Source organism: Erinaceus europaeus, chromosome 12 (genome assembly GCF_950295315.1).
Source record: "Erinaceus europaeus chromosome 12, mEriEur2.1, whole genome shotgun sequence".
NCBI classification, from domain to species: Eukaryota; Metazoa; Chordata; class Mammalia; order Eulipotyphla; family Erinaceidae; genus Erinaceus; species Erinaceus europaeus.
Genome location: NC_080173.1, coordinates 85950575 through 86020604, shown reverse-complemented (window position 1 = coordinate 86020604; position 70030 = coordinate 85950575). Strand labels below are relative to the sequence as shown.

At 47.5% G+C, this 70030-nt stretch overlaps 4 protein-coding genes across 7 annotated transcripts in view; 1 reads left to right on the top strand and 3 right to left on the bottom strand.

Moving 5' to 3' along the window:
* The window catches only part of DNAH2 (dynein axonemal heavy chain 2), a 140962-nt gene extending 116757 nt beyond the window's left edge, over nt 1-24205 (bottom strand). For both annotated transcript variants that reach the window (XM_060204320.1, XM_060204321.1), the window contains exons 1-4: nt 24093-24205; nt 20933-21136; nt 12511-12572; nt 7320-7490 (exon numbers count right to left, since the gene is read on the bottom strand). In XM_060204320.1, coding sequence (XP_060060303.1) covers nt 7320-7490; nt 12511-12572; nt 20933-21122 — 423 coding nt within the window. In that variant the 5' untranslated portion in view covers nt 21123-21136; nt 24093-24205. The remainder of the gene's footprint in view (nt 1-7319; nt 7491-12510; nt 12573-20932; nt 21137-24092) is intronic.
* Nucleotides 24206-33081: 8876 nt separating this feature from the next.
* Nucleotides 33082-39176, bottom strand: EFNB3 (ephrin B3). The gene is made up of 5 exons (XM_007522257.3): nt 38599-39176; nt 36187-36479; nt 35913-36005; nt 35692-35802; nt 33082-35275 (listed from the first exon to the last, which is right to left on the bottom strand). The coding sequence occupies exons 1-5, from the start codon at nt 38718-38720 to the stop codon at nt 34866-34868; spliced, it is 1029 nt and encodes a 342-aa protein (XP_007522319.2). The 5' UTR covers nt 38721-39176; the 3' UTR covers nt 33082-34865.
* Nucleotides 39177-40951: 1775 nt separating this feature from the next.
* Nucleotides 40952-63041, bottom strand: WRAP53 (WD repeat containing antisense to TP53). The gene is made up of 10 exons (XM_007523382.3): nt 62425-63041; nt 61780-61878; nt 61427-61538; nt 43985-44073; nt 43455-43545; nt 43223-43355; nt 41871-42079; nt 41566-41669; nt 41303-41437; nt 40952-41192 (listed from the first exon to the last, which is right to left on the bottom strand). The coding sequence occupies exons 1-10, from the start codon at nt 62817-62819 to the stop codon at nt 40967-40969; spliced, it is 1593 nt and encodes a 530-aa protein (XP_007523444.1). The 5' UTR covers nt 62820-63041; the 3' UTR covers nt 40952-40966.
* A 4392-nt stretch (nt 63042-67433) lies between these two features.
* Nucleotides 67434-70030, top strand: part of TP53 (tumor protein p53) — a 15536-nt gene continuing 12939 nt past the window's right edge. The window contains exons 1-2 of one of the 3 annotated variants that reach the window (XM_060204318.1): nt 67458-67572; nt 67906-68740. The gene's annotated coding sequence lies outside the window, so the exon portion shown is untranslated. Of the gene's footprint in view, nt 67573-67851; nt 67876-67905; nt 68741-70030 lie in introns of those variants that run through there. The other 2 variants (XM_016188237.2, XM_060204319.1) reach the window with 2 other exon arrangements.

Genomic DNA, 70030 nt, shown 5'->3' with positions numbered 1-70030 from the left:
CAGAAGCTAAGCGGGGTCGGACCTGGTTAGTATTTGGATGGAGCGTGGGCAGAGTGTGTACCAGGAGACAAAATTATGCAAAAAGACTTTCATGCACTAGAGAAAGAAAGAAGCAGTCTAGGGGTATGGATCCACCTGCCAATGCCCATGTCCAGTGGAGAAGCAATAACAGAAACCAGAACTCCCACCTTCTGTACCCCATAAAGAACTTTGGTCTACTGGGTCCATGCTCCCAGAGAGATAGAGAATGGGAAAGCTATCAGGGGAGGGGATGGGTTATGGAGATTGGGTGGCGGGAATTCTGTGGAGTTGTACCCCTCCTACCCTATGGTTTTGTTAATTAATCCTTTCTTTAATAAAAAAAAAAAGGAATTCATAAAGTTCACATGGAGCTAGAGAGTGACATGCTTGGGAAAGATAGAGGAGGGGGAAGTTGGATGAGGCAGGGAGCACCAGTGATGACCTGATCCATGAGAGGAAGAAAGGTAGAAAGGTACAGAAAAAAAAAAAAAAAAAAAGAACTTTGGTCTATATTCTCAGAAGGATAAGAGTTAGTGGGTTATGATCAAGGGACTCTGAAGTCCAATTCCACTGGGATCCAGAGAAAGAAGGAGAAAAAAAGAGAAAAAAGCAGGACTCATCAAAGTAGTGATAGTGACTTGGAAGGGTAGAGAAGAAAAAACCGTAGAAAAAATGGGCAAACATATATAAGTGTGGATAGACAGTTATAGAAATGGTAGTCAGGGAGTCAGGTGGTAGCACAACGGGTTAAGTGCAGGTGGAGCAAAGTGCCGGTTCGAACCCCTGGGTCCCCACCTGCAGGAGAGTCGCTTCACAGGCGGTGAAGCAGGTCTGCAGGTGTCTATCTTTCTCTCCCCCTCTCTGTCTTGCCCTCCTCTCTCCATTTCTCTCTGTCCTATCCAACAATGACGACATCGATAACAACAACAATAATAACCACAACAATGAAAAACAGCAAGGGCAACAAAAGGGAATAAATAAGTAAAGAAATAAATATTTAAAAAAATAATAATAAGTGATAGTCAACTTATATCTGTGGTCTCAGAAGAATTAATGCAGTTTCTAGTGGAGGGAATGGGAACATGAAGCTCTAGTGGTGGGAAAGGTGTGGAGTTATAATTTTATAAATCAATGTTGAATCACTAGTAATTTTTTAAAATATTTTTAATTATCTTTATTCATTTTTTTGGATAGAAACAGTCAGAAATCGAGAGGAGAGAAGGGAGACAGAGAAGGAGAGAGACAGAGAGACACCTACAGCTCTGCTTGCAACACTTTCCCCCGAAGGTGGTGGGGACCAGGGACTCAAACCCAGGTCCTTGCATACTGTAACATGTATGCTCATCCAGGTGCACCACCACTTGGGCCCTAATAAAATGTTTTTTGTTTTTTTTTCCCTGGCTCCCCACCTACAGGGGCATCGCTTCACAGGCAGTGAAGCAGGTCTGTAGGTGTCTATCTTTCTTTTTTTTTTTTAAATAATTTATTTCTTTATTGGGGAATTAATGTTTTACATTCAACAGTAAATACAGTAGTTTGTACATGCATAACATTCCCCAGATTCCCATTTAACAGTACAAAAAATAAATAAATAAATAAAAATGTTTTATACATAAATAAAAGACTTTCATGCATGAGAGTCCAGGTTTGAAACCCCTGGCACCACCATAACAGAGAGTTGATCAGTGCTCTGGTGAAAAATAATATATATTCATTTTCATTAAAAAGAGAGACTAGGGGAGTCGGGCGGTAGCACAGCGGGTTAAGCGCAGGTGGTGCAAAGCGGCAGGGGAGTCGCTTCACAGGAGGCGAAGCAGGTCTGCAGCTGTCTATCTTTCTCTCCCCCCGTCTGTCTTCCCCTCTCTGTCTTCGCCTCCTCTCTCGATTTCTCTCTGTCCTATCAAACAATGATGGCAACAATAATAACTACAACAATAAAACAACAAGGACAACAAAAGGGAATAAGTAAATATTAAAAAGGAGAGAGAGAGAGACACTAAAGTACTGCTAAGGTCTGACATGAACCTGGGACCAATGTCCTGGGCCTTATTTCCTTGGTTTTGGTTATTTTTCTTCCTAACCATTTGTTTCAGCAATTCATTTCTGCCTGGTAGTGCATTATTTTACCCTGTGACCAGAGGCTTTGTGCTCTTGTTTGGGTCATGTTGTCACTTATTTTTTTCAGTGCTATGAAAAAAGAATAACCAAGTGCATTTTGCTTTAACTGAAGTTAATAATATGAAACTTCTTGTCATCACTAGAAGGAAAAAAAAAAAAAGCACTATAGACCCAGCAACAATTTCATTTGATATCACTTAGGTCTGAAAACTCTTATGTGGCTGAATAATATGTGTGTGTGTGTGTGTGTGTGTGTGTGTGTGTGTGTGTGTGTGTGTGTGTGTGTGTGTGTGTGTAAGAGAGGGGGGGAGAGGGAGAGGGAGGGAGAGGGAGAAAGACAGAAAGAGAGAGAGAGGGAGAGAGAAAGAGAGAGAGAGGGAGAGGGAGAGGGAGAGAGAATTACTTCTTTAATCATTCACCCATTAGTGGACACTTAGGTTGTTCCCATGCCTTAGCTATTGTAAATAACGATGCCAAGAATACGGGGATGCAGATGGTTTTTCTGACTGAATATCTTCACTTTCTTCGGCTACACATCCAGAAGTGTAATTGCTGGATCATATACAGTAGATCTACTTTCCATTGTTTGAGGAATCTCCATATTGTTTTCTTCATACAGTAGTGGCTGAACCAATTTACATTCCTACCAACAGTGCACAAGGGTTCTCTTTTTCCCACATCCTTCTCAACACCTGTTGTCTCTTATCTTTGATTGCAGCCTTCCTGATGGGTATGAGGTGGTTTTGATTTGCTTTGCTTTTAACTCTGGTGATACATGATACTGAGCACCCTTTTATGTACCTGTTGGGATTCAATATGTTTTCTTCAGAAAAGTACCTATTTAATTCCTCTGCCTAATTTTTTATCTTTTTAAAAAATTTTTTAATATTTATTTATTTTCCCTTTTGTTGCCCTTGTTGTTTTTTATTGTTACAGTTATTATTGTTGTTATTCATGTTGTCATTGTTAGATAGGACAGAGAGAAATGGAGAGAGGAGGGGAAGACAGAGAGGGGGAGAGAAACAGAGACATCTGCAGACCTGCTGTACCGCCTGTGAAGCAACTCCCCTGCAGGTGGGGAGCCGGGGGCTCAAACTGGGATCCTTACTCCAGTCTTTGGGCTTTGCGCCACGTGTGCTTAACCGCCCTGCTACCTCTCTGCACAATTTTTAACCAGTTTGTTTGTTTGTTTACAGGAGGTGGCTACTTTTTGACTGTTGGAGTTTATGCGATCTATATATATTTTTAGACATTAACCTCTTTTCAGACATATGAAAATTTGCAAATATGTTTTCCCTGGGTTGGGGAGATAGAATAACATCCAAAGAGATTCTCATGTCAGAGGCATTGAAGTCCCAAATTCAGTGCCCTGCCCATAAGCTAGAGCTAAGCAGTGCTCTGGTTTAAAAATAAATCATATGTTTTTTCCTATTCCATAGATTACTCCTTCATTTTGTTGATTTTTTGTTGTTGTTGTTGCTTTAGTCCTCTTAAACTAAGCTTCTAGTTTGATGTAATCTCACTTTCTTATTACTTTTTAAAGATTTTTTAAACTTTTAAAAATATATTTATTTTTTATTCCATTTTGTTGCCCTTGTTTTATTGTTGTAGTTATTATTGTTGTTGTTATTGGTACCATCATTGATGGATAGGACAGAGAGAAATGGAGAGAGGAAATGAAGACAGAGGGGGAGAGAAAGATAGACACCTGCAGACCTGCTTCACCGCTTGTGAAGCGAATCCCCTGCAGGCGGGGAGCTGGGGGCTGGAACCCGGATCCTTGTGCTTTGCGCCACGTGCATGCTTAACCCACTGCGCTACTGCCAAACTCCCAAGATTTTTTTTTTTTTTAAAGAGAGAAAACCAGAGAATCACTCTGGAAAAACCATCTCTCCTATTTTCTTCCTTTAGATAGACAGATTTTGTTTGTTTGTTTATTTGTTCATTTATTTTACTAGAGCACTGCTCAGCTCTGGTTTATGATGATGTTGTGAATTGAATCTGGGACCTGTGAGCCTCAGGCAAGTCTTTTTTGCATAACCATTATGCTATCTTCCCCTAAAAAACAGATTTTTTTTTTTTAATTTGGCTCCAAGACTTTACCACTCTGAGCTAAGTCCTCCTAATATGACGTATTGTGGGCTCAAACCAGGATTGCACACACTGGCAGAGGTGAGCTATCTTGCTAGTCCTATAAGACAGGTTAATAGCAAAACTAATCATTGAATAATCTGACCACCCCACAAATATTGTCATTTAAAAATTTTTTTTGTATTTTATTTGTTTATTTTCCCTTCTGTTGCCCTTATTGTTTTTTGTTGTTATTGATGTCGTTGTTGTTAGGACAGAGAGAAATGGAGAGAGGAGGGGAAGACAGAGGGGGAGAGAAAGACACCTGCAGACCTGATTCACTGCTTGTGAAGCGACTCCCCTGCAGGTGGGGAGCTGGGGCCTTGATGAAAGTCATTTTAATAGAAAAATGCTTACACATTTTTCTGTACTTTGTGTTTCTCTCTTTTCTGCCTCCAGGGTTATTGCTGGAGCTCAGTGCCTGCACCATGAATCCATTGCTCCTGGACGCCATTTTTTCCCCCTTTTGTTGACCAGGTTGTTGTAGCCAGGTAGTTGTGGTTATTATTATTATTGTTGATGTCCTTCGTTGTTGGATAGGACAGAGAGAAATGGAGAGAAGAGGGGAAGACAGAGAGGGGAAGAGAAAGATAGACACCTGCAGACCTGCTTCACCGCCTGTGAAGCGACTCCCCTGCAGGTGGGGAACTGGGTGCTCTAACTGGGATCCTTACTGGGTCCCTGCGCTTCGCGCCATGTGCGCTTAATCCACTGCGCTACAGCCCGACCCCCTCTTTTTTTTTTATTCAGGTAAATCAAACTTTATTGGACACAAAAACATATTAGGGAAAGACAGAGAGAGGTAGAGAAAAAGAAAGAAAGAAAACTGAGAGCTGACTTACCTGCTGCTCACGTGGTGGTCCGGAGGCTGGGGAGGGAGCGGGTAAGAGATCGGGGTAGAGAAACTTACATGGTTGCAGTCAGGGCCAAAGACTACTTTGTGTTTCTCTACTGTTACTTATAAAGCATATTTCTGAAGGTCGGGCAGTAGCACACTGGGTAAAGCGCACATGGCGCCAAACACAAGGACCTGCGTAAGGATCCCGGCTCTAACCCCAGCTCCCCACTTGCAGGGGAGTCAGCTTGGCTGGCAGTGAAGCAGGCCTGCAGGTGTCTATCTTTCTCTCCCCCCCAACAATGACATTAATAACAACAACAATAATAACTACAACAACAATAAAACAACAAGGGATACAAAAGGGGGGGAGAAGAGCAAATTAAAAAAAAAGAAATACATAAGGCATATTCCTGCTCCAACACAACTGTTTTTATTATTATTATTTCTTATTTTTTATCATATTTATTTATTTACTGGATAGAGACAGCCAGAAATCGAGAGGGAAGGGAGAGGGAGAAAGACAGAGAGACACCTACAGACCTGCTTCACCACTCATGAAGCTTTCCCCTTGCAGGTGGGGGCTGGGGGATTGAATCTGGGTCCTTGTGCACTTAAACAGGTGAGCCACCACCTGGCCCCTGTTTTTGTTATTTAATTTATTTATTATTGGATAGAAATAGAGAGAAATTGAGAGGGGCAGAGGAGATAGAGAGGGAGAGAGACACCTGCAGCCAGCCCTGCTTCAGCACTCATGAAGTTTTAACCATGTGTGCCACTGCCTGGCCCCATAACTCTGTTTTAATAACCATGGTTTAATAAAAGATCATCGTATTCACAAGTTTCCTTGACCAATTTCCTTCATCATTATCTCTGCTATATTCATACAGTTTTCTGGATTTATCTTTTAAATCCTTACACAAAATGTCAAGGGTACTTTTATTTGAATTGCATTGAAACACCACATTTTTTAGATGGAATGATCTTTATAGATCCCTATTGAGAAACAGGCTGTGGCTCACACCAGCTACTCAAATCTTCTTACATGGCTTGCAGGAAAAAAAAAAAAAAGTTGTTTTCTTACAGCCTGGGAGGTGGCACAATGGGTAAAGCATTGAACTTTCAAGTATGAGGTCCTGAGTTTGATCCCTGGCATGGCATGTTCCAGAATTATGTCAGGTGCTCTCTCCCATTAACAAATAATTTTTAAGTTTTCTTTCCTATCAAGCTTACATATCTTTTTCGCAAATGTTTGTTCTTTTCATGAACAAAATCTTTTCCCGAATGTTTTACACTTAATTGTCAGTGTACAGGAAAAAGCCATGAATTTTTTATGCCTATGTTTAATGTGGAATGCTTCACAAATGGTTATCATTATTGTCAAGGCCGGCGAATTTCACTATCATCTTGAGTTTTGTACATGTGCTGCCAATAAAAGCAAATAAATAATAGTCTTTCTTTTCCAACATGTTATTTCAAAAGCAGTCAAACACAGGGAAAAGTTTAAAAGGCTTTTAGGGGCCACACCCAGTTAAGTACACAGATTGCATGCCCAAGGACTCAGGCTCAAGCCCTCCCTCCCCACCTGCAGGAGGGACGCTTCATGAGTGATGGCACAGATCTGCAGGACCCTCTCTCTCTCTCTCTCTCCCCCTCCCTCCTTCTCTCTCTCCTTTTCTTCTTCCCTCCTTCCCTCCCTCTCTCTCTCCTCCAGGGCCTTCAATAGTTCCCTCTGGAGTAGAGTCTAAATTGCTTAACATAACATACAAGGCCCTTCAAGAGATGACCTCACTCTACCTTTTCGGTATTGTTTCCTATAATCCCTCTTTTATTTACACAGGAAGTGCTCTTTACCAGGACAGTTCCCCCCCAGCCTCCATGAAATCCTACCCACCCTTCATTCCCAAGTCAGTTATCACCTCCATCAATAAGCCATGCCAGTCTTCCACTGGGTACATTAGTCGTTCCCACAAAGCTCCTATGAAACTTGGGCGACATGCTACAGATATTTTTATGTGTCTGTCTTCCCCACCACACCGTGAAGTTATCAAAGCCCTGCCTCATCTCTGCTTTCAAACAGGGAACGGGAACATGACATGCCATGGAGCTAAGGAGTAGACCGTGGGAGGGTAGTAAGACTCAAGGTGACAGAGCCAAATAGAACACTCTGTCCCTCAGAGAACTGCCTTGGAGACTAGGAAAGCGAGGTACCCACCTGCACAGGCATGCCCAGCTCAAGCTTCAGCCCCAGGATGGGGTCAATAAAGATGGTGAGAATGGGTTCGGAAGGGTCCTGGGCAAACTGTTCCAGAATGGCATCATGCTCCTCTGTCCATGTGGCATCGGCCAGTCCTGTCAGCACAGTCCGGGACAGGAAATAGGGCTTCTACAAAAGGAGAGCAGACAGAGTTGAAGCAGTTACAGCTGTGGGGTGAGTCATTTCTCCCCTCCCTGATCACATGTAAGGACCAGTGATGAGCAAAGCCAGACAGGTCCAGCACAGGATGAACTGCACGGTAAGTTTTAAGCTTTTGAAGAAACAAAACAAAGGACTCTCTTACCTCTAAGAATAATAAAGCATGGATTGTAGGGGCCGAAATGGTGCACCAGTGGAGAACATGTTATAATGCTCAAGGGCCTGCGGTCAAGCCCCCCCAGCTGTCACCTACAGGGAGGGAAGCAGTGCTGCAGGTGTTTCTCTTTCCCCCACTCTACCTTCCCCTCCCCTCATTTTCTGTCTCCAAAATAAATAAAACATCTTTTTTTTCTTTTGCCTCCAGGGTTATTGCTGGGGCTCAGTGCCTGCACTGTTGTATGCTTTACATTGGGTTCTAGTTCTTCCCTACCAAGAGAATTGGATCAGTCCAGTTAGTTTCGCGGCCGCTTGGCCCCGCCCCTAGGAACCCAGAAAGAGGGTTCCTGAGTTCCAGAGTTGCAGAATTAGAGAGAGTGCTTGCGAGAGGGGTTCCTGAGTTCCAGAGTAAGAGAGAGTGCTTGCGCTGCAAAGAGACAGCAGAGTTCTGTTTGGTGATTAGTTTGGTTTAGTTTATGAATCGTTGTTCCTGAATAAAGAAATACAGCTTCCCTGCCCAGCCGTATGTCTCTGGTCGTCTCTGTTACCCGCCCGTGAAGCTAGCCCGGCCAGCAAGAGCCTCTGAATTTTAACAACACTGCACCATGAATCCATTGCTCCTGGAGGCCATTTTTCCCCCTTTTGTTGCCCTTGTTGTGGTTATATTGTTGTTATTGATGTCATTCGTTGTTGGACAGGACAGAGAGAAATGGAGAGAGGAGGGGAAGACAGAGAGGGGGAGAGAAAGATAGACACCTACAGACCTGCTTCTCCCCCTGTGAAGCGACTCCCCTGCAGGTGGGGAGCCGGGCGCTTGAACCGGGATCCTTATGCCTGTCCCTGCGCTTTGCGCCACGTGCACTTAACCTGCTGCGCTACTGCCCGACCCCCATAAAACATCTTTTTTAAAAAGAGTGAATCATAAAGGAAAACCATCTTTTCAAGAGAGTTCGTTTATGCCTGTATCTGTAATCATGCACTACCAAGAAAGACTCAACTTCAAATGCAGACTGAATTGAGGGGCATGTAGAACTGTAGCCCGAATCAGCAATTAGGAGCAGGGAAGTGACAAGTGAGGAGAAGGAAGGGGCATCAGCAGTTTTGTCATGATGCAGCCTCCCCAGGATACTGAAATAAATGAGATATAAGGCAGAAGTCAATGAGCACAGTATAAAGAAGCAGCAGAAAATATAAATAGCAAATCAATTAAGTGGAAAATAGTTCATAACTGGTGGCTACAGGAAAAATTATCTATAAAATTCTGCTTAATCAGGTAAAGAAACCAGAAAATAGAAAGATACAATCCAATGACCTTGAAATCACCCTGTCCTTCTCCTGGAAGAAGAATCTCTTCTCCTTAAAGTTTCTAGGTAAATAACATTTAATAGAGAGTGACCTAAAGTTTTTCCTAGGGGGCCAGGCTGTGGTGCATCTGGTTAAGCACACACATTACAGTGCACAAAGATAGAGGTTCAAGCCACTGGTCCCCCACCTGCAGGGGGAAAGCTTCATAAGGGGTGAAGCAGATCTGCAGATGTCTCTCTGTCTCTCTCCCTCTCCAATTGCTGGCTGTCTATCCAATAAATAAAGATAATAAATAATAAAATAAAATAAAAGTTTTTCCTATATGAGGATATAAATGAACCTAGAAGGAAAACAAAGACCCTGATAAATAAATGGACAAAAGACATGAAAAACATGTCATAAAGGAAATGGAGAAAATAAGATACATGTCAATTTAACTTGAAATCAAAGAAGCACAAATAGAAATAGAGGCACATCGTTTATTCTCCCCCCCATTGGGTTTCTCACTGAGACTTGGTGCCTGCAAAAACTCCACCACTCTCAGCAGCCTTTTTTATTTTTTGATTCAGGAGTGGTGGAGTAGGGCTGCAGCTGTCTTTTTTTTAAAAGAAAGGGAGGGATAAACAAGAAGGAGAGATAACTGCAGCCCTACTCCACCACTTCTGAAGCTTCCTCCCTTGCAATGGGGAATGAGAACTTGAACCCTAGTCCTCAAGTCTGGCAATGTGTGCACTCTACCGAGTGAACCACCACCCAGGTCCTCCTATCATTTTTCTAATCCTTGTTATATTGTTTTGTTTATTTGTTTGTTTACCAGAGCACTGCTCAGCTCTGGTTTATGGTGGTGCGACAGGGTAGGGATTGAACATGGGACTTTGGAGCCTCAGGCATGAGAGTCTCTTTGCATAACCATTATGCTATCTCCCCTGCCCCTTGCTAAATTGATAACACCCAGACCTGGAAAAGTTTGTTGCAAGTAGCATAGCAGGTTAAGCACAGGTGGCACAAAGTGCAAGGACTGGAGTAAGGATCCCGGTTCAAGCACCCAGCTCGCCACCTGCAGGGGAGTCGCTTCACAGGAGGTGAAGCAGGTCTGCAGGTGTCCATCTTTCTCTCCCCCTCTCTGTCTTCCCCTCCTTTCTCCATTTCTCTCTGTCTGATCCAGCAACAACATCAATAACAATAATAATAATAACCACAATAATGATAAAAACAATATGGGCAACTAAAAAGGAAAATAAATATTTTTTTAAATGACAGTATGCGGTAAGAGTAGAACTTAACAATAGTCATATACCTAATCAAACACTATATAGTCCTTGTAAATGGTGTTGCAAAAAAAAAAGCCTAAGTATCATGAAAAATAATATGTTGGGAGTCAGGCGGTAGCGCAGTGGGTTAAGTGCAGGTAGCATGAAATGCAAGAACCTGTGTAAGGATCCTGGTTCGAGCCCCCAGCTCCCCACCTGCAGGGGGGTCAGGTCTGTAGGTCTGCAGGTGTCTATCTTTCTTAGCCCCCTCTCTGTCTTCCCCTCCTCTCTCCATTTCTTTCTGTTCTATCCAACAACGGCATCAATAACAACAATAATAACTACAACAATAAAAAAACAAGGGCAACAAAAAGGAAAATAAAAAAAAATTTTTTAAAGAAAAATAATATGTTTTGAAAAAAGCTAAGGACCAACTAGTGGTGCACCTCCACCACACTGAAGAAATTTCAGTGCTGTGGTCAGTCTCTCTCTTCCTATCTCTCTCTCTCTCTCTTTTTTTAAATTTATTTTTTATTTAAGAAAGGATAAATTAACAAAACCATAGGGTAGGAGGGGTACAACTCCACACAATTCCCACCACCCAATCTCCATATCCCATCCCCTCCCCTGATAGCTTTCCCATTCTCTATCCCTCTGGGAGCATGGACCCAGGGTCCTTGTGGGTCCTATCTCTCTCTTTCTATCTGAAAAAGTTAGTCTGGAGTAGGGAAGCCTCAGAAAGAATGGAAGAGGTTGACATATGTATACTGATAATAACATTGGTTGTGTTTAGTCAGTAATGTTATGACTTTTTCATTTCTTTTTCTACTGTTTGTCCCTCCCAAGTTTTTCTGTAGTGAATAATTATTATTTTTCTCTGTCCCTCTTAAAGTAATTTTAAGGGGCAGGAGAAATAGCACAATGATTATATAAAAACTCTTTCATCCCTGAGCCCCCAAAGTCCCAGATTCAATCCTCAGTACTACCACAAGCTAGAGCTGAGCATGATCTGGTAAAAAAAAAAAAAAAAAAAATTTTTTTAAATGCCTTAGAAATAAATGTCTAGTTAGGACACTATCTACCCCACCTGTTCCACTTGTTCAAATTTTCACTCATACAATTAATACATCTTGGTGCAGTTTGAAGCCACCAAGGTGGAGATAAAGAGGGCGAGCAGAGAGGCCTGTTCCTCATTTACCTAAGAGTCCTCTTCTGTCAGAAAATTGTTAAGCCAGCTCCCCCTGCTCCACCCTGTATTCCTGATACTATGGCCTATCTTCATAATCATTGTTTTGCCTGAAATATCCCCACCCATTCCATTCCTTTGTTCTATCTTTCAAGACCCTCCCTGCCTCCAGAGTATCATTAATCCCACCAGTTAAAACCCTCGCAAGAGTTGCTAAGGAAGTTTCTACCTTCCCAGAGCCCTTTGCCTTTCTCCACCCCTTTCCTAGCCATTTCCGTTTCCGACTTGTCACTTCCAGGTCTGGCCTTTGAAAGCGTTGCTCTCTGATCAATAAAGACATTGTGGGAGTCAGGTGGTAGCACAGCGGGTTAAGCGCAGGTGGTGCTAAGCACAAGGACCGGCATAAGGATCCTGGTTCGAGCCCCTGGCTCCCCACCTGCAGGGGAGTCGCTTCACAAGCAGTGAAACAGTACTGCAGGTATCTGTCTTTCTCTCCCCTTCTTTGTCTTCCCCTCCTCTCTCCATTTCTCTCTGTCCTATCCAACAACAACGAGATCAACAACAACTACAACAATAAAACAGCAAGGGCAACAAAAGGGAATAAATAAATAAATTAAAAAAAAAAAAAGACATTGCATCGCCACTCCACCGTGAGTTTGAGTCCTCTCTCCCGCACCGTGGAGTGAGTAGCAGCCCAAGCTGGCTCTGGTCGAGTTCTCTCCAACCCAGAGAGTACACGCCTGGGGAAGAGGCACCTCCACACTAGCCCGACACTCTTCTGGCAGGTGGGGGGGGGGGAACAGTAAGAATGACTTTTACCTTTATATGAGATTCTGAGTTTATGGTAAGGTTACTAGTGGAGAATAAGCAGAGGAGAGTGACAGTTTGAAGAGAATTACTCATGCCAGGGTAGATAGCATAATAGTTATGCAAAGAGACTCTTAGTCTTGAGGCTCCCTGTACTATCAGCCAGAGCTGAGCAGTGTTCTAGTAAAAAAATGAAGAGAATTACTCATAAACAATTCTATAACCAATCCTTTGACCTCACCAGTTGTTAGGAGGAATATTGGTCTCAGGGATGACCCAAACTTACCACATTCAGCACAGGCTCCTGTAATTCATTTTTCTGGACTTCAGTTTCCTCCACCACTACCTCTGGGAAGAATAAAATTCAAAAATGAAGGCGCTCCTTTAATAATTAAACATAGGGAGTCGGGCAGTAGTGCAGCAGGTTAAGTGCAGGTGGTGCGAAGTGCAAGGACCAGTGTAAAGATCCCAGTTCCAGCCCCCAGTTCCTCACCTGTAGGGGAGTCACTTCACAGGCGGTGAAGCAGGTCTGCAGATGTCTTATCTTTCTCTCCCCCTCTCTGTCTTTCCCTCCTGTCTCCTATTCTCTCTGTCCTACGTAAAAACGACGACATCAATAACAACAATAATAACTACAAATAATAATAAAAATAATAACAATAAAAACAAACCAGGGCGGCACAGTGGATAAAGCACCGGACTCTCAAGCATGGGGTCCTGAGTTCAATCCCCGGCAGCACATGTACCAGAGTGATGTCTGGCTCTTTCTCTTTCCTCCTATGTTTCTCATTAATAAATAAATAAAATCTTAAAAAAAAAAAGGGCAACAAAAGCTAAAATAAATTTAAAAAAAAGAATTAACATAGTGGTCGGTTGTGGTGGACACTGAAACAAAAAGACCTAGGCTGTAAATATGAGGCTTCTGCAGAGAACTTTCACAAGGAAGTGAGAGATTTTACCCATGTGCCAACAACTGCACTGCAAACCACCAACCCCCCCAAGAAAAATAATCTTAAAAAATTTAAAATATGGGAGTCAGGCGGTAGCGCAGTGGATTAAGCACACGTGGCGCAAAGCACAAGGACCGGCATAAGGATCCCGGTTTGAGCCCCCGGCTCCCCACCTGCAGGGGAGTCGCTTCACAAGCAGTGAAGCAGGACTGCGGGTGTCTGTCTTTCTCTCCCCCTCTGTCTTCCCCTCCTCTCTCCATTTCTCTCTGTCCTGTCTAACAATGACAACATTAATAACTACAACAACAATTAAAAAAACAACAAAAGGGAAAATAAATAAATATAAACAAATTTTAAAAAAATAGAAGTAATTTTTTTTTTTTAAGAAATAAATATTTTTTAAAAAAAAATAGATGATGGCACATCCAATTGAGTGCATAGGTTACCATGTGCAGGACCCAGGTTCAAGCCTCCAGTCCACACCTACAGAAAGGAAACTTCACTAGGGTGAAGCAATGTTGCAGAAGTCCCTCTTTCTCCCTCTCTATCTCCCCTTATCTCAATTTCTCTATCCTGTCAAGTAAAATAAATTTAAAAATAAAATAAAAGTTAAACACAGTAATTCCACTATTAGGTTTAGATCCAATAGAACTGTAGTGGGAACTTGGACAGACATCTGCCCACTAAAGTTCACAGCAGCAATGTTTACAAGAGTTCAAATGTAGCAACAGCCCAAGTGTAGATGTTCACCACTCCTGGTCAAGTTTTTTTAGATAGAAAGAGAAAGAAGGAAAGCCACCACAGCACGAACGATTCCCCCAGTGCAGTGGGGTCAGGATCAAACCTGGGTTGCAGGCATAGCAAAGCAGGCACTCTCCCAAGTGAACTATCTCACTGACCCACTCTTTGGGGAGGTGGCCTTCTAATCTTGCATGTGTGCTGTCTCACTACTTCTGTGTTGAATTTTTCATTCTTTTACCTCAGAGAGAGAGAAAGAGAGACAGAGAGAACCCCACCTGCAGGGAGGTCGCTTCCTAAGCAGTGAAGCAGGTCTACAGGTGTGTGTGTGTGTCTGTCTCTCCCCCTCTCTGTCTTCCCATCCTCTCTCAATTTCTCTCTGTTTTATCCATCAACAGCAATAATAACAATAATACAGTGGTCCGGGAGGTGGTGCAGTGGCTAAGGCACTAGACTCTCAAGCATGAGGTCCTGGATTCGATTCCCGGCACCACATGTACCAGAGTGATGGCTGCCTCTTTCTCTCCTCCTATATTTCTCATGAATAAATAAAAAAAGTTCTAAAAAATAAATAAAAATGGGAGTCGGGCTGTAGCGCAGCGGGTTGAGCGCAGGTGGTGCAAAGCACAAGGACCGGCATAAGGATCCCGGTTCGAACCCCGGCTCCCCACCTGCAGGGGAGTCCCTTCACAGGTGGTGAAGCAGGTCTGCAGGTGTCTATCTTTCTCTCCTCCTCTCTGTCTTCCCCTCCTCTCTCCATTTCTCTCTGTCCTATCCAACAACGACAACAACAATAATAACTACAACAACAAAAATAACAATAAAACAACAAGGGCAACAAAAGGGAATAAATAAATAAAATAAATATTTAAAAATAAATAAAAATAACAATAACACAGTAACAATTACAACAACAATAATACCAATAATAACAACAACAAGAGCAACAAAAATGAGGGGTGGCTTCCAGGAGCAGTGGATTTGTGGTACAGTCACCTAACCCCAGCAATAACCCTGGAGGCAAAAAATAAACAAACAAATAATAAAAAATTAATTAACTAATTAAAACAGTAGAAATGTACTTCTTTTTAAATGTTTTTCCCCTTTGCTTTGCTTTTATTGTTTTTTTCTATAAATATATATATATATATTATTGTTGTTGTAGTTATTATTGATATTGTTGTCGTTGGATAGGAGAGAGAAAAATGGAGAGAGGAGGGGAAGACAGAGAGGGGGAGAGAAAGACAAACACCTGCAGATCTGCTTCACCGCCTATGAAGCGACCCCCCTGCAGGTGGGGAGCCGGGGGCTGAACAGGGATCCTTACGCTGGTCCTTGCACTTCACTTCACACCATGTGCACTTAGCCCGCTACACTATGCCCGACCCCCTTTTTATATATTTTTATTATCTTTATTATTTGTTGGATAGAGACAGCCAGAAATTGGGGGAAGTGTGGGTGATAAAGAGGAAGAGAGACAGAGAGACACCTGCAGCACTGCTTCACCACTTGCAAAGCTTTCCCCCAACAGATGGGAACCAGGGCCCAAACTCTAACATGTGCACTCAGCCAGGTGCGCCTCAGAAATGCACTTCTTGTGGTTTTGGAGTCTGGAAGTTTAAGATCCAAGATACAAGAAAGCTAGGTGAGTGCCCTCTTCTAGGTGTTAGGCTTTTCACTGTGTCCTCACAGAGGCCTCTCTCAGGCATCATTTCATAAGGTACTAATCCCATTTATGAAGATTCTACCCTCATGATTTAAACACCTCCCAAAGGTCCCACCTATGGTATACTATCACATAGGATGTCAACAGAAAAATTTGGGAGAGATATAACATTTAGACTACGGCGGGTCCCTTCTGTCTTCACAGTCCCCTACCCCAGCTCCAAAAGTTACAAGGATGAATGTTCATAGTGTTACCTTGAAGATCTGAGTCATCTTGAATCTCTAACCACTTATGTGTTTGTTAAATGGAAATTTCCACATCAAGCAAGAAAGAGACTTAGACTGCAGCCTAGGATGTAGGACAGTGGCTACAGCACCGGACTAACAGATGAGGTCCTGAGTTTGAGCCTTCACATCACATATGCTGGGGTGGTGCTTTGTTCTCTTCCATTGCCCCATTAATAAGTAAATAAAGCTTAGGGGCCAGACAGTGACACAGCTGGTTGAGCACATGTTAGAATGCATAAAGACTGGGAATCGGGCAGTAGTGCAGCGGGTTAAGCGCAGGTGGCACAAAGCGCAAGGACTGGAGTAAGGATCCCAGTTCAAGCTCCCAGCTCCCCAACTGCAGGGGAGTTGCTTCATAAGCAGTGAAGCAGGTCTGCAAGTGTCTATCTTTCCTCCCCTTTTTTCTATCTTCCCCTCCTCTCTACATTTCTCTGTTCTATCCAACAATGACAACAACAACAATAACTACAACAATAAAAAAAAAAAGGGCAACAAAAGGGAAGAAATAAATTGAAAAAAATGCATAAGGATCAAGGTTCAGGGTCCTGGTCCCCATCTGTAGGGAGAAAGCTTCACAAGAGGTGAAGCAATGCTGCAGATGTCTCTCTGCCCCTGCCTCCCTCTCTGTCTCCCCCTTCTCAATTTCTGGCTGTCTCTATCCAATAAATTAATTAATTAAAAAAAAATAAATAACTCAGCACTGGGGGGTCAGAGATGCTTAGTCAATGCTGTCAATTAGAAGCTCCTTCCTGTCCCAGACAGAGGATTCACAAAATTGAAAAATGTTTCTTTAACAAATGGTGTTGGAAACAACGGGTTGAAACATGCAGAAGAATGAAACTGAACCACTGTATCTCACCAAATACAAAAGTAAATTCCAAGTGGATCAAGGACTTGGATGTTAGACCACAAACTATCAGATACTTAGAGGAAAATATTGGCAGAACTCTTTTCCGCATACATTTTAAAGACATCTTCAATGAAACGAATCCAATTACAAAGAAGATTAAGGCAAGTATAAACCTATGGGACTACATCAAATTAAAAAGCTTCTTCACAGCAAAAGAAACCACTACCCAAACCAAGAGACCTCTCACAGAATGGGAGAAGATCTTTACATGCCATACATCAGACAAGAGTTTAATAACCAACATATATAAAGAGCTTGCCAGACTCAACAACAAGACAACAAATAGCCCCATCCAACAATGGGGAGAGGACTTGGACAGAATATTCACCACAGAAGAGATCCAAAAGGCTGAAAAACACATGAAAAAAATGCTCCAGGTCTCTGATTGTCAGAGAAATGCAAATAAAGACAACAATGAGATACCACTTCACTCCTGTGAGAATGTCATACATCAGAAAAGGTAACAGCAGCAAATGCTGGAGAGGGTGTGGGGTCAAAGGAACCCTCCTGCACTGCTGGTGGGAATGTCAATTGGTCCAACCTCTGTGGAGAACAGTCTGAAGAACTCTCAGAAGGCTAGAAATGGACCTATCCTATGACCCTGCAATTCCTCCCCTGGTGATATATCCTAAAGAACCCAACATACACATCCAAAAAGATCGTGTACACATATGTTCTTGGCAGCACAATTTGTAATAGCCAAAACCTGGAAGCAACCCAGGTGTCCCACAACAGATGAGTGGCTGAGCAAGTTGCGGTCTATATACACAATGGAATACTACTCAGCTGTAAAAAATGCTGACTTCACTGTTTTCAGCCGATCTTGGATGGACCTTGAAAAATTCATGTTAAGTGAAATAAGTCAGAAACGGAAGGATGAATATGGGATGATCTCACTCTCAGGCAGAAGTTGAAAAACAAGATAAGAAAAAAAAAAAAAACACAAGTAGAACCTGAAATGGAATTGGCGTATTGCAACAAAGTAAAAGACTCTGAATACAGGTCCAAGAAAGATGACAGAGGACCTAGTGGGGGTTGTACTGTTATATGGGAAACTGGGGAATGTTATGCATGTACAAACTATTGTACTTACTGTTGAATGGAAAACATTAATTCCCCAATAAAGAAATTTTAAAAAAAGAGAGAGAAAAATGCTGCTTTCCTCCCTCCCTCCCTCCCTCCTTCACCTACATCTGCTACGGAGCTTCTAGGAGCCATTTCCATTTTAAACTGTTTTTGGTTTTGTTGCTTTTTGCCTATCTTACAGAGACAGAGGGGATCGGGCTGTGCTGCACCAGGTTCAGTGCACATAGTATGAAGCACAAGGATCCACGCAAGAATCCTGGGTTCAAGCCCCTGACTCACCTGCAGGGAAGTTGCTTCACAAATGATGAACCAGGTCTGCGGGTGTCTATCTCTTTATACCCTTCTCCTCTCAATTTCTGTCTGTCCGACCCTATTAAAAAAAATGGCCTCCAAGAGCAGTGGATTTGTAGTGCTGGCACTGAACTCCAGCTATAACCCTAGAGGCAAACAGAGAGAGGAGAGAGACAGAGAAAGAGAGGGGGGGCAGGCAGCAGGGTGGAGAGACAGTGAAAAGGACCACAGTAGTAAAGCCTCCTCAGTGCAGCTGGGGGCCAGGTTTGAACCTGGGTCACACACATGGCAAAGCAGAGCACTAGTCCTGCGAGCTCTTTCATTGGCTCTTTAATCTGCTCTCAAGAGAACTCAGAAGAGACAGTTTTGTGCATTTCTAATTGCCTGGAGAGCCTGAGGGTGCTTCTTCCCGAGCAAGTGCTCTCTAGGTTGGAGAGAACTCGACTGGAGCCAACCTAGGCTGCTGTGTGGGAGAGGCATCAGGAACTCGCTCCTGTAGGGCTAGCATCACAGGAGAGAGACTCTGGGACTCATGGAGTCGGAAGGCAATCCAATGTGTTTAGTCAGAAAAGAAGATTCTTTTTTTTATTTATTTATTTTCCCTTTTGTTGCCCTTATTGTTTAACATTGTTGTGGTTATTGATGTCATTCGTTGTTGGATAGGACAGAGAGAAATGGAGAGAGGAGGGGAAGACAGAGAGGGGGAGAGAAAGATAGACACCTGCAGACCTGCTTCACCGCCTGTGAAGGCGACTCCCCTGCAGGTGGGGAGCTGGGGGCTCGAACCAGGATCCTTACACTGATCCTTGCACTTCGTGCCACGTGCACTTAACCCACTGCGCCACCGCCTGACTCCCAGAAGATTCTTTTATACATCCCAAGAAGGAAGTGGTAGGGTGTGACTAGGAGAGGGAAGCGAAAAGAGAGTGCGGACCAATGGAATTAAACCAGTGCCCTGCAGGCAGGGCGGGCCTCAGGTGAAACAGTGATATGTAAATAGACCACAGCGTTAAGCAACGGAGCAGGGGGAGCTGGCGTACTGCCCAACATCTAATGTCTGGATCCAGAGGCGAGGCCCTAAGCACCCTTGGCTGTTTCCCCACTCCATACTCCATCAATACCATCTTGAATGTTAAAGTAGGTTCTAGTGCCCTCCATCTTGAGCTGCTGGCAGTGTAAAGAAGTCACAAGTGGGATGGGTGCTGGTACACCCAGTAGAGTGCACATGTTGCCATGCACGAGGATACTCCTTTCCCCTTTTTTTTGCCTCCAAGGTTATCACTGGGACTCGGTGCCTACGCCACGAATCCACTGCTCCTGGAGGCCATCTTTTTCCATTGTTGTTATTGTTGTTGCTGGATAGGACAGAGAGAAATTTAGAGAGGAGAGTGATGTGGGGGACTGAACCTGGAACTTCAGAGCCTCAGCCAGGAGAGTCTCTTTGCATAACCATCATACTATCTACCCTCACACACACCCCTTTCTATCTCCCCCTTCCCTTTCCATTCCTCTGTCTAACTAATAAATAAATTAAAAATAATAAAAATGAACAGAATTTTTTTTAAAAGAATCACAGAGATGATTGTATCCACATGTCAATAATTCTAATGTAAATCACTAAGGCCCCAATAAATTGGTTTTTGAAAATAAATAATAAAAAAGAAGCCCCAGGTGAAAAGGGAAGTCTGTACTTAGCTTACAGTCGCATATTTACACGGCCAGTGCTCTGAGTCATAGCCCAGTAACGGCAATAGCTTCAGAAACCTTCAGCCCTATTGGTCCCAACTCACCCACAAGGAAGGATCCCTCAGATCACAGCCGCAAGAGGCAGCTGCTCTAAACTCTCTTCCCTCTCAGTGTGGACAACAGGCTTCTTTTTCCTGGAGCCCTGAAGCTGAACCTCCTTAGTCTACCACAACCCTGTTAAAAGGAAGGCGGAGATTCCAGAGCCTTAACTAGAAAGCTTCTGGCTTGGGATTCAAAGGGTGGCAAAGCAGGCTGAGTCTCCATGGTGATGGGCTTAAAGGGAGGGGGGAAAAAACGTTATTTGTTTTGCCACCCAGGGTGAAATGGGAAAAAGAAGGAGATCAAACCCTCCTCCTTGGGGTAAGAGCAAGAAGGAATACTTGGAATAAGGAGGGAGAGGCTGAGGTAAAGAGATTGACCGGTGAACTAACAGTACATTGGAGAGGTTTTAAGACAAAAGGAGCAAGTGTAGGTCAGGAGAAAGACAAAAAAAAGAGACCTAGCAGGCTGGCGAGAAACAGCTCACTTGGATAGTGACCATGTGAGCAACCCAGGTTCAAGTCTAGTCCCTACTGTGTTGAAGGAAGCTTTGGTGCTGTGGTCTTGGTCTCGGACTCTCCCCCCACCTCTCTCTCTCTCTCTCCATATATATATATATATATATATATATATTAAGAAAGAGCAGGTGGTTTCACATTACTTGTCTGTGAATCACTCCCAAAAGATAAAGGATCTGTCCAAAGAAATGGTGTTTATAAATTCACAATACTTCTCACTTAAAAGGGAGGGAGGGCTGGCAAAGCAGCTTGGATAGGGCACTGCTCAGCCATATGGGGACCCCAGTTAGAGTATGACCCCCACTGCACTGAAGGAAGCTTCAGTACTATGGTCTCTCATTATCTTTCTGTCTCTACCTGGGGGGGGGGGGGGGAAGTATTGCCACCAGGGTTATCTCTGGGGCTCTGTACCTGCATGAGGAATCCACTATCAGTGGCCATTAAGAGCAAACATCCTGCCTGCCAGCGAGCACCCACCAATCTCATCTGTGAGAAACGGATGCTCCCGTTCATGATCAGGCTGGGTAGAAGACTCATCAGGCTTCTCCACCTCCTCAGCCTGTGGGGTCATAGAAACCCCTGCAGTTCGTCCTGCCCGGCGGCCGCTTCCCCGGCCAGTTGCTGGCCGGCCGCTCCCTCGCCGCTTCTTCTCCGCTTTGGCAGACATAGTGCCAGCAAAACCTGTAGACACACACCATGAAGCTGAGGGCCCCCTGCCAGATCTTCCCCAACCCAGTTCTTAGATCTGACATCCCCTTTCAAATTTATAAAAGGACTCCTGATATCATAGTCTTAACTAAGGGGACCCACACCCTGCTCCATTTGCCACAAGGGACTTTGCAGTCCTCACTCTTTTCCCTAGGACACCCTTAAAAGTCAACCCCTCAAGGCCAGGCAGTGATACACACACATTACAGTGCACAAGGACCCAAGTTCAAGCTCCTGGTCCCCACCTGCAGGGAGAAAGCTTCACAAGTGGTGAAGCAGGAATGTAGGTATATGTCTCTTTTCCCTATCACCTCCTCCCCTCAATTTCTGTTGTTATCCAATAATAAATAAATAAGAAGATTAAAAAAAAAGTTAGTCCCTGGGGCAGGGGTAGATAGCATAATGGTAGGGGAGTCGGGCAGTAGCACAGCGGGTTAAGTGCAGGTGGCACAAAGCACAAGGACCGGCGTAAAGATCCCGGTTCGAGCCCTTGGCTCCCCACCTGCAGGGGAGTCACTTCACAAGTGGTGAAGCAGATCTGCAGGTGTCTTTCTCTCCCCCTCTCTGTCTCCTCCTCCTCTCTCCATTTCTCTCTGTCCTACCCAACAACAATGACATCAATAACAACAGCAATAATAACTACAACAATAAAACAACAAGGGCAACAAAAAGGGAATAAATAAATAAATATTTTTTTAAAAAGATAGCATAATGGTTATGCAGAAACTATCATGCCTGAGATTCCAAAGTCCCAAGTCAATACCACATACCACCATAAGCTAGAGCTGACCAGTGCTCTGGTAAAAATAATAAATAAATAAATTAATTAATTAATTAAAAATCCAGTTCCTCAAGGAATTAGAAATTAAAGAGTGGCTCAGGGACTGAAGACAGCTCACCCAGTAGGGTGCTAGCCTGACCATGCACAGTCTGCCTAGGGTTAAAGTCTAGCCACCACACAGGAATACAACTGGGAAATTTTCTCAGGTGGTGGAGGAATGCTGTGGTGTCTCTCCCTCTCTGTCTGTATATAAGGAAAAAACTCAGTCTTGGAGCAGAGGAATTATGTACACCTGAGTGTCCCCTATTCACACCCACCCCTGAAAAAAAAAGAGGGAAAATCAACAGATATTCCACTAATGAGGATTCAGGAACCCGTCTCTAGCCAGTAGGTAAGAGAATGCAAGAAAAATAAGAAAAGACCTACCAGGCTGGGCTGTGGTTTCACATACCCTCAAATCACTCTACCTCACAGGGCTAATGAGAGAAAGTCTGGAAAGGCTGTTCCCAGGTTCCCAACCCTTTGTCACTGAAACAAAGTTAATGAACTCAATGAAGCAAAACCCAAGTACTTTTCCCACGTGCTTCCTTTCCTCCTAAATTTCCTCTGGAGGAAGGGAGATGTAAAATAGCTCCTCCCACCCACACTAAAATCTGCAGCTTTGGGCAGAAGAGATAGTGTAGTGGTTGTGTTGTCTACTCTTATGCCCAGGACAGCGGAGGTCCTCCCAAGTTCAATCCCTGACACCACCATAAACCAGAGTTGAGCAGTGCTCTGGTCAAAAAGATTTTTTAAAAATAGTAATTTTTTTAGGGCTGGGGAAACAGCATAATGGTTATGTAAAACGACTTTCATACCTGAGGCTCTGAGCTCCCAGGTTCAATCCCTAGCATCACCAGAGCTGAACAATGCACTGGGAAGAAGGAAGGGGAGAAGAACGAGAAACAAAAACCGTATTTGCAACACATCTTTTTGGCTTTTATGTCTTGCTTAGTACTAACCTTGTTTTGTGTGTACTGAACAGTCTCTTAGCACATCTGGCTGAGTAACTGCTAAATGATATCCGAGACTAAAATCATTTTTTAAAATATTTTATTTATTTATTCCCTTTTGTTGCCCTTGTTGTTCTATTGTTGTAGTTGTTGGATAGGACAGAGAGAAATGGAGAGAGGAGGGGAAGACAGTGAGGAGGAGAGATAGACACCTGCAGACCTGCTTCACCGCCTGTGAAGCGACGCCCCTGCAGGTGGGGAGCCGGGGTTCAAACCGGGATCCTTATATGCCGGTCCTTGTGCTTTGCGCCACCTGCGCTACAGCCCGACTCCCGACTAAAATCATTTGACTCCAAAGAACTGAATGGGGGGGGGGGCAGAATAGATTCAGCCATGACTCTGGAATTGTGCTGGGAGCCGAGAGTTACAGTGGGCAGTGGTGCGGCCCTGAGAAACACAGGACAGAAGCAGGCGCTCCTATCCTGTAGGTCTCCAGAAGCCCAGGGGCAATGTCTGCCCCCCAGCATCCCTACTTTCGGCAGCTGTAACCTGCCAGCCACCTGTGTTTTCCCTTCCTTATCCTACAAGCTGCCACGGACATTGATCATAGGTTGTGAGTTTCAAACTTGGAAGGATTTGTACTTTGCTCCAAGGAAAAATGTTCTATTAGGCCAACACATCAATAAAATCAACTACTATGTCGCAGCCTCAAGCCTCCAGGAGTCTCCAGAGAAGAGTGTGTGTGTTTGGGGGGGGAGGGGGGGAGCTCAGAGCTTTCCACTGGCAACGTAAGTAGGGAGCCCCCCTTTATGGGTTGCACCCCGTGGTGCCACATCGCATCCCGAGGAGAGATTGTTCTATTAGCTAGGACTTATCCCCCCACTCAGGAAATACCTGGGACAGGCCCATACCCCCCTACAACTTCTTCACACAACTGTCACAACTGTCCCCCACTTCAGCTCCACCCCAATTGCCCCTCCTCCCCCCTTTCCTGTCTCCTGCTCCCCCCCCCGTCCCCCACAACTGCCGCCCCCTCAGCGCCCACCCCGCGATTGCTCCTGGCTCTCCTTTCCCACAACTCTCACCCCTACCCCTAGCCTCCGTCCCACTTCTGCCCAACCTTCCTTCCCTCCTGCCCTCTGCCCGGGACACACACCTCACCGCCGGCCCCGTCCTGCCTAGACTGACCGACCCGACCACTCCAGCCGGGAAGTTGCCCCGCGTGGACCCGCGGAGCCAGTGCCTGCACGCGTCGCCATGGCAACCCAGGCCGGGGCGGGGGTAGGGGCGTGGGGGGGCGGGCGGAGTCGCCTCCCGGGCGCAGCCGCAGTAAAGCCCCGCTCCTCTGCCCCGCTCCTCTGCCCGGGTCGGGCCGGGTCTTCCTCTCCAGGACCTGAGTCCTGAGGGCGGGGCTGCCAAAGGAAGGTCCCTAAGTCTGGCAGGATAGGGTGGGGGTCCAGAGGAGGTGTGAGGACGTTGTGGAAGGGCTGGGGCGGTAAGCAATCAGGAGTACCTCCCGCCGGCCACCGAAAAGCCCGGGAGACCCCTGCGTGCGACCCCACGCGCGCTTCCCAATGCGCCCAGCAGATGGCGCCCGCCGTCCCGACCGCGAGTGGCGCCAGCGCGCTGCACGGCGCTCCAGGATTTCGAGGCAGCCGCGCCTGCAGTTGGGTCCCGGGAAAAACCGGGGCTGGAGCACCCCTGCCCTCCCGCTCCTTCCCCCTTCTCAGTTCGGACTGGGGTGTAGGATGGCAGGGCAGGGAGGGAAGCACGGAGCTGGAATATTTGGAATCTGAGGATTTGGCTTTGAAAAACGACTCTGGTTTGGGGGGGGGGGGCGGGAACTCCCTGGGGAAGGTGACCCGGCCAAGGAGGGGCTCGGCTTTCCTTCAGAACAAAGGCTGAGTCCTGGGGCTGTGAGGGGAGAGAGAGGTGTGAGAGGAGGGGCAGACCTAACCCGGTGCTAGGGGGCGCTGCGGGCCCGGGCTGCTGAAAGGTGTGTTGAGGGCTGAGCTAGAGCTGGGGCTGGTAGCTATACAGGTTAGGGAGACCTGGGAGACACGGGAGGAAGCGAGCGAATCAGGGGGATGGGCTGGCACCCTCCCTGCCTCCATCAATAGTGCCTAATTAAGACAAAGCCAGCAGCGAGCCCACTGATTACATTTCCATGAGGAGCTAAATTGATGACATTTTCTTTGCTGGATGAGGAGGGGAGTAGCTGGGAGATCAGTCTCTCCTTCTCACCACCACCGCCCCCCACCCCGCCACTCCCTTTCTGTGGTCGATGTGCACACCTGACAGGTCTCATTGTGCCCGTGGCATTGACAGTTGCAGCCTCCTGAAGGACTGGGAGTTAAGCTACACCCTGCCCCTGCCTGACCTCCCTCTCCCACCTACTCTGTTTACCTCCAGAACTCACAGCCCCTGCCTTGACCCCCTTCCCAGCATCACCACCCTTATCTTTAAGTGGGTTTTTGTCCTCTGATGTGTCATCTTCTCAGCCCAAACTTCTGTTGTTTGTGGGCAAAGGTTGCAGAAGAGTGAGAGTCCTGCCACCACCCCCAAGCCAGCTGCACAAGCAAGACTATGATGGGGCACATGGGTTCTTCTCCAGCCAGAAAGGCGACGGGTGGCTGAGAAGCATGACACAATCGTTCAGATCCCCCAGGAGAAAGTCCCAAAGGAGGAGAGAGTTGAGGGGAGGCTCAAGACGGGGTGCCTTACAGAGGCAGGGCTCTGCTGCTCCCTCAGGAAAAGAAACCCGTGTAGACCCCATTTCTTTTCTGACTGCCCCCCACACACACCTTGCCTGTGCCTAGGGAGCCCAGCCCCCTACATTATGCTAAATAGGTAATCAAAGATCTCGCTTTGCTAATTACTGCTCAATCCGATTAAACACTGTTGAAGCTCATCAACAGAGGTGGTGATAGGGGGAAGGGATAGAGGAGGGGCAGCCACAGCTGTGATGGGGGTCTTGTCCCCAGGGACACCGGGGGACAGCTGAGAAAGAACCAGGGAATAGCAAGACTCAGTACATCCCCAAGGAAAAGTGCAGAACTGTACCCACAAGACCCTTGGTCTTCCTGCTGTGTTCTCCCAGTTTTGTTTTGTTTCCCCTCCCCCCAGAACCTTCACTACTCCCAGAACCCAGGCATCCGGCCATTCCCACAGCTCCCCATACACATCCCTGTCCCAGATTTAATAAGTTCTCTTCTCTCTCACTGTCAATATTTGATTTCTCAGAGCCATCTCCACGGAGAGAGGGGAGCTCTTCCCTTGATTCCCCCCTACCTTGGCCCTCTTTTGCCCACCCCAGGCTCTTTATGTCTTCAACCTTCTCTGAACTAGCTGACTTAATGAAATGATATTAAAGTCTTAAACAAGTCCCAAAGAATGGTTGTTATGGTGAAGGGAGTGGGCAGGACGCCTGGGTCCCCAAGGGGAGCAAGGGCTGAGGAGGGGGAAGGAGGCTAAGGTCTAGAGACCCAGATGGGAGCAACAGATGAGGGGCGAAGGGCGGGGCAGATCTCTGGATCTTGGTGGGAAGTAAGGAATGAGTGTTGGATGCTAGAAGAAGGTGGAAAGAGAGAGGATCTTAATGGGGGTCGGGTCTCCGCCTGCCATCCAGAGCATTTGTCAGGGATAGAGAGGCCAGCTGGCGAGGGTGGGGGGTGGGGGGGTAGGTCTTCAGTGCCAACAGCCTCCCCACTAACCGTGAGAACCAGAGGAGCCCTGACTCATCCCTCCCCACCATGCCTCCCAGAAGACCCCCGCAGGTGATTTGTAGCTGATGCCCTCATAATGTTAGGGGCCTGGAGAGAGACATTCCATGACATGAAGAGCTGGAAGCTTCCAAGAGAGAACAGACGACTAGAGATGAGAAGCCAAGTGCCACCCCCACGTCGTCCACCCACCCACCCACCCACCCCCAGCTCACTCCCCTGGGGACCCTGGCCAAGCCCCAGTCCCCTTGGGGTGGTGGGAATGCAGGGACATTTGGCTGGGGTTGATTGATGAAGGAGGAGCAGCCACTGGGTACTGAGGCCACTGTTTGCTGAGCACACAGATTCCTCCCCACTCACCAGCTGCCGCCCCCCCCCAGGCTGTTCAGTCTCCCCACTACCGCTGCCAGCCACCGAGGCTGGAGGGAGCTGGTGACAACTGGGATAAGAGCTGGTGGCAACTGGGACCCTGAACAGTAAATGTTTCAGTAGCCTACAAGAATGATGAGATACCTGGGGCCTGGTTACAAATCCCTTCAGGATGCCACTTTCACACATTTCTCCTGTATCCTGCAAATTTTCTCCCTCCTTGTCTGCCCACAGATATAGTTTCAAACATTTTTATTAATGGCTTAACTGTGTTGTAGAAAATTATAAGACTTGGGGGCCAGGTGGTGTCGCACCTGGTTGAGCATACAAGTTACAATGCACAAGGATCGAGGTTTGAACCCTTGGTCCCCACCTGCAGGGGGAAAGCTTTGTGAGTGGTGAAGCAGTGCTGCAAGTGTCTCTCTGTCTCTCTCCCTCTCTATTGCTTCCTTCTCTCTTTATTTTGGGCTGTCTCTTTCCAATAAATAATATAGTTTAAAAAATAAAATGATTTCAGGAGAATTTTTTTTCACTTTTTCATTTACTTTATTTTTAATTTTTTTATTATCTTTATTTATTGGACAGAGACAGCCAGAAATCAAGAGAGTGATAGAGAGGGAGAGAGGCAGAGAGACACCTGCAGCACTGCTTCACCATTCACAAAGCTTTCCTCCTGCACATGGGGACCAGGGGCTCGAACCTGGGTTCTTGTGCATTGTAATATATCCACTCAACCAGGGGTGCCACCAACCGCTCCCCTTTTTCATTTATTTTTTATTTGTGATTAATAGTAGGTTACAAGATTGTAAGATTACAGGGTATAGTTTCACACTGCATCCATCACCCACCATCAAAGTTTGTTTTTTTCTTGCCTCCAGGGTTATCACTGGGGCTTGGTGCCTGTACCACAAATCCACTGCTCCTGGAGGCGATTTTTTCCACTTTTGTTGCCCTTGTTGTTTTATCATTGTTGTGTTTATTGTTGTTGTTGTTATTGATGTTGCTGGATAGGACAGAGAAAAACTGAGAGAGGAAGGGAAGACTACCGCTGGCCCTCAACTGCCATTATTCTTTTTTAAAAATATATATTTATTTATTTTCCCTTTTGTTGCCCTTGTTGTTTTTTGTTGTAGTTATTATTGTTGTTACTGATGTTGTCATTGCTAGATAGGACAGAGAGAAATGAAGAGAGGAGGGAGGGGAAGACAGAGGGAGGAGAGGAAGATAGACACCTGCAGACCTGCTTCACCACTTGTGAAATGACCCCCTTGCAGGTGAAGAGTCGGGGGCTCGAACCACGATCCTTATGCCAGTCCTTTCACTTTGTGCCACGTGCACTTAACCCGCTGCGCTACTGCCCAACTCCCTTACCACCATAATTCTTTTTTTCTTTTTATTTTATTTATTGGATAGAGACATCCAGAAATTGAGAGGGAATGGGTGATAGAGAGGGAGAGACAGAGAGACACCTGCAACACTGCTTCACTTCTTACAAAGCATTCCCCCTGCAGGTGGGACTGGGGGCTCGAACCTGGGTCCTTGTGCTCTGTAACATGTGTGCTCAACCAGGTGTGCCACCACCCAGCCCCACCACCATAATTCTTATAAAGCTTTAGGAACAGTTTGCTTCTGGGTGTTTTTTTTTTTTTCTTTTTGCAAGTTCATGTGTATCAGTTCTCTCTAGATTTTAGATTTCACATATGAGTGAAACCATCCAGTAGCTGTCTTCATCTCTACTTATTTTGCTAAACATAGTCGCTTCCAGTTCAATCCATTTTGTCCCACAAGACTCAATATTATCTTTTTTGATTGCAGAGTAGTATTCCATGGAAAATATATCACATGACTTCTTTTTTTTTAACTCTTTATTTTATTTTTCTACTATCTTAATTTTATTTACTGAATAGAGACAGCCAGAAATCAAGAGGGGAGGGGAGGGGAGGGGATGATAGAGGAGAGACAGAGAGACACCTGCAACACTGCTTTACCACGTGTAGAGCATTCCCCCTGTAGGTAGGGACTGGGGGCTCAAACCTGGGTCCTTGTGCACTATAACATGTGCACTCAACCAGGTGTGCCACCACCCAGCCCCCTACTTCTTTTTAAAAAATATTTATTTATTCGCTTTTTTTTTTTTTAATATTTATTTGTTGCCCTTTATTGCTGTTGTTATTGATGTCATTGTTGTTGGATAGGACTGAGAGAAATGAAGAGAGGAGGGGAAGACAGAGAGGGGGAGAGAAAGACAGACACCTGCAGACCTGCTTCACCACCTGTGAAGAGACTCCCCTGCAAACGGGGAGCCTGGGGCTCGAACTGGGATCCTTACGCTGGTGCTTGTGCTTCATGTCATGTGTGCTTAACCTGCTGCACTACCGCCCGACTCCCATCCCATGACTTCTCTAGCCAATAATCTGTTGGTGGGCATTTAAGCTGCTTCTACCCTTTGGCTATTGTGAATAATGCAGCTGTGAACAGAGGGGCACATATGTCCCTTTGAATCAGTGTTTGAGTCTCCTTTGGGTAAATATCCAAGAGTGATATTGCTGGATCATAAAGTACTTCCATTTTTTTGTTTAAGGACTCTCCGTGCAGTCTTCCAAAGGGACTACACCAGTTTGCATTTCTACCAGTGGTAGAGCAGAGTCCCTTTTTCTCAAGACTATTTGCATATCTACCTATACATTAGTGCAGGTGAGTCACCAGACCCTTCCTGGGCAAAGGGGACACCCCATGTTCCTTACTCCCCATGCATTCCTTAGGAAGTTCCAGTTTCTATTCTAACTGAAATTCCAGTTGTAATGCTGCCCTACTTCTGTTGGAAAGCAAAGTCTGAGCTTTCATCTGTAACACAGATGAAAGTACTTCCAGGACTGTCTTAAAGATTTTTATTATTATTTATTTTTTTCTTTTGTTGCCCTTGTTATTTTATTGTTGTGGTGGTTATTATTGATGATGTTGTCGTTGTTGGATAGGACAGAGAGAAATGGAGAGAGGAGGGGAAGACAGAGAGGGGGAGAGAAAGAGAGACACCTGCAGACCTGCTTCACCGCCTGTGAAGAGACTCCCCTGCAGGTGGGGAGCCGGGGGCTCAAACCGGGATCCTTCCACCGGTCCTTGCACTTCGTGCCAAGAGCTTAAACTGCTGAGCTACCTGCGATTCCTTCCAGGACTGTCTTAAACTGAGGGGTGGGGTCGGGCAGCTTAACTTCTGTGATTCCAGCCCTCGGGGTTCCTTTACTTCCATTCTGCCTTTCTGCTCTAGTCACAACTAGCAGTTCTACCACTAATCTCAGCAGCCCCCAGCTCATCTTTGCCTTCCCAGGGTTTAAAATTTAATTGAGAAAACAACTCACTGAGTGGTGGCACACCTGGTTGAGCGCACATGTTACAATGCGCAAGCACCTGAGTTCAAGCCCCCAGTCCCCACCTGCAGGGGGAAAGTTTCACAAGTGGTGAAGCAGGGCTGCAGGTGTGTCTGTCTCTCTCCCTCTCTATCCCTCCCTTCCCTCACGATTTCTGACTGCCTCTATCCAATCAATAAATATAATTTAAAAAATTAAAAAAGAAAGAAATAGGGGCAGAGTGGTGGCACACCTGGTTAAGCACACACATTAAAGTGCACAAGGACCCAGGTTCAAGCCCCCAGTCCCCATCTGCAGGGGGAAAGCTTCGCAAGTGGTGAAGCAGGGCTGCAGGTCTGTCTCTCTCCCTATTTCTTCCTCCCCTCTAGACTTCTATCTCAAATAAATAAATAAATACATTAGAAAAAATTTTTAAATAAAACAACTCACAATATGCACAAGAAACAAAGAGTGGGAATAAAATAAAATAAACAGAAGGATGGAGAAATGGAAGGCCAAGATAGACTGACTTCTAAAATGTGGATTGGGGCTGGGAGGCGGTGCACTCGGTAGAGCACACATGTTCCAGCATGCAAAGACCAGAATTCAAGCCTCTGGTCCCCATCTGCAACCGTAGAAACTTCACAAGCGGGGAAGCAGAGCTACAGGTGTCTCTCCTCTCTCCCTTCCTAGCTCTCCCCTCCCTCTCAATTTCTGTCTCTATCCAAAATAATTAAGATTAAAATATAAAAGTAAAAATAAAATGTGGATTGTAAATCCCAGGTGATTTGTTCTCCTGCAGGATGAGACTGGGAAGGCCAGGACACATCCGGAATGTATGTGTGTATGTGCGTGTGTGTGACTTCCTTCTCACTGTTCACCTCTGCACTGTGTGCTCGCTGCCCCTTCCGCCTGGCCGACCCGTCCTCATAGTGTGTGTGTCTTACTCATTAGTCCAGGTTCTCATTAAATGTCACCTCTTCAGATGCACCTTTCTGACCTACTCACTAGCACTTCCGTTATTCTCCATGCTCTCCTGCAGTTACTCTTATGTTTGTATCACTTATCTGCAATGTTCTACTGATATGTTTCTTATCCAAATGAGACTTCATTAAAGCAGGGACTTTGCCTTGATCACCATCTATTTCCTATCCTTGGAACAATGCAGACATTTAATGATACTGCGAGAATGAATGAACAGGAGAGTAGACCAAGGTCTGTCTCCCTGCCCCTCTATTGATTTCATTGCAGTTACTCTAGGAGTGTGTTAGTGTCTTTGCCAGAAAATAAACAGAATGGCATGTGTCAATGGCACTTTCAAACAGCTCAAACGACACACGTTGCTCCACATGTGGGGGGCTGGAGATCTCCTGTTGGCGATGTGGGGGTGTGCCGGTGCTCTGAGGGGGTGTGTCCCAGGGTGCCGTGCAGATCGCGCTGTTCCCCTGCCCAGCTGCGCATCTGTCCCCAGGTGTCTTCCTGTCTCAGCATGTTTTGATGTCTTGGCTGCTTTGGTGAAATGTTTGTCTGTCATGGAGACTGTTTATCTCCACTTCTCTTCCTTCATTTCCCCACCTGTTCTCTACGTGTAAGTGCAGGGGGAGTCTCCTCCTTCGGCTCTCTTGCCCCTTCTCACATGCAGCCCTGCCCCAGTCTTGGACCCCTCCCTTTCTCACTGGGCCCTGTTGCTGGGCTCCGGGTTGCCATAGTGACGGTTGCCAAGTCCCTGAGGCTGATAGCCAGCGATGGGGCTGTCGGCTGCATCCACGCGGGAGGCTGAGGGGGGCTTCCCATTGTGTGGAGAAGGGGATGTTGCCATAACAACCAACCCCCACTAAGGGGCAGGGACCAGCCCTTCCACCCCCCTCAAGCCTCCCCACCTCGGGCAGCTCCAGTGCTGGCTCCAAGGCAGGGGTGGATTCCAGACCTCCCAGGCACCTGGCCTGCCAGCCTTCCACTTCCCTCCTGTGTGCCCACACCTCTCAGAGCCCAGGCATCCTGCCCAGACGGGGAGGGGCTGGGGGTCCACTGGACCAAAGAAGGGGAGGGAGACCCCTTGACCTCCAGGCAGATGGGAGACAGCGGGAGAAGACCGAAAGTCAGGAGAGGGATGGGTAGGGCAGAGGTTGTGACCCCTGCAGAGTGGCTCCAGGATGGCTGCTTTTGTGGCAGGAGAATGAGGCTGCGTTTAGGGAGCTTGGCACCTGGGTGTTGAGGGCGGCTGGACCCGGGTGAGGGACACACAGGGACTGAGAGGAGGGGCAGCTTGGTGTTGGGGGTTCTTGAGTCAGCTGGGCATTTACATTCCTTCTCCCCAGTAGCAAGACTCCCTCTGATGCTTCCAGTAGGAGTGACAGAGAAGAGACTTCAACATGTGAGTGTGTATTCCTACTTTGCTTCTGACTGGGACTTGCCTTGTCTCTGGCACTTTGCTTTGGCAGTCCCCATTCAGGCTTCCCAAGTGTGAACGTATCCCCACCCAAGTGTACAGGCAACTCCCACTCCCAAATGGTTTCTCTCCCTCCCCTGAAGGTGGCTCTACATGCAGACAGATAGCCCTCACCTAGTGTCCACGCCACCCCTCCAACACAGCAGTCTCTTACTCATCACCCCCACCCCCTTCATGCAGTCCAACCCTCTGCTTGAAAGCAGTTCAAACCACCAGGTCTCTATCCCACTTAGCACTGAGTCATTCTCCAGCCTTCTTGCCAACTTTTGAAGTTTTTTATTCTTTTTTTGTTGTTGTTTGTTTGTTCAAATTTCCCTTTTACAGTAAAACTATTGAGGTGACGGCCATACCCCGCCACCTCCCCCATGGCAATATCAACTTCCTGTTCCCTGGAAGGAATTAGAAAAATCAGGAAGGAGCTGGGAACTACAGCACCAGAGAGATGATTTAACCTCTGGTAGACAAAGCAACCATCTTGGCTGGTGACTGAGGTGGCCACCTTGGTGCCCAAGGGCAGCTCTGATCTAAAGAAACTGAGCTGGGGAGGAAACTGAGGCAACACCCAATGGTACACTAGAAGGCAGGACGAGGTATAAGCTGGTCACCATGGAAACAGTAGCAATTGTTAAGTACCACTGTCAGCTAGACCAATCAGTAAGCCACCATTTTGGTCACTAAGGGAGCTGTGTTGAATTTGAAGGGAATGAGGATATGTTGAACAAGACAGCGTCGGTCTGGGTTACTGGGAGACAGCACATGGGTTCTTGGGGTAGTCCTGCTGAACAACAGAGATCATATCAGGATATGGAGAGGGAAGAACAAGACAAAGTGGGCCTGCCGCAGTAAGATGGCAGTCAGCATAGCTGTCCTAAAATCAGCACAGAGAACAAGGGAAGGGAGATTCTGGGAAGTGCCACTAAATACTAGCAAAATCCTCCCAAGTCCACCCTATCTTCTTACAGTCAGTCAAGTTCCAGCTTCCTCCTGAAACAGGAAGTTCTTCCTGCCCTCATTTCTCCATCAAGTACGAACCGTCCATCTTTCACCACCCCTGATCCTCCCCCTACTAGGCCACTTCAAGTTCCAGCCAGACCACTTCCTATTTCAGAAGTGCTACTTCCTGTCCTGGATGAAGGCACTTCCAGTTCCTGCTGTACTGCTTCTGCCACTTCCCAGGCCACTTCTGTCCAGGCCTGGTTACTTCTTGTCTGGAGCAAGTCACCTCCTGTCCCAAGTGGTCCATTCAGCATCAAAGTCCATATGTGTCCCAACAGGCTTATTCATATCTTGCTATCAGCCACTGGACAAAAATGGGACACTTCTTCTCATTGTAGCTGTCATGACCCCACCACCCCAAATGGCTGGAGTAAGTACGTAGAGGCCTGGGGCAGGGCAGAGAAGGAGACCCTGCTGCCCATGCCCTTAGCTGGGGTGGAGTACCAGAGCCTCCTCCCAAGGCCCCCGTTTTTGGCAGACTGAGGGGAGTGGTTGGTCAGAGAGGTCAGAAGAGAGGACAGGAGCTGGGGAAATAAAATGTTTTGATGCCCCCACCCGGGAGAGGCACAGAATAAGAAGCCAAGAGGGTAAAAGGAGAGGGAGGAGGAGGGTGCTTGGGGAGAGGAACAGACCTAGAGACAGAAAAGAGAGAGGACAAGAGAGAGACAGGAGACAAGAAGAGAAAAGCAGTGAGAGGCAGAAAGGGAGAGGCGACAACCAAAGACAGACTGTTCCCACTCCTAGCTCTCTGTGGATGAGGCGAACGGGACCCCTGGACCAACATCAGAAAAGAAGGCTTAGCCTCCGCCCACCCCCCAAAAGGACCTAGGAATGTGGAGACAAAGGGGTGCACAGGGCCAACCTGGATGGCAGGAAGGAGGAAGCCGGAAGGAATCCTAAACATGAAGGAGGGCACCAGCCAGGAGGAGCAAAGGAGTTGGAGGAGCAAAGGGGGCCAAGGAAATGCTAGAGGTGTCTCTCAAACCATGAATTAAACTGGAGGAGCACCCCGAGAAGGGCTGGATCCAGGAGTCAGGTGGGAGGAGCCCTCATACCTTGTAGTAGATGTTTGGAGGGCTCTGAGGGGGCCCATCCTGCACGATGTACACAGGGTGCCCATAGTCGCCACTCACCTTCTCATAATGGGGACAGAAGGGGGGGTCTGCAGCCCCACCACCCCGCAGAGCTATCCCTAGCTCCCCAGGCTCGGTCTCCCGAGGTCCCATCCCGCCTCCGCCCCCCAGGCCCAGAGATCCTCCCCTCCCGAAGGAGCCAGGACCAGGGTGGCGACTCTCCGAAGGCTTGGCCCGCCGTCTCCGCCAACACATGGCACCCCCAGCCCCTGCCACGCCCAGCAAGAGCAGCGCCAGCCCCCCTGCTGCCCCGGCCACTGCAGGCATGCTGGGAGGGGGCAGGGGGCCTTCAGCACCCCTGGAGGTTGCATTGCTGGTGGGGTCACCTGGCAGGGAAGGGGTGGAGGAGGAAAGAGGGGGAGGGGCTGAAGGAGCCACCTGGGCACTGGATACCCAGTCTTGAGGGTCCCCATGGGCTTCCCCAGTAGTGCCCAGGCCCCTTGGGGGCTCCCCTCCCACAGCCCTGCTCAGAATCCAGGTGTGTCCAGTCCTTCAGCTCTGCCAAGTAGTTCTCCCCACTTCTCTGACAGCACTGATTGAAGCACTGACTTGGCTAATTAGTTCTAATTGAGTCTTTTCCTCTTTTGGCTTCCATTCCCTTCCCACCCTCCCATTCTCTCTTCTCCACTTGCTTGTATCACTACCCCCCAAAAAACTGAGAAGGGAGGGAAAGGCTGCAGGCAGTGAAGCTGGGGGACTGAGAGCAGAGGAGGATGGGGAGCACTGGGCCCTGGACTCCTACCTGGAACGTTGTCCTTCCCAGGCTCTAGACTGTGGGCTGCTCCCCGGTCTCGGTCTCGCTCCATGGGTATCTCGGACACAGGTTTTCGGGGGGAAGCCCCTCCTCGGGGACCTAGAAATGGAGAAGACCCAAGAAAGAAATGCTGAGCTGGCAGCCCCTGACCATGGTGGTATTGCCCCAACTTCCCTCAGCTCCAGGAGGGGTGCCCCAGCCACACTCACTCTGTCCCACTCGAAGAAGCACCTTCATGCCTCTGGTGAGGCACACGCCGCCTTGCAAACTCTCCAGGCCTTCCCGGGTTCCGTCAGATGTGGCTGAGGAGAGAGGAAGCAGACAGGGAAGCTGACACTTCATTTAAGCCCTGGTTCTGTCTCATGCCCAGGCCCCCACACCTGAAATGACAGGAGCCTCCCCCAGCTCCTGTGGCCCACTCCTTTGTCCCCCTGGATTCTGACAGCACCTCCCCATTTGAGCCTGCCCTCTTCCCAGTAGTACCAATTATGTAGTAATCGTGGTGTGAACGGAACTCATGGCCCCAGAGGTTAGGGCTATACTCCTGGAATTTGATGGTGAAACGGAGATCCAGGTCTGGTCGGTCACAAGTGAGAAGGAGGTTTGGGGCAGGGGGTGCCTCACAGCGCCGCCCCTGGGCACCCCCTACCAGATACAGTTTGTAGAACTCGTAATTAGGAGAGGAGTGGGGACCTGGAGGCCGGGCCCGGGGACAGAGCAGGTCAAGCCGGTCCCCAATCTGAGGGTAGAGAACATAACCGCCCTCTGCCTGGAACCTGCAGGGAAGAAGGTGAGGGACACAAGGAAGAGAGGTGTCAGAGGACTGGTCCCCAGACTGTGCCTCCCTCTCCCCACCCCCTGCAGGGCAGCCTTTGAGTGGAAAGTCTGTTCTGATGGAGCTGGCACTAAGGAAGCAGCAGGAAGCCAGGCTCAGAGGTCTCCTGCCCCTTGGTGTGCCCAAATGCACTCTGCAGCCCGCCCTCGCCACATGCACACTGCCATCTCTCGCTCCATCACCAGCTCCGTTGCCATGGCAACAGGATGCCAGTTACCAAGGAGCTGGCCTCTCTGGAACCACACAGCCCACCCCTCCCAGGTGATTTCATGAGTCTACAGTCAACCACAGGGGCAGACCCTTCCCTCCCCTTCCCCAAGTGACCACTAAAGTGAGGGAGTTCCAGAGGAAGGGGGGCAGGGTGGGGCTGTGGAGGGTGACTCAGACCAGTGCCCTAAGTTAGACCATACCATAGGAGGCAAATATCTGGCCCAGCAATGGCCTTAAATAAGGGTAATGGTTGGCAGGGTCTGCGGGACAGGTACCCCACCCCACAGCTCTTAGCTTCAGACTTGCTAGAGAAAGTAGCTTATTGTTTTGGAATTGAAAGTGTTGACTTTTCCAACCACAGCCAACACAAGGTCCATCTCCCTTGGCCTAAGCATGGGCTGGCCCAGGACAATCACACCAGTTAACGGTTAACCACCACAGCCTTTCTTTCCCTGTGTTCTGAGCCCAGCAGGCAGGGGCTCAGAACTGGGCCCCAGGGAACTGCTGCTTGGTATGTCACAGACTCCCAACTGCTCCACTCCCTCATACCCACTCAAAGAGCCCCCAACTTCTCCTTTCCTACCCTGTCAGAAGTCTAACTCATGTCCTCAAGCAGCACCTGGTACTCAAACTATAGCTGAGAGTTGGCAAGAAGGAGACAGAAAAAAAATATTTTGCAATTATGCCCAAAGAGATATGGGAGGGAGGCCAGGACAGGGGGGAATGTGAGGGAGGCTGTGAGGTACAGAGAACAGTAATCCTAATTCTCCTTTAATGAGCATATAATATGTTCAAACACCTTACCTCTAATCCTCATAAAAGCTGTAAGGTTAAGTGACATGCCCAAGACCACAGTGCTGAACGTTGATCGCTCAGCTAGGATTAAGTCCTATTGCTTTTTGAGCTCCAAAGCCCATCCCTTTCTATGGCCTCACACAGCCTCCCCAGGGAAGGAAGAACTTTTCAAAACACACAACTCTTGCTGACTGGGAGTGGCATCTGCAATCTGCACAGATGTAAGGGACCCAGATGACCTCCCAAGGGTTCTGTTCCAAGCCTGTGTGGCTTTGTGGCTTGAAGTTTCATCTGACCCCCTGGCCTTTTTTTTCCAGAGCAAAGTAAGCATGCCAGGGAGGGTCTGCTGGAAGAGTTTGCAGCAAAGATGGGGGAGGGTGGAACAGAGCTCTCAGCACTCCAGATGCAAAAGGAAAAGAGGGGGCTTGGGGGGGGGGGGTTCCTGCTTTCTTCCAGAAATTAGCTCCCAAACTGGGAAGGCAGAAACGCCTTCTGGTTGAGAAATCATTTCGCCCTGGCTTACTGACCCTCCCAGCTGTGGGCAAGAGTTGGGAGTCGGAAACAAAGTGAGTCGGGTGCCTTGAACCCCCAGACTGAGCCCCTTTCCCTCCCAATCTTCAGTCCCTTCTGGGGAGGGAGGCACCCTGCCCTTCCCCTCAACGCCTCAGCAGCACCTACTCAGTGGCTCTCCTGAGAGCTGACATTAACCAGGCTCTCTCCAAGCCCAGCCCCCGGCAGGACACAGGTCTCCTACAACCCGAAATAGCCACCACTCCCGCTGCTCTCCAGGATACCCATGAACTTCCGGATCTTTGCCCTTTGGGGGTCTTGCAAACTCCTGACACATGGCTATCACCACCGACATCCAGCTGTGTGCGCGCCCCGGGAGTCTGGCTCCCACCATCGCCTCTGTCTAGGTACCCCCAGCTCCCATAGGTTGCACCGGCACCCTCCCTCCGGCCTCCTCAGCTCAAAGAAGCCAGCCCCCAGACTCCCCAAAGGCCCCCTCCTCTGCACCGAAGGGTGTGGGGTCTCTCCAGCCCCGGTTCGCTCACCTCTTATTCGCTGAATTCCAGTAGACAGGCTCCAGGCTGAGCCCAGACACCAGCCCCCAAAAACCCAGCAGCAGCAGGGCCCCGACTCGCACGCCCCCCGGCCCAGAATGGGGGGTCCCCATGACCCCGCCAAGGCCTGGGGGCGGGGCACCAACTCCCCCAAAGTCGTGCAGCCCCTGGGGTGGCTGCCTCGGCTGCGCGGGCTATTCTGCCCCGACCACCCGGCCGGCTGATGCCCGCAGCTCCCACGCGGACCCGCTTCCTGCCCTGCCCGCGCCCTGGACACGGAGCGCTCAGCGCGCGGGAGCCGTCCCAGGGGCAAAATGCAGGCGCCCCCGGCCCGCTCCAGCACCCCGGGACTGTGGGCGGGCCTAAGTAGGGGGCTGGGGGAGCCCGGGGGCGGCTGAGGGCGGCATGGGGCGCCCCGGCCTGGGAGCGAGGAAGGGGTGGGGAGCCGGAGCCCCAGCCTCGCTGGGATTGAGGGCAGCGGGCTAAGGGAGGAAACCAGTCCCGAGCCCAGGAGGGGGAGTTAAAGGAGAGGCGGGGAGGGGGAGAGCATGGCGGAGGGAAAAACTGGAGCTGGAGCTCGAGGCGGAGCGGGCGGCACGAGCCCGCAGCCCACGCTCCCCACACCTCCCTCACCTCGCACCTCCCGCCCCGCCTCACTCCCTGGCGCGGTCTCTCACACCCCCTTTGTCTCTCCGACTCTCCCATCTCTGGCTGAGTTTTGCCTTTCTCTCAGATCGCCTGAACGGTTGGAATCATCCTCTCTCAAATCCAGAAGGGCTCCGGCTTCATCTGCCCCAAGGAAACCTGGCTCGCCGCAGCCTCTCCCCTCCCAGCCCCAAACACCTTAGCTCCAGGCCAGTCTGCTTTGATCCTGAAGACTTGGCACGAAGTGGCTGTCGCGACTACCTGTATGAAGTGGGAGGGGCCGAGCTAAGGATTCCCTCGCAGGGAAAAAGAAACTGAGGCTCACAGAGGCTGGGTGACTTGGCCAAGGTCACACAGGGAGTCTGGGGAGCAAGCAGGAAACCAAAGCTAGGCTGAATTCCCCTTCCTGGGGTCACAGCCTCCTGGACCTTTTACTGTTATCTGGAGGTTGGTTGGGTGAAAGGTAAAAAGGTGGGGCTGGAGTGGGGAGTATAAGTGTAAGCCCTTCTTTGTTGGTTGTAGGGAGAAACAGGGCTGGGGGAGAAAGTGAGTACCTACAACCCTAAACCCACATTCAGCCGGAAGGGCTGTTTCCAATTATCCTGGGGGAAGGGAGGAGGATTTGCCTTTTTGGGTATATGAACTCTTGCTTTCAGCACCTCTGTGCAGAGGTGACATTCCTCTTCCCTCTCAGACCCTCACAGGTCTCCCGTCCTTTGTCCCTTCCCTTTGATTGTGAGGTTCAAAATCAAATCTGCTGACATTCTCTTTAGAACCCACCTCAGGGGCTGGAGAGGGTGTGAGCATAGCACACCAGACATTCAAGTCTAAAGCCCCAGAGGTCAGGTTCAATGCCCTGAAACGCTGCATGCTAGAGCTGCTCTGATCTCTCTTTCTCTCTCCCTCTCTCTAATGAAAAGATACATATATAGTGAACCCACTTCAGTCGGCAGCATTTGGCAAAGTGTATGTAGGGGGAGATACTGATTGAAAACAGTCACCTCCCACCCCCCAAAGACAGACTAGAAAAATGAAAAAAAAAAAAAAAAAAAGACTAGTGACAGTGACGCTGCTGAATCAAAGACTCCTGCCCTTGTCCGGCACCTAATGGCAAAACAGAATGTGACGTCTGTGTTTCTCAGCACCTTTACTCTTTCCTATGTGCCCTTGATTCTGGCTACTCAGTCGCCTGTTCCTGAGGGAGTACAGGGGGGAGCCCAGGACTCCTGCTCCCCTTGCCCCAAAGCTGAGTAATGGTCCCCCCTGCTGCTGGATGATGGTACACTGTAGAGCGAGTGAGCGAGTGAGCTGGTGTCTTGTCTGTCACTGTCTGCAGTTTCACACCCAACAGTCTGACACATGGCTTCTGCCACTCCTGCTCAGCCAGCCATACTCACTATGACCCCTTCTCCCCCTCACCCCACCCACCTACCTTGGGAGGGAGGTTTCAAACAGGTCCCCCTTTTCAGTTTACCAAGTTGCCTAGCAACCAGGCTATTAATGGCATGAAGCCCCGCCCCCCACTTGACTTCACACCAAGCTCAGCAGCCCCATTGGTTCCTGACTAGTCCCACCTTCCAACCCAGAGGTTTCAGTGAAAATGCCAGTCCCCACACCCCTGGACAAGGGAGCCCACTAGTCCCCCCCTTCAGGCCACATATGTATTCTGCCTTCCCAAAAAGACACAAAGACTCTAGTATCACAGAAAACCTTTTTATAGCAACTCATCCCCACTTCCCTCTGGGCCTCCCTGAGCCGCAGGGACACTGGCATCGCTTCCCCCACACCACCAGAGCTGAAGCTGACAGTCAAGGTGCATGTTGCTCATGGAGAGCAGGGGAAGGTCCACTCCCTGCTCCCTTTCATCTCCACTCTCTGAGGGCTCCGGAAACACACGCTGGCCGGAGGCTGTGGCCAGCAGAGGCAGGCTAGGGTGCAAGCTGGAAAGAGAGAGGCGAGGGTGTCAGCAGCCTAAGCAGGATGCTTGCTCCCTCGGGGATTCACTGCTCCCACCCCAATCCAGGCCCCAAGAACAGAACTGACTGATGACCTCACTCCATTGGTGCAGTCCTTCTGGGGCAGAAAACTCAGCACTGGCTCTGGTCGGCCCTCAAGCCCAGCCCCGGTGATATCCCACACAGACACGGTCCCACTTGTGCTGCCAGTCACCAGGCACTTCCCGCTCCTGGGGAACAGAGGACAGGCTAGTTGGTAGGAGTCATCCCTTCCAGGACAGGGACTCCTCAGGGTCCATCATGTACAGGGGCAGAGACTCAGCATCTCGTAGGGCAAGAGGGACCCACAGTCACTCACGGGTCCAGGTCAAAGTAGATGCGCTGATTGGTGGCCACCTCTCGGTTCAGAGACCACAGCGGATGACTAGGCTGCCGGAGATCCCAGCCCAGAAGCTCTGCATCCTGAACACACAGGAGAGGCCTGGCTTGACTCTTCATCTCTCCCTGCACCCAAGACATCCCTGCTTCCTTCCCTCTGCTGACAGGTCCTCTTTCAGCTTGGATCGATTCTGTTTCCATAACCATTTCCTAAGCAATGACAGACTATACCTCCACTCCTGCCTACCACCCACGTGCTTTGGGACTTCATGACGTGGCCCCTACCTTGCGTGCTCCTGAGAAGAACTGGTTGCCATCAGGGTGAAAACAGAGGTGGGTGATGCCCCCTTGGTGCCCCCCCAGTAAGGCAAGAGGGGAGCCATCGTCCCACGCATACAGACCCAGGGAGCGGCCATAGGAACCACAAGCATAGAGGGGCTGGGCTGGGCTAAAGGCTATACAGGAGATGATGCCGCTCTGGCCTTGTTTTTTGGCTAGAAAGGGGAGAACAAAGTAGGCAAAGCATTAAACGGTTCATCAGAGGAACGCCCGACTCCTGCCCCGCAGCCCACGAGCTGAGGCTCAATGTTTCTCTCATCCCATCTGCCACAAGCAGGACCTTCTACGCCTGACAAAGGACTCAGAAGTCCAAACTCTTCCTCCCTCTCAAACGTTTTTTTTTTCCTTTTCTTTCTTTTCTTATTTTTTTGCCTCCAGGGTTATTGCTGGGGCTCGGTGCCTGCACTACGAATCCACTGCTCCTCCTCCCCCCCATTTTTGTTGTCCTTGTTGTTGTTGTTTTTTTATTGTTGCCACTGCTGTTGTTATTCCTGGACAGAGAAAAATCAAGAGAGGAGGGGAAGTCAGAGGCGGGGAGAAAAGACAGACACCTGCAGACCTGCTTCACTGCTTGTGAAGTGACCCCCCCTGCAGGTAGGGAGCCAGGGGCTCAAACTGGGATCCTTACACCAGTCAGTCCTTGAGTTTCATGCCATGTGTGCTTAAGCCACTGCGCTACCGCCCAGCCCCCCCCCTTTTTTTTCTTGAGCAGCTAGAAAGCTGAAAACTTAAAAACTTATCTCTAGGGAGTCAGGCGGTAGAGCAGCAGGTTAAGCACATGTGACGCAAAGCCCAAGGACCAGCGTAAGGATCCCAGTTCTAGCTCCCGGCTCCCCACCTGCAGGGGAGTCGCTTCACAAGTGCTGAAGAGGGTCTGTAGGTGTCTTTCTCTCCCCCTCTCTCCATTTCTCTCTGTCCTACCCAACAACAATGACATCAATAACAACAACAATAATAACTCCAACAATAAAACAACAAGGGCAACAAAAGGGAATAAAAAAATTTTAAAAAAACACCTTATCTCTAATTTCCCAGGCAGCAAGATCTGAGGGGCCAAAAGGTGCCAGACAACAGGGCACAGACTCAGGCTTGAACCAGCTCTTTATCCACAAGATTGATCTTGGCGAGAATTTGACCCCCTCCCTGAGTCTATTCTCCCCTGTGCCCACTGAGCACAGCCTGCCTCCCAGGTATATCCTGACAATGCTGTATCCCTTACATGTGGTCCCAATTCACACAGGAGACCCCACAAGTGACAGTGTCTCATTTCCTCCTACCCCAAAGGCACAGATGCTTACCAAACGTGGCTCGGACCTCACAATCTCGGCCAGGCCGAGCGGTAGAGAACACACGCACAGTTCGATTGAAACCACAAAAGAGCTGGGAGCCATCGGGGGAGAAGCAGAGTGAGTGGGCTGTCGTCAGTTCATCCTGGGGACAAGAAAGGGCTGAAACAGGCCTCCAAAGCTTCCACCACCCTGGGAAAGCTGGGCCAGGATGAGCCAGGAGCTAGACAGGAAGCTCCCATACCAGGTGATTGTAGGCTCGAAAGGAAGCCCGGAGCTCTCCAGTGAACGCGTCCCAGATGTGAACTGGATTGTCCCGGCTGCTGCTGGCCACGCTGAGAGAGACATCAACACTGAGGCCGCGGTGCTGTCAAAGGAAGGGGAGGAAGCCAACTGACCAGCCCTCAGCCCACATCTACCTGAAGGTCACACCAAACTTCCCTCCTCCCCCCCCCTTTTTTTAAATATTTATTTATTCCCTTTTGTTGCCCTTGTTTTATTGTTGTTGTTGGACAGGACAGAGAGAAATGGAGAGAGGAGGGGAAGACAGAGAGGGGGAGAGAAAGACAGACACCTGCAGACCTGCTTCACCACGTGTGAAATGACTCCCCTGCATGTGGGGAGCCGGGGGCTTGAACCTGGATCCTTATGCTGGCCCTTGCACTTTGCGCCACCTGCACTTAACCTGCTGCGTTACCACCCGCCACCACCACCCACCCCCCCCAACAGAGGGCCAGGGAGAGGAAGACAGGAGAGGCAAGGGACGTCACTTACTAGGAGGTGTCTGGCTGTGATGAAGACATCAGAGAATACCAGCAGTAATCATAGACAGTGTCACCTTCTGGCATCCGAAGGACAGAGACCTAGGATGGGAGGCAGGAATGCCTGAGTCACTGGCAGGAAAAGCAGGCAGCTTTGCAGCAGAGAGGGACAGTCTGTCAGCACTTTGCCAGGCAGAAGATGGCAGGTGGGGTCAGATCAGACTGTCAAATCTGGGTGACCAAAAGCTACACAGATTTATCCGTTTGCCTCTTTCTGAAACTTGGGGTCTGTAGAGGTCTGCTGGACTTGTGAAACTATAAATATGGCAAGTTAAGCTAGGTTTCAAGGCCACTTTTGTTGGCTATAAGGAGGATCTAAGAAGCCAGAGGGAGCACACAGCTCTTCTTAAATCGGTACATTTATGCTTGACATGAAGCTAAATTCTACCTTGGTAAGAGATGTGCTGATGTGCACAGGCAAAGAACGGCACAGTGACTCCTGGTGGCAGAGTGAACAAACCCAGAATGACCTGGGGAATGTTATCTGTGCCCATGGAACAGTGACACGGTTCTGGCCAAATTCCAAAGCAGCCTTCCTGCTAAGGCCATCTGACACGGGATCTGTGTGATGTTGTACCCACCAAGGATTTAAACTTCAAAAAATAAACCAAAGTACAAGATTTTTAAAAGGAAACAAATACTATTCCAACTATGAGGCAAAGAATCAATGCTATGAATAATTACTGAGTAAATACTAGCTGTATTTACAGAATAAATACTAGTAAATCCCTGATAACTTTATTTATTTAATTTATTCATTTTCCCTTTTTGTTGCCCTTGTTGTTTTACTGTTGTAGTTATTATTGTTGTTGTTATTGATGTTGCCATTGTTGGATAGGACAGAGAGAAGGGGAGACAGAGAGGGGGAGAGAAAGATAGACACCTGCAGACCTGCTTCACTGCCTGTGAAGCGACTCCCCTGCAGGTGGGGAGCCGGGGGCTTAAACCAGGTTCCTTATTTTTTTTTTATTTTTAAAGAATTTTTAAAAAAAATTCTTGGGGGGGATTAATGGTTTACAGGCAACAGGAAAATATAGTAGTTGGTACATGTGTAACATTTCTCAGTTTTCCACATAATTCAAGCTCCTCTAGGTCGTCTTTTACCATGGTGTATCAGGACCTGAACTCTCCCCACACCCCAGATTCTTTTACTTTGGTGCAATACACCAAACCCAGTCCAAGTTCTGTTTTGTGTTTTCCCTTCTGTTCCTGTTTTTCAACTTCTGTCCATTAGTGAGATCATCCCATATCCATCCGTCTCTTTCTGACTGATCTCACTTAACATGATTCCCTCAAGCTCCATCCAAGATGAGGTGAAGAAGGTGAATTCACTATTTTTAATAGCTGAGTAGTATTCCATTGTGTATATGTATATCACAACTTAATCAGCCACTCATCTGTTCTTAGACACTTAGGTGGCTTCCAGGTTTGGGCTGCTATAAACATAGGTGTACACAGATCTTTTTGGATGGGTATGTTTGGTTCCTTAGGATATATCCCCAGGAGAGGAATTGCAGGGTCATAGGGTAGGGCCATTTCTAGCCTTCTGAGGGTTCTCCAGACTGCTCTCCACAGGGGTTGGACCAATTGACATTCCCACCAGCTGTGCAGGAGGGTTCCTTTGGCGCCAGAACCTCTCCAGCATTTGTTGTTGCTATTGTTTCTGATGTATAACATTATCAAAGGAGTGAAGTGGTATTTCATTGTTGTCTTTGCATTTTTCTGACAATCAATGACTTGGAGCATTTTTTTCATGTTTGTTGGCCTTTTCGATCTCTTCTTTGGTGAGTATTTTGTTCATATCCTCTCCCCAGGATTTTTGGATGGGGTCATTTGTTTCTTTGTTGCTGAGTTTGGTAAGCTCTTTATATATTTTGGTTATTAGTGTTGGCCACTTCTTTTTTTTTTAAAGGATTCTTTTTTATTTATTTATTTCCCTTTTGTTGCCCTTGTTTTTTATTGTTGTTGTAGTTATTATTGTTGTTATTGATGTCATCGTTGTTGGATAGGATAGAGAGAAATGTAGAGAGGTGTTGCTATGCTTCTAGTTCTGCTTATGGGATCTCTTCTGTTACATTGCTTGACGCTGTGGTCTATTTACATGGTCATTCTGTTACATTGGTTTGGTCTCTCACTCCCCCTGCCTCCGGGAGATTTTGGTTTAGTCCTTGCTAGTTCGGCTTCTTCCTTCTCCCCGCCCCCTATCCTACTTACTTCCTTGGTTCCTGACTCTTCTGCCAGAGGAGAGAGAGGGAAGAGAGAAAAAGAGAAGACTGTGATTAGAGATAGCTTAGATTGCGCTGTGTTCCACGTCAATAAAGAAATACTGCTCTCCACTCAGCCATGAGTCCCTGGTTGTCTGTCTCCCGCCCGCGAAGCTAGCCTGGCATACTGGCGCCCTGAACTGGGACTGACAGAGAGGAGGGGAAGAAAGAGAGGGGAGAGGGCGGGGGAGACAGCATAATGGTTATGCAAACAGATTCTCATGCCTGAGGCTCCTAAGTCCCGGGTTCAATCCCCCACACCACCATAAGCCAGAGCTGAGCAGTGCTCTGGTGTTTCTCTCTGTGTGTGTGTCTCACTCTCTGCATCTGTCTCAAAAATAAAATTAATTTAAAAAATAAATAAATAAATAAATAAAAAGAAAGAGAGGGGAGAGAAAGACAGACACCTGCAGACCTGCTTCACTGCCTGTAAAGGGACTCCCCTGCAGGTGGGGAGCCGGGGGCTTGAACCGGGATCCTCACACCAGTCCTTACGCTTGGCGCCACTTGCGTTTAACCCACTGCACTACCGCCCAACTCCCAGTGTTGGCTACTTCTAAGGTGACTCACCTTACCATCCTAGCTCTTGTATTCCATCCTCAGAGAATGAGGGCTGATGTGAACTGGCCAGAATCCAGGACACATGATCCTGTGTTCTTTTTTCTTTTGTGGAGTGGGGGTCTCACACATGTACAATTTCACTGTTCTGGGTTCTTTTCTCATTCAGATAGGCAAAGAAAAAGGAAGACACCACAGAACTTCCCCATGTGGTGCTGGGGCCCAAACTTGGGCTGTTCAAAGGGTAAGACACAGCTTCCTAGTAAGCTTCTCTCTAGCCTGTTACCCACCCCACCCCCAATCTGATCCTTGGGGGAAAAACAATCATTGAATAATTCAAACATGCAGGAAAGTGTTTTTTTAAAAAATATATTTATTTATTTATTTATTCCCTTTTTGTTGCCTTTGTTGTCTTTATTGTTGTAGTTAGTATTATTGTCTGTCTTCATTGTTGGATAAAACAGAGAGAAATGGAGAGAGGAGGGGAAGACAGAGAGGAGGAGAGAAAAATAGACACCTGCAGACCTGCTTCACCGCCTGTGAAGCGACTCCCCTGCAGGTGGCGAGCCGGGGGCTTGAACTGGGATCCTTACACAGGTCCTTGCGCCATGTGCGCTTAACCCACTGTGCTACCACCTGACTCCCAGGAAAGTATTTTTAAAGCCCAAACCTGTGACTTGTCTATCCTGCTTAAGAAATGAAATTATGGGAGTCGGGTGGTAGCGCTGCGGGCTAAGCACACGTGGCACAAAGCGCAAGGACCGGCATAAGGATCTCGGTTGGAGCCCCCGGCTCCCCACCTGCAGGGGAGTCACTTTGCAGGTGGTGAAGCAGGTCTGCAGGTGTCTGTCTTTCTCTCGCCCTCTCTGTCTTCCCCTCCTCTCTCCATTTCTCTCTGTCCTTTCCAACAATGATGGCATCAACAACAATAACTACAACAATAAAACAACAAGGGTAACAAAAGGGAATAAATGTTTAAAAAAAAAAAGAAAAAAAAAGAAATTATATAAATAGTTAAAAACAAACAAATCACCTTCCTAGAGCAGCTGTTGGATACTTCACCCAGTGAGGCATGTGCTCTGCCACGTGCACAGCCCTGGTCTGACCCCAAGCAGCGCCACGGCACCAGGGCGAGCTCCAGCGCTACACTGGCTTTCCCTCTTTCTCCATTTGAAGTAGAAAGGAATAAAAAGGTAGACCAGGAATGATAAGATTATGCATGTACTACCTAAGTAAATTTAGAAAAAAAGATAACCTTCTTTACAGAAGTTTTCCTTCAGAATAAACACTATCTTGAGTTTATCATTTAAAACTTTTAAAATTTTTATGTATTTATTTATTTTACTTTTTTTTGAAGATTTTATTTATTTATGAGAAAGATAGGAGGAGAAAGAAAGAACCAGACATCACTCTGGCACATGTGCTGCCAGGGATCGAACTTGGGACCTCATGCTTGAGAGTCCAAAGCTTTACCACCGTGCCACTTCCCGGACCACATTTATTTATTTATTTTTGGATAGAAAAGAAAGAAATTGGGAGTCGGGCAGTAGCACAGCAGGTTAAGTGCACATGACACAAAGTGCAAGGATCCCGATTTGAGCCCCTGGCTCCCCACCTGCAGGGGAGTCGCTTCACAAGCAGTGAAGCAGGTCTGTAGGTGTCTTATCTTTTTCTCCCTCTCTGTCTTCCCCTCCTCTCTCCATTTCTCTCTGTCCTGTCTAACAACATCAATAATAACAACAATAATAATAACTACAACAATACAAAACATGGGCAACAAAAGGGGAAATAAATAAATATAAAAAAAAAGAAAAGAGAAACTGAGAGAGGAGAGAGGGAGACAGACAGACAGACACCTGCAGCCTGCTTCACCACTCCTACAGTAACGCTTTCATCCTACGGGTGGGGACCAAGGGCTTGAACCTGGGTCCTCGCACACTGTAGCATGTGCCCTTAACCAGCTGTGCCACTGTCCGGCCCCGAGTTTATCATTTAAAAAAAAGATAGGGGCTGGGCAGTGGCGCACCTGGTTGGGCACACGTTACAAAGTGCAAGCACTCAGGTTCAAGGCCCTGGTCTTTAACTGCAGGGGGAAAGTTTCAACAAGTGGTGACGCAAGGCTGCAGGTGTTTCTCTGTCTCTCTCTCTCTATCTTCCACTTCCTTCTCAATTTCTGGCTGCCTCTATCCTGTAAAGATAATTTAAAAATTAAAAAATAAAAGATGTATTGCATGAAAGAGAAAGAAGTCAGAGTACCACTCTGAAACATGTGACACGGATCAAACCAGAAAGCTCAGGCACGCAAGCCTAACAGTTGTACTAGTTGTGCTATTTCCCGAGTTGGTGTCACCTCACTACCCCGAACTTGAAGTCAGGCCTTTAACGCTCTACTGTAATTAGTGGACTTAGACGCCAGCACTTGTAAAGAACCCAGACCCTAGTATATGGTCGTGTGCACTACCTGCCAGTCTCTCAAGTACTTTCTACTATTTTCTCTTTTTTGTTTTTTTTGCCTCTGAAGTTATTGCTGGGGTTGGTGCCTGCACTATGTACAAATCCACTGCTCCTGGCAGCCATCTTTTTCTCACTGTTGTATTTGTTGCTGTTATTGTTGGATCAGACAGGAAGAAATTGAGAGAGGAGGGAAAGACACCTGCAGACCTCCTTCACCGCTTGTCAAGCGACCTCCCTGCAGATGGGAAACTAGGGGATCAAACTGTAATCCTTGTGTGGGTCCTTGAGCCTTGCACTCTGTGCACTTAACCTGGTGTGCTACCTCCTGGCTCCCTTCTTTTTCTTTTTTTACCTAGAGACAGAGAAGACTGGCAAAATATTAAGAGCTCACTTAAGATTGTGGGCTGATTTGTCATATTCATGACCCAGGTTCAAGCCCAGCCCCCAGGACACTGAAGGAAGCTTTGGAAGTTTCAGTGCTGTGGTCTCTTTAACTCTCTCTCTCTCTCTCTCTCTCTCCCTAAAGTGATGCTCTAGTTCTATTTTATTTTATTTACTATTTTTTTGCCTCCAGGGTTATCACTGGGGCTCGGTGCCTGCACTATGAATCCACTGCTCCTGCAGGCCAGTTTTCCCATTTTGTTACCCCTGTTGTACTGTTGTCGTTGTTAGTGTTGTTATAGCTGTTTTTGTTGTTGGACAGGAGACAGAGAGAACTCAAGAGGAAAGGTAAAACAGAGGGGGGAGAGAAAGACACCTGCAGACCTGCTTCACCACTTGCGAAGCGCCCCCACTGCAGGTGGAGAGCTGGGGACTTGAACTGGGATCCTTACACAAGTTTTTGTGCTTCGTGCCATGGCACTTAACCCGCTGCACTACCGCCCAGCTCTCTCTCTATATATATATATATATTTATTTATTTATTTACCAGTGTACTGCTCAGCTCTGGCTGATGGTGGTACTGGGGATTGAATCTGGGACTTTTGGTGCCTCAGGCATGAAAGGCTATTTGCATAACTATTATGCTATCTCCCCAGCCCTGGTTCTCTCCCTTTTATAATAAATCTTATTTTTATTTATTTATATATTTTCCCCATTTTTGTTATCCTTGCTATTATTATTGTTATTGTTGTCATTGCTGCCATTGTTGCTGGATAGGACAGAGAGAAATCGAGAGAGGAGGGGAAGACAGGAGGGGGAAAGAAAGACAGACACCTGCAGACCTGCTTCACAGCTTGTGAAGCGACCCCCCTGCAGGTGGGGGTCCAGGGGCTTGAACTAGGATCCTTCCGCCAGTCCTTGAGCTTTGTGCCATGTGCACTAAAACCAGTGCACCACTGGATCCGGCCCCTATTTATATTTTTTTAGACAGATTGAGAGAGACCACAGCACCGATGCTTCCCTCTGTGGTGGGGACCAGGCTTGAACCTGGGTCGTACCCATGGTAAAGCAGCACACCATCTAAGTGAGCATTCCTTGCAGAATTTTTTTTTCTTTTCTTCTTTTTCTTCTGCTTTTATGCAGTATGGAGACCTTGCTCACCTGAGATATCACCTCTCTTGACCACCACCTTTATCACTCTTTATATTTTAGAGAGAAAGCAAGCAGAGGGGGAGAGGGAGGGAGAAGCATCAAGGCATCACTTCACTATCCATTGTGCTGCGCTTAAAGCCAGGACTTCACACATGATAAAAAACACACTCTAGTGGTCTGGGAGGTGGCACAGTGGCTAAGGTACTAGCCGCTCAAGCATGAGGTCCTGAGTTCGATCCCTGGCAGCACATGTACCAGAGTGATGTTTGGTTCTTTCTCTCTCTCTCTCTCCTATATTTCTCATTAATAAATAAATCTTTAAAAAAAAAAATAAAACACTCTACCAGTTGCTCCTGGCCCTAGGAATATTTTCATACACAAAAGCAGCATATCCCATTGTCGTGCATGCCTTGAAATTCAATCATATGGGGACTACATGCATCCCATTCTGATTGTGAGATGGAACCAGTGGTCACAGCTCAGCTTCTTCCCTATTGACAGTCACTGGTGCTCTTCATGTTTTGGCTGGTGTGCTTTAACTTTTCTTTAATGTTTTTTCCTAAACCTTATCTATTTATTTATTATAAAAGAAAGAGACCGAGCACTACTCAGCTCCAATATAAGGTGATGTTTGAGACTAAACCTGTGGGCTCGGGGGCGTCAGGCATACAAGGGAGTGCTCAAACAGGCAGACCACTTTTGGATACTTGCGTGGAGGGGTTCTTCACAGTGTCTGACACAGAAGTTACTGGGCTCTACGGCTTAGTATGCGTATTGATTTTGCTCCATAGTGACACAGGGTTGTTGTTCCCCCCCCCCCCCCCCCCGCTTTACCCTCCTACCAAGAATATGTCAGAGTGCCTGTGGCTCTACGCCCCCATGGTATAGCCAGACTTAATTTTTTCTCAGTGTGGAGGTTGTGAGATAGAATTTCACATAATAGTGGTCCAGCAGGTGGCGCAGTGGATAAAGCATTGGGCTCTCAAGCACGAGGTCCTGAGTTCAGTCCCCGGCAGCACATGTAACCAGAGTGATGTCTGGTTTTTTTCTCTCATCTCCTATCTGTATGGTTAATAAATAAAATATTTTTTAAAAAATGAAAAAATAGGGGGCCAGGCGGTAGCGCGGCAGGTTAAGCACAGGTGGCACAAAGCGCAAGGACCGGTGTAAAGATCCCCATTCGAGCCCCGGCTCCCCACCTGCTGGGGGGGGGGTCACTTCACAAGTGGTGAAGCAGGTCTGCAGGTGTCTCTCTCTCTCCTTCTCTATCTACCCCTTCTCTCTTCATTTCTCTCTGTCCTATCCAATAACAATGACAGCAATAACAATGATAAACAAGAGGAACAGAATGGAAAAAATAGCCTCCAGGAGCAGTGGATTCATAGTGCAGGCATTGAGTCCCAGCAATAAGGCCAAAAAAAAGGAAGAAAAGAAAAGGAAAGAAGAGAAAAGAGAAAAAGGGCAGGGTGGTGGCAACCTGGCTGAACACACACATCAAAGTGCATAAAGACCTGGGTTCAAGCCCTTGGTTCCCACCTACAAGGGAAAAGCTTCATATGTGGTGAAGCAGTGTTGCAGGTGTCTCTCTATAAACAATTTTTTTTTTAATTATCTTTATTTACTTACTAACCAGAGACAGCCAGAAATCAAGAGGGAAGGGGGAAATAGAGAGGAAGACAGAGAGACACCTGCAGCCCTGCTTCACCACTCCTGAAGCTTTCTCCCTGCAGGTGGAGACCAGGGACTTGAACCTGGGTCCCTGCTCATTATAACATGTGCTCTCAACCAGCTGTGCCACCACCTGGGCCCCAAGTGTCTGTCTGTCTCTCTCTCTCTCTCTCTCTCTCTCTCTCTCCCTATCTCCCTTTCCCTCTCAACTTCTGTCTCTATCCAAAATTTAAAAAAATAAATAAATAAAGGAGAAAAGACAAACACCTATAGCATTGCACCACAGCTTGTGAAGCTTCCCCTGCAGATGGGGATAGGGACTCAAACCCGGGCCCTTGTGAATGGTAACCTGTGTTACCACCCAGCCACTCTAGTAGGTTGGAAAGTGAAAGACACCCACCATAGCACTAATGCTTCCTTCAGTGTGCGGGAGCCAAGATAAGCAGCACACTATCCAAATAAGCTATGACATCAGCCCTCAACAGTTCTTTTCTTACTGATTTAAAGGAAATATATATTTTAAATATTTTATTTATTTATTAATGAGAAACATAGGAGGAGAGAGAAAGAGCCAGACATCACTCTGGTACATGTGCTGCTGTGGGGATTGAACTCAAGACCTCATGCTTGAGAATCTGATGCTTTATCCACTGTGCCACTTCCCAGACCACTAAAGGAGCTATTTGTTAATTTATTTATGTATTTATTTATTTATTTAAGCACTGCTTAGCTCTGGTTTATTATGGTTCTGGGGATTGAATCCAGGACTTCAGAGCCTCAAGCATGAAATGTTTTTGTAACCATTTATGCTATCTCCCCAGTCACTGCCACCAGCTTTTTGTTAGTTCTTTGCTAGGCCCCAAGGTGATGTCACCCAGTCATGGCTTGTTTCCACAAATCCAGTGTTTAGTGGGAGGCTTTGCTATATCCCAAAGGACCTCAAAATCAGTAGGTCTCTTACAGATCTAACATCCACCACCTTCTGTATTCAAGTCCCAATCTGACCAGATTACTATTACTCTTCATGCCCTTTCCACTCCTAGCTGCCAAATCATCCCAATTCTACTTTTTTAAAAAAATATATTTATTTATTTATTTATTCCCTTTTTGTTGCCCTTGTTGTAGTTATTATTGTTGTTACTGATGTCGTTGTTGTTGGATAGAACAGTGAGAAATGGAGAGGAGAAGACAGAGGGGGAGAAAGAAAGACACCTGCAGACCTGCTTTACCGCCTGTGAAGTGACTCCCCTGCAGGTGGGGAGCCGGGGGCTCGAACTAGGATCCTTAGGCCAGTCCTTGTGCTTTGGACCACCTGCGCTTAACCTGCTGTGCTACCTCCCAACTCCCCCAATTCTATTTCTTAAGAGTTTGTTTGAGAGTTGAGCAGTAGCGCAGTGGGTTAAGCGCACGTGGCGCAAAGCACAAGGACCTTTGCAAAGCGCAAAGAACCATAATGATCCTGGTTCGAGCCGCCATCTCCCCACCTGCAGGGGAGTTGCTTCATAAGCGGTGAAGACAGGTGAACCTGTCTACTACCTGTATTCCCACCTGAAGTTACTAACTTGTAAACATTTCTTCAACACTCTACTTCTTGTTTGGGCCTCTCTACACCTTCATACTCCCACCTGAACATCCATTCTCCAAACTGTAGTCACACAAAGGCCCTAGAGACCTTGCTGAACTGCATGAGGTCCTGAGTTCAATCCCCAGCAGCACATGTACCAGAGTGATGTCTGGCTCTTTTTTTTTTTTTAACTTAAAAAAAAATTTATATATATATATTTTTTATTTAATAAATATATATTTATTTTTTTAAATATTTTATTTATTTATGAGAAAGATAGGAGGAGAGAGAAAGAACCAGACATCACTCTGGCACATGTGCTGCCAGGGATCAAACTCAGGACCGCATGCTTGAGAGTCCAAAGCTTTATCACTGCGCCACCTCCCAGACTACTTTTTTTTTATATTTATATCTATCTTTCTCTCCCCCTCTCTGTCTTCCCCTCCTCTCTCCATTTCTCTCTGTTCTATCCAACAATGATGACATCAATAACAAAAACAATAGTAACTGCAACAATAAAAAACAACATGGGCAACAAAAGGGAATAAATAAATAAATAAATATTTAATAAAGGGGAAAAAAAAGACCCTGGGTTCTGACCTCTCTACCTTGAGTTAAAGACAGAAAACAACAGTAGAATAAGCAAAATGGATGGATCAGAAAGATTACATGTAATTGATGGGATTTGGTAACTATTTGGATGTGGGGAGTTAGGAAAAGGAAGATTAAAGGATGAAAGCTTAGCTTCTAGTCTGGACATCGGTGGTCCTCAAGATGGTAAAAGAACCTGGGTTGTGTATAGAAGAGTATGAGGTGCCAGTGGGAGGAGGAGGATCAGCTAATCAGCTAGCATGCCCTCCAAGTGAAAGCTTTTATGAATGGATATAGCATTTGTGGATGCACATATCTCTCCTCTCCAATTTGAGATATGGAGGGCACAAGGATGCAATCTCCTCAGGAGAAGGCTAGAGAGAAGTGAGGGCTTCAGACACAATCAACAGGGTAGGGAAGAATATTCAGGGAAAAGTCTAAGGAGAGTTATAGAAAGTTCTGTGAAAAGGTAGAAAATGGGGGCTGGACAGTGGTGGTACACATGTTACAATGCACAAGGGCCCGGGTTCAAGCCCCTGGTCCCCTCCTGCAAGAGGAAAGTTTCATGAGCAATGAAGAGGTGCTACAGGTGTCTCTGCCTGTCCCTCTCTATCCCCCTTCCCTATCAATTTCTCACTGTCCTATCAAGAAAAAAAAAAAAAAGGAGTGGTCCAGTGGATAAAGCACTAGACTCTCAAGCATGAGGTCCTGAGTTCAATCCCAGTCAGCACATGGACCAGAGTGATGTCTGGTTCTTTCTCTCTCCTCTTATCTTTCTCATGAGTAAATAAATAAATAATCTTTTTTTAAAAAAAAGAACTTACTTACTCATGAGAAAGACAAGAGGAGAGAGAGAAAGAACCAGACATCACTCTGATCCATGTGCTGCTGGGACTGAACTCCAGGATCTCATGGTTGAGAACCCAATGCTTTCTCCACTGCACCACCTCCCAGACCACATAAATAAATAACCTTAATGGTACTGGGGAGGTTTGTGCATTGGTTGAAGACAGGACTTGCAAGCATGAAGTCCTAAGTTTGTTTTCTAGAATAACACATGCCAGTCAATAGTGGTAGATTTGTAACATAGGCACTGAGCACCAATAATCTTGGTGGCAATTATAAAAATTTAGAGGGAGGGGGTTGGGTGGTAGCATAGCGGATTAAGCGCACATGGCACGAAGAACAAAGACCGGTGTAAGGATCCTGGTTCGAGCCCAAGACTCCCAAAGTGCAGGGGAGTCACTTCACAGGCAGTGAAGCAGGTCTGCAGGTGTCTTTCTTTCTCTCCCCTCTCTCTGTCTTCCCCTCCTCTCTCCATTCCTCTCTGTCCTATCCAACAATGACATCTACAACAACAATAAAACAAGGGCAACAAAAGGGAAAATAAATAATTTAAAAAAAAATTTAGAGAGTCGGGCAGTAGCGCAGAGGGTTAAGCGCAGGTGGCACAAAGCACAAGGATCAGTATAAGGATCCTGGTTCGAGCCCTTGGCTCCCTACCTGCAGGGGAGTCACTTCACAGGCGGTGAAGCAGGTCTGCAGGTGTCTATCTTTCTCTCCCCCTCTCTGTTTTCCCCTCCTCTCTCCATTTCTCTCTGTCCTATCCAACAATGATGACAACAATAACTACAACAATAAAACAGTAAGGGTAACAAAAGGGGATAAGTATTTTAAAAAAATTTAGAGGGGGCTGGGTGGTAGCACACCTTATTTATTTGACAGGACAGTCCTTAACCTGTAGCCTCGAACCATGACTCTAGAAAATAAACCATTCCTCCTTATTTCTCATCTTCCTCTCGGAACGCTCCATTCCCTCACCTGGATATGGCCCTCACCCTGGCTGACCCTGTGAACTTCTCAAGATGCAATGGTCTTCATTCTCCCCATCCTTCAGTACACACCTCAAGGACGAGACGAGTAGAGATATACAAGCTTCCCATTGTCATTTCCAGTTTCCGTCATTTCCCTAGACCCCAGCTCCTTGCCATCAGGCTAGCTCCACACTTTTTTGTCACCCTCCCTCATTTAGTGAGACTTAATTCCATGCTCACTGCCTCATTCCTCACAGATACCCATTGCCTTTCACTTCCACAGGGAATCCCTCCTTCCCTCCCCCTCTGCTCCCCTTCCCTCTCTGTACTAAAGCAGTGCTCAGCTGTGGCTTATGGTGGTGCAGGGAATTGAACCTGGGACCTCAGAGCCTCAGGCATGAGAGTCTCTGCATAACCATTATGCTATCTACCCCTGCTCAATCTGATCTTTTCTTTACCCAGCATCTTCTTTCCCAAAATATCAGTTTGGTTCACTCCCCTCCTTCCAGTCTCTGATCAAATGTCACTTTAACTGTGAGTCTTGGGGCCAGGCAGTGGCACAGCTGACAGAGCACACATATATTTTTATTTTTTTAATTTTTAATTTTATTTACTTATGTTATTAGACAGAGACAGTGAGAAATTGAGAGGGGCTGGGGAGACAGAAAGGGAAAGAGACAGAGACACCTGCAGTCCTATTTCACCAATCATGACGCATTCCCCCTGGGGGTCCGGGTGGTGGTGCACCTGGTTTAGTGCACATAGTACTATGCACAAGGACCCAGGCTGGAGCCCCCACTACCCATCTGCAGCAGGGACACTCCATGAGTGGTAAAACAGGTCTGCAGGTGTCCTTTTTCCTTCTCTATCTACCCGTTCCCCTCTCATTTCTTTCTGTACTATAGAATAAAATAGAAAAGAAGCAGTGGATTTATCATGCTGGCACCAAGTCCCAGCAATAACCCTGGAGAGAAAAAAAAAAAAGAGCTTTCCCCCTGCAGAAGGGGACTAGGGGCTTGAATCCCAATCCTTGTGTACTGTAATATAACCAGGTGTGCCACCACCTGGCCCCATGGAGAGCACACATGTCACCATGCACAAGGACCCAGGTTCAAGCCCCAGCTCCCCAACTCAGGGAGGAAGATTCACAAGCAGTGAAGCAATACATTTCTTCCTCTCCTTCTCTATAACCCCTTATTCTCAATTACTCTCTGTCCTACCGAATAAAAAAAAAGTTTTAATTTAAAAAGGGGGGAACAGAAAAAAAATGGCTGCTAAGAGTGGTGGGTTTGTCTGCAGGCAAGCCTCAGCAACAACCCTTCTGTCAATAAAAAAATAAAGTGTTTTGGCAGTCCAGGGAAGTGTGGCCCAGCAGATATAGTGTTGGAGTTTCAAGCATAATTCTCAGGCAGCATGTGTATGTGATGTCTGATTCTCTGTCTTTCCTCCTCTTTCATTATTAATAAGTAAGTAAATAAATAAAAGTAAGCTTTTATTTTCTATTTCTTTTTTTGTATTTATTTATTTATTCCTTTTTGTTGTCCTTTTTAATTGTTGTTGTTATTGATGCTGTTGTTGTTGGATAGGACAGAGAGAAATGGAGAGAGGAGGGGAAGACAGGGGGAGAGAAAGACAGACACCTGCAGACCTGCTTCACCGCCTGTGAAGTGACTCCCCTGCAGGTGGGGAGACAGGGGCTCGAACTGGGATCCTTACGCAGGCCAGTCCTTGTGCTTTGTGCCACATTCACTTAACCCGCTGCGCTACCATCTGATTCCCTATTTTCTATTTCTATCTCTGGGTAAATTGTACCACCATCTACCTGGCTGCAAAATTTGGACATTGGCAGTCCCTGTTCAGGGTGCCATTATGCCGGGCTAATTTTGCGGGTGGGAGACAGACGACCAGGGAGTCATGGCTGAGCTGGGCAGCAGTATCTCTTTATTCATGTGGAATGCAAAGCAATCTAAACTAAGTTAAACTATCTATAATCACAATCCTGCCCTTATGTACATACTCGCCAAGTAGGGTGGAAACAGGATGTGACTTAGAGAGGGTGGAAGGAAAAGAGACTGGTGCAGATCAGGGTGACTAGGAGAGGGGGCGGAGCAAAGAGACATGTGAACCAGTGGGGATTAAACCAATGCCCTGGAGGGAGGGTGGTGCTTAGTTAACAGTGGTTTATGTCAATAGACCGCAGCTTTAAGTGGGATCAAACCAATGCCCTGAAGGCATGGCGATGCTTAGTTAAGCAGGATTAGAGACAGAAGCTCTAAACCAGGGGAGCTGGCGCACTACCCAACAGGACATCACCCTTGATGGCTTGCTTCCCTGAACTTCTGCATCTATCTGAACAAGCCTACATAACAGGCTTCAAAGCCATCCTCACCTGCCCAGCTCTCCTGACACCACCTTATTCCAACCATATTTCTCACCTGAGATATGATAATCACCTCCCAGTGAGTCTCTCTTATTCTACTCTTGCCCACAATCCATTCTGTGGACTTCAGACATCACTTCACTTTTCTAAAACTCTTATAGCTTCCCAAAGGAATTCTAAATAGCCCTTTCATAGGCTGACACAATGAGACTGCTAGGCACCTCTCTACCCTCCTCACACTCTCCGTTTGCTGGCCTCAGTTGCAGGCACACTTTACATACTTTCTGTTTCTTGATATGCAAAGTTTTTCCCCAGCACTGAATCTCTGTAATATCATTATATTTTCCTGGAATGTTCTTTCTACTGCTCTTCATATGACTAATCTCATCATTTTTCTTTCCTTTTCGAAAACAATGTTTTTCATTTATTGGATACTGACAGAGAGAAAGTGAGAATGAACAGACAGAGGAAGAGAGACACCTGCAGCACCGCTTCACCACTTGTGAAGCTTCCCCCCTAGAGGTGGGTACCCAGGGCTTGAACCCGGGTCTCTGCATGGTAACGTGTATTCACAAGGGGTGCCACCACCCTGCCCCCTCCTCATCTGTCAGATATTAGTTTAAATGTCTCTTTTTCTGAGAGTTCCTCCCTGACTACTTAAAGCCCCTAACTACTTAAAGGGGCATCCTCCAGTTAAGTTTCTCCTAGTTGTTTATTTCCTTCATAATATTTACCATAAATTGCAATGATCTTAATGTTGGTTTACATGTTTGTCTATCTCCACACAAGAAAGGAATCAACTCTTGGAGGGGGGGGGAGCACACAAACTCTGGGAGTAGTTACAATGTGGAACTATACCCCTGGAATCTTATTTTATTTCATTTTTTTAATTTTTTTATTATCTTTATTTATTTACTGGATAGAGACAGTCAGAAATGGAGACAAGGGGGAGATAGAGAGGAAGAGAGACAGAGAGACACCTGCAGCCCTACTTCACCACTTGCAAAGCTTTCCCCATGCAGGTGGGAACTGGGGATTCGAACCTGGGTCCTTGTGCATTGTAGCATATGCACTCAACCTGGTGTGCCACCACCCGCCCCCACACCTGTAATTTTATAATCTTTAAAACAAACCACTATTAAGTTACTAATTAAACTTTCTTTTTTAGTTTTTTTGTCTTTATTACTTATTGGATAGAGGCAGTCAGAAATCTAGAGGGAAGGGAGTGATAGAGAGGGGGAGAGACAGAGAGACACCTGCAGCCCTGCTTCACCACTTGTGAAGCTTTCCCCCAGCAGGTGGGGACCAGGAGCTCAAACCTGGGTCCTTGCACACTGTAACATGTGCACTCAACCAGGTGTGCCACCATCTGGCCCCACTAATTAAACTTTATCAAGCCACTGATAAAAACTACAAAGTAAAATTTAAAAACTCCTTTGGGGCCAGGTGGTAGCATAGCGGGTTAAGTGCACATGGCGCAAAGCGCAAGGACGTGCATAAAAAACCAGGTTTGAGCCCCCAGCTCCCCACCTGCAGGGGAGTCACTTTACAGGCGGTGAAGCAGGTCTGCAGGTGTCTATCTTTTTCTCCCCCTCTCTGTCTTCCTGTCCCCTCTCAATTTTTCTCTGTCCTACCCAACAATGACTGCAATAACAACAACGATAAATAACAAGAGCAACAGAAGGGGGGGATAGCCTCCAGGAGCAGTGGATTAGTAGTGTAGGCACTGAGCCCCAGCAATAACCCTGGAGACAAAACAAAACAAAACCTCCTTCATCTGTCTCATTCACCACTTAACTCAGTACCAAACACAGCTAGCAGACATATTGGCAGTTCATTCAATAAATATCCATGAGTCTAAAATGAGTTTCATCAGTGTTATGAGCAATAACAGCAGTACTAGAGTAACAATGTAAGACAAAAAAATACCTATGTCTGATGAAAGAATGGACAAACATCCTCTAAAATCACTTCAGAACCCAAAATAAGAAACGCTACTTGGGGGAGGAGTCGGGCGGTAGTGCAGCGGCATGTGGCACAAAGCACAAGGACCAGCATAAGGATCCCAGTTCAAGCCCCCGGCTCCCCACCTGCAGGGAGTCACTTCACAGGCGGTGAAGCAGGTCTGTAGCTGTCTATCTTTCTCTCCCCCTCTCTGTCTTCCTCTCCTCTCTCCATTTCTCTCTGGTCTATCCAACATCAATAACAATAATAACAACAACAACAATGAAAAACAACAAGGGCAACAAAAAGGAATAAATAAATAAAAATTTTAAAAAAGAAATGCTACTCGGGCAGTGGTAGATAGTATAATGGTTATGCAAAGAGACTCTTGTGTTTAAGGCTCTGAGGTCCCAGATTCAATCCCCTGCACCACCATAAACCAGAACTGAGCAGTGCTCTGTAAAAATAAATAGACAAATAAATAAAAGTTCCTATAGAGAAAAAAAAAAAGAAAAAGAAAACCACTATCTATGAAAATTCATGGTGAAGAAAAGGGCTGTTTGTAAACAAGAAGGACTTACATGTGTGGAGTCTGATGAAGGGGACAGGACCAGCCCCCACTTACCATTTCTGAGTAATCCAGCTGCTCCCCCTCACTGTACAGCTCTGAGGGCAGGTTATAAATACGCAGGATGTTGTCAGCACTATTGGTCAAGATGCAAGAGCCATCAGGAGCCCTAGGGGTGGCAAAGAGTGAGAAAACTGGACAGACCTACACTTGCCAAGTTGCTGGGTTAGAGCTCAGGCTCCCTGTGGGAAGTGGAAGACAGACACTAAGTTACACTTCAGCCCAGTCTTCAGAGGGATTCTAACTTCTCTCACTTCTTGTGGATCCTTTCTCCAGGTAACTGTAATATTGTAAGGTCAAACTCCTGGGGTCGTGGGGGGTCCTCTCCCTGCCCCACTATCTTTACTTACCACTTACAGCCTTTCAAGAAGTTCTCCCGTTGGGCGCTGAATTCAGACCAGGAACCCGTGAGAAACCGAGGGAGCTGAGAAAAGTTATAGTTCCAAGTGCTGGAAAGAAGATGGGGAGAAACAAACCTGGGTCAGCAAAGCCAGGGCAATGGGGGGGGGGGAGTGGGGCGGGGCGGTGGCTGGAGAAGAAGGCATAGTCTCCACTCCCTGGTGACCGCACCTGCACTCCCCGCACACTCCCGGCACCTGCACTCCCCGCACACTCCCCAGCTCCCACACCTGCACTCCCCGCACACTCCCCAGCTCCCGCACCTGCACTCCCCGCACACTCCCGGCCCCGCACCTGTACTCCCCGCGCACTCCCCAGCTCCCGCACCTGCACTCCCCGCACACTCCCGGCCCCGCACCTGCACTCCCCGCACACTCCCCAGCTCCCGCACCTGCACTCCCCGCACACTCCCGGCCCCGCACCTGCACTCCCCGCACACTCCCCAGCTCCCGCACCTGCACTCCCGCACACTCCCGGCCCCGCACCTGTACTCCCCGCACACTCCCCAGCTCCCGCACCTGCACTCCCCGCACACTCCCCAGCTCCCGCACCTGCACTCCCCGCACACTCCCGGGTCAACTGCCTTCACCACTTACGGGAATCCCTCATCCTCGGCACCGGGATCCTCAGACACACCTTCCACAGCTTCTTCAGGGCTCCAGTCTGGCCTGTCCGTTTCTTCTGCAGGAAGGCTCACATTTCCAGAAGGTTCTGGCTCCTCGATTCGAGGGCTCAACCCAGCCGGAGGACCGCACGCGGTTCCCAGGGGAGTGGAGAGAGCAGCGGGGTCCCCCGCCGCCAACTCCTGGGAGCCAGCCTGCGGATCTGGAGACACGCGGGGCGGATCGTGCCCATCGCATGGCGGTGGCATCAGCTCAGGGTCGGCGTCTTCATGCCTCGGGGAAGCCTGAGGAGAGAGCTGGGCTGACGCTGGGGGCTGGTCTGAAGACAGGCAGTCCGGAGCCAACCCAGGCTCCTCCGGCGTCTTCATGCTGCAGAGGAGGTGGCGGACATCTGCCGCAGCCAGGTGGCCTTCTCCCCCCGGGGCCAGCAGAAGCGGCAGTTCTAAAGTTCACAACCGGGCAGAGGCATATCTGGAATAACCCACTTGTGCCTTTCCCCTTCTTCCGGGAGGGGGCGGGAGATGCCAACGCCGAACACCCCCGAGTCCTAGGTCGGTAGAGCCGCGCCACTTGGTCTCGCGGGAACTCGGCATCCAGGATCAGATTTCGCGGGTGACCCACGGAGGGGAGGGGCTACAGTGCCGGGTCAAGGGTTACCATCCCATCAAGCACTGCTGCTCCTGGAGGCTGCTGGGAGTTGTAGTCTCTAAGCCCCGGAGTGCCCTGCTTGCGCTCCCTCTGCTGTCTCCTTTGGGCATTCCCTCTTTTTTTTTTTTTTTTTTTTTTTGTTGCAATATTTATTTTATTTTATGTGGGTTAGAGAGATTTTAACATGAATCAGAGAAAGCTAAGCCAGAGCACCACTCTGGTACGAAGGGCGCAGGGGCACTGGGAATCCAAATGGGAGTTTCAGGCATGCAAGTCAAGCCAACGATGCTGCTTCTCTGGTGGGGCTTAAAAAGCACCTTACTGGGATATAACGCAGCGGGTGTCTGTCTTTCTCTCCTCCCCTCCTCTCTGTCTTCCCCTCCTCTCTCCATTTCTCTCTGTCATATCTAACAATGACGACATCAATAACAACAATAAAACAACAAGGACCACAAAAGGGCAGATAAATTAATTAATTAAATTTTTTTTAAAAGTGCACCTTACTCCCCTTCTCACCTGAAGAGGGTGCTATATTGGATTCTATGGCTCTTGAACTTCTTGTATCACATTTGCTAAACCCTCAAACCTCTTTTTTTCTTTTATTCAATAGTTGTTGAGAGATTTTTTTTCTCTTTTTTTTTATTGGGGAATTAATGTTTTACATTCAACAGTAAGTACAATAGTTTGTACATGCATAACATTCCCCAGTTACTCATATAACAATACAACCCCCACTAGGTCCTCTGAATCCTTCTTGGACCTGTATTCTCCCCACCCACCCACCCCAGAGTCTTTTTACTTTGGTGCAATACGCCAATTCCAGTTCAGGTTCTACTTGTGTTTTCTTTTCTGATCTTGTTTTTCTTTTACTTTGGTGCAATACGCCAATTCCAGTTCAGGTTCTACTTGTGTTTTCTTTTCTGATCTTGTTTTTCTTTTTCTTTTTCTTTTATTTTTTATTGGGGAATTAATGTTTTACATTCAACAGTAAATACAATAGTTTGTACATGCATAACATTCCCCAGTTTCCCATTTAACAATACAACCCCCACTATGTCATTTATCATCCTTTATGGACCTGTATTCTCCCCACCTACCCACCCCAGAGTCTTTTACTTTGCTGCAATACGCCAATTCCAGTTCAGGTTCTACTTGTGTTTTCTTTTCTGATCTTGTTTTTCAACTTCTGCCTGAGAGTGAGATCATCCCATATTCATTCTTCTGTTTCTGACTTACTTCACTCAACATGAATTTTTCAAGGTCCATCCAAGATCGGCTTCTTCTTCTAGCGTTTGCCCTTCTTCCGTAGCCAGTCAACAGAGTCAGGTTGAGCCTGATGTAAAGTTTCGAGACCTCCTTTGAATCTGGAGAGGTGGCAGTCGTTGACTATGTGGGTCATAGTCTGTCTGTAGCCGCAGGGGCAGTTTGGGTCGTCTCTGGCTCCCCAGCGATGGAACATAGCGGCGCACCGGCCATGGCCTGTTCGATAGCGATTGAGGAGGGCCCAAGATCGGCTAAAAACAGTGAAGTCACCATTTTTTACAGCTGAGTAGTATTCCATTGTGTATATATACCACAACTTGCTCAGCCACTCATCTGTTGTTGGACACCTGGGTTGCTTCCAGGTTTTAGCTATTACAAATTGTGCTGCCAAGAACATATGTGTACACAGATCTTTTTGGATGTGTATGCTGGGTTCCTTAGGATATATCCCCAGGGGAGGAATTGCAGGATCATAGTGTAGGTCCATTTCTAGCCTTCTGAGAGTTCTCCAGACTGTTCTCCAGAGGTTGGACCAATTGACATTCCCACCAGCAATGCAGGAGGGTTCCTTTGACCCCACAACCAGGAGAGAAGATTCTTTTTTTTTTCAAAATATTTATTTATTTATTCCCTTTTGTTGCTCTTATTGTTTTATTGTTGTAGTTATTATTGTGGTTGATGTCGTCGTTGTTGGATAGGACAGAGAGAAATGGAGAGAGGAGGGGAGACAGAGGGGGGGAGAGAAAGACACCTGCAGACCTGCTTCACCACCTGTGAAGTGACTCCCCAGCAGGTGGGGAGCCAGGGACTCGAACCGGGATCCTTTCTCTGGTCCTTACGCTTTGTGCCACCTGTGCCACCTGTGCTTAACCCGCTGCGCTACCGCCCGACTCCCAGGAGAGAAGAGTCTAAGCAAGTGCCTGAATTTCCAGGCACCATCCCCGACACCACATAAATCAGAACGGTACTCTAGCCTCTCTTAATAAATGAATAAGCAGGGCGATGGGCTGTAACGCAGCAAGTTAATCTCACATGGGGTGAAGCACAAGGACGGCCTTAAGGATGCAGCTTTGAGCCCGAGGCTCCCCACTTGAGGCTTCAAAGTCCCAGGTTCAATCCCCTGCACCTCCATAAGCCTGAGCTGAGCAGTGCTCTGGTCTTTCTCTCTGTATGTATCTTTCTCATTAAAATATTTAATAAGGGGCCGCGGTAGCTCAGTGGGCTAAACTCACATGGCACTAAGCACAAAGACCGCCATAAGGAATCCCGTTCGAGCCCCTGGCTTCCACTTGCGGGGTGGGGTGTCACTTCATAAGCAGTGAAGCAGGTCTGCAGGTATCTATCTTTCTCTCCACCTGTCATCCCCTCCACTATCGATTTCCCTTTGTCCTATCCAACAATAACTACGGCAATAACAAAAATAATAATAACTACAACAATAATAAACAACAAAGGCAACAAAAGGGAAAAATAACCTCCAGGAGCAGTGGATTTGTAGTGAAGGTACCAATCTCCAGCAATAATCCTGGAGGCAAAAAAAGTAAAAAAAAAAAATATATATATATATATATATTTAAAGAATTTATTTATTTATTTATTTATTCATAAGAAAGATAGGAGGAGAGAAGGAACCAGCCATCACTCTGGGACATGTGCTGCCGGGGATCGAACTTGGGACTTCATGATTGAGAATCCAGTGCTTTATCCACTGCACCACCTCCGGGACCACAAATAAATATATATTTTAATAGAAAAGTGGGGGCAGGTGGTAGCCCACGGGGTTAAGCACACGTAGTGCAAAGCACCAAGATCGGGGTTCAAGCCCCAGGCTCTCTACCAGTAGGGGGGGCCACTTCACAAGCGGTGAAGCAGGTCTGCAGGTGCCTTTCTTTCCCCCTCTCTGTCTTTCCCTCCTCTCTTGATTTCTCTTTCTCCTATCCAACAACAATAGCAGCAACAACAACAAGTGGATAAAAAGATAGCCGCCAGGAGCAGTGGATTCATAGTGCAGACACCGAGCCCTGACAATAACCCTGGAGGCAAAAAAAAAAAAAAAAAAGGAGTGGAGGCCAAGTGGTGGCGCATCTGGTTAAACGCACACACTAGAGTGCGAAAGGAGCCAGGTTCAAGCCCCTGGTCCCCATCTGCAGAGGAAAAGCTTCATGAGTGGTGAAATAGAGCTGCTGATGTCTCTCTTCATTTTTTATTTTTATCTATTTATTACTGGATAGAAGCAGAAATTGAGAGGGAAGGAGGAGATAGAGAGGGAGAGAGGCAGACTACTGCTCCACTTCACCATTCGTGAAGCTTTCCCCCTGCAGGTGGGGACCAGGAGCTTGAACCTGTATCCTGGAGCATTGTAATGTGTGTGCTTAACCAGGTGCGCCACCACCTGGTCACTTCTCTCTGTCTTGCTTCCTCTTTATCGCCACACCTCTCTCAATTTCTTTGTCTCTATCCAAAAATAATTAAACCAATCAAATTGTTTCCAACAATTTCGCTCTCACAGGTCTTTTGTTTTGTTTTGTTTTGTTTTGTTTTGTTTTGTTTTCTGCCTCCAGGGTTATTGCTGGGGCTTGGTGCATTCACTAGGAACCCACTGCTCCTGGAAGCCTTTTTTTTTTTTTTTCCCATTTTATTGGGTAGGACAGAGATAAGTTGAGAGAGAAGGGGAAGATACCGAGGAAGAGAGAAAGACAGACACCTAAAGACAGACACCTGCTTCACCGCTTGTGAGGCGACCCCCCCTCCCCGCATGTGGGGAGCGGGGGCTCTAACCCGGGTCCTTGCACTTCCACATAGTATGTGCACTTAACCCGGTGCGCTGCCGCTTGGCCCCCCAAATTTTTAATTCCTCCACCACCACCACCACCCCCAAAAAAAAGAAAGAAAGAAAAGAAAAATGTTAGTTGCTACAGCACTAATGTAATACAACAGGAATGTTGACAATTTTCACCACCTACGCCCGCAGGGGAATTGCTTGCCCTTACTTGTCATGGCGACTATCTGCTTTGTGCCAGGAGACCGCAGGGGTTTCTGGGATTGGGGTTTTCCCCTCCCATGTGCTTCACTGGCGCTAAAACTTTTTTTGCTGTTCAAAAGTCCAGAGGCACCGTCCAGGGTGCAGGTAGCCGCTGGGCTGCGGGATACCTGGACCCCAGGCCTTGGTGTGCGCTTCCCAGGACGGTGACAAGCTTCCCTAAGCTTCGGGTAAGCTTCGTCTGAGCCCGATGAGTCCTTTCTGAGTCACGGACTCTCTCGTCTTCGCTTGTTTTCAACTGGTGGGGAGGGAGTTACGGGGGGCTGGAGGTGGAGTCGTGGGAACCAAGCGATTTGTGGGGATTGAAGATTGGCTGGTGCACCAACATAGGAATGCAATATTGGGGTCCCTGGCTATAGATGATAGGGGATGTAAGGGTCTTCTTGACTGGGGGACGGGACTTTGGGGGACTTTTTGCAGGCCTAAGAGACAGACGGACAAACGCGCGTGCGACTGCCTCAATGCAATGCCAGGTACACAAAGCATTGTGCTGTGATTTTCAGATCTCGGAACTCTGGGAATTCACGGCGCGAAATCTCAGAACTTAAGGCATCTGATGGAATTTTGGGTTCCATTCTGAAGTTATTTTGGAGGGTGATCCGAGAAGCTCGAGATGCTCTGGCCTTATAACTTCCGGACCTTTGTCCTTTCTGGAGTGACTATTTCCAATCGACCCCGGCTCCGCTCGGTGGAGACAATCCCATCAAAGGCTGTCAGTCGGTTCAGTGGGAACTGTTAAAGGAAGCGTCAGCCCGCGAAACCGGGAGGGCTATCCTGGTCAAAGCCGCCCGCAGCCCTGTTATTGTTTGCCTCTACATTTGCATTTCTACCTTGCTGGACTGTTTCCGGTTTTTGTTTTTTAATTGGAGCAGTTCACTCTTCATGCAATGAGAGGGAAGTAGAAAAAGCAAATGTCTTTTAGAATTCTTTCGGTTCCTGGTCGAGGTAGAATGTTCACCCCCCCCCCATTATTTTATTATTAGTATTTAAATTCCTAGGCTGCCGAGTTAACCGCGTTTGGAAAAGAAGAGGTGTTTGTTTTGGTGCTAACCTGGGTCCCTCCCCTCTCAAATGGCTTGCTCCACCCCTTGCATGGCCCTGTAGGCGGGCGATACCATTGCACTGGACAAGGGTTGGAAAGTGCAGAGGGCAGGTTCTGGACATTTTGGAGATGGCTACATTTGAGAACTAAAATGGTGAAGGAGTGTAAATACGGGTCGTTTGTGAGAAAGAAACTAACTTACGCTTCCAGCTTTTGGGCTAAACCATTCTAATTTCAGACGCGGACAGAACGTCGAGGAAGCGGAAGGGGCAGGCTTTGGAGGCAGGCAGCCCGAGGTCCTAAGAGCAGCCGTCTGTCCGGGCTGGTGGGGGAGCGGGGACAAGGGCGGCGGAACCGAGGGAAGTCCCCTGCCGCTGCTTTTCTCCTGCCTGTGCACGTTACACTCAGCGCCCCTTTGCTGGGACCCTGTCGCTGCGCCGAACAGTCTTTCTGTGCTTAACCAGTTTTCTCAATAGTAGTGGCATTTGCACCGATTTCAGTTAGACGCAACTAACCAAACTGCAGGACATGTTCATGCCACTTGCCAGACTTTTTAAAAATTTATTTATCCCCTTTTGTTGCCCTTGTTGCTTTATTGTTGTCGTCATTGTTGGATTGGACAGAGAGAAATGGAGAGAGAAGGGGGAGACAGAGAGGAGTAGAGAGAGATAGACACCTGCAGACCTGCTTCACCGCCTGTGAAGCGACTCCCCTGCAGGTGGGGAGCCGGGGGCTCGAACTGGGATCCTCATGCTGGTCCTTGCGCCATATGCGCTTAACCCTCTGCACTACCGCCGGACTCCCTCCAGACTCTTTTAAAATATATTTATTTTTTATTGGATAGAGACAGAGAAATTGAGAGGGAAGGGGACATAGTGACACCTGGAATTTTTACATGACACATTTCTGTTCTATGTGTATATGCAGTTAGACTAATTTTCTTCAACTACCACAGTAAATTTCACTTGTGAGGATAGTGCGTTTGGCCTCTCCCTTTTGATGGAAAGCACTATTTCTTATCCTACGCATATCATAGAAGGAATGGTTGGAACATTTTTGTGCAAGATTTCTCCCTTATAATAATTTTTTCTAGGGATGTTTCCTTAAGTTTTGCCGACTAGGAAAGTGTGTGTATCTTCACTTACCAAACACTTCCTTATTACCTTCCAAAGTATTATTATTATTATTATTATTATTTTGTCTCCAGGATTACCGCTGGTACCTGCACTACAAATCTACTGCTCCCGGAGACCATTTTTCCCATTTTTGTTGCCCCTGTTGCTGTTGTAGTTGTTGCTAGGTAGGACAGAAATTGAGAGAGGAGTGGAAGACAGGAAAGAGAAAGACACCTGCAGACCTGCTTCACCACTTGTGAAGCGACCCTTCTGCAGGTGGGAAGCCAGGAGCTCGAACCAAGATACTTATGCCGCAGGTCCTTGCGCTTCGCACCATCTGCGCTTAACCCTGTTATCATCGCTGTTATTGATGTCGTTGTTGTTGGATAGGACATAGAGCGGGAGAGAAAGATAGACAACAGCAGACCTTCTTCACCTCCTGTGAAGTGACTACCCAGCAGGTGGGGAGCC

Bases quoted from the DNA above. Each gene is read 5' to 3' on its own strand.
- EFNB3 (XM_007522257.3), bottom strand. From the start codon at position 38,720: ATGGGGACCCCCCATTCTGGGCCGGGGGGCGTGCGAGTCGGGGCCCTG. The intron at 36,006-36,186 runs GTACTACTGGGA...CTCTCTCCTCAG, and splicing joins CCACGATTACTACATAATTG to CCACATCTGACGGAACCCGG. The intron at 35,803-35,912 runs GTGAGTGTGGCT...CTCCATTTCTAG, and splicing joins GCTTCTTCGAGTGGGACAGA to GTCCCCGAGGAGGGGCTTCC.
- WRAP53 (XM_007523382.3), bottom strand. From the start codon at position 62,819: ATGAAGACGCCGGAGGAGCCTGGGTTGGCTCCGGACTGCCTGTCTTCA. The intron at 61,539-61,779 runs GTAAGTAAAGAT...TGCCACCCCTAG, and splicing joins TTCTTGAAAGGCTGTAAGTG to GGCTCCTGATGGCTCTTGCA. The intron at 41,670-41,870 runs GTAGGGGCCACG...CTGTGTGTTCAG, and splicing joins TCTTCTCAGGAGCACGCAAG to GATGCAGAGCTTCTGGGCTG.